This window comes from Bos indicus x Bos taurus, chromosome 7 (genome assembly GCF_003369695.1).
Source record: "Bos indicus x Bos taurus breed Angus x Brahman F1 hybrid chromosome 7, Bos_hybrid_MaternalHap_v2.0, whole genome shotgun sequence".
NCBI classification, from domain to species: Eukaryota; Metazoa; Chordata; class Mammalia; order Artiodactyla; family Bovidae; genus Bos; species Bos indicus x Bos taurus.
Genome location: NC_040082.1, coordinates 42,071,632 through 42,131,177, shown reverse-complemented (window position 1 = coordinate 42,131,177; position 59,546 = coordinate 42,071,632). Strand labels below are relative to the sequence as shown.

At 40.8% G+C, this 59,546-nt stretch overlaps 1 protein-coding gene across 1 annotated transcript; it reads right to left on the bottom strand.

Annotated features, from left to right (window-relative positions):
* Positions 1-22,744: 22,744 nt before the first annotated feature.
* Positions 22,745-43,885, bottom strand: LOC113895108 (hepatitis A virus cellular receptor 2-like). The gene is made up of 7 exons (XM_027545845.1): positions 43,661-43,885; positions 42,330-42,668; positions 41,397-41,480; positions 35,365-35,405; positions 33,836-33,962; positions 25,505-25,541; positions 22,745-23,291 (listed from the first exon to the last, which is right to left on the bottom strand). The coding sequence occupies exons 1-7, from the start codon at positions 43,710-43,712 to the stop codon at positions 23,132-23,134; spliced, it is 840 nt and encodes a 279-aa protein (XP_027401646.1). The 5' UTR covers positions 43,713-43,885; the 3' UTR covers positions 22,745-23,131.
* Positions 43,886-59,546: the final 15,661 nt, after the last annotated feature.

Below are 59,546 nucleotides of genomic sequence, written 5' to 3'. Positions count from 1 at the left end.
CTGGATGAAGCACAAGCTGGAATCAAGATTGTGGGGAAAAATATCAATAACCTCAGAAATGCAGGCGACACTACCCTTATGGCAAAAAGTGAAGAGAAACTAATGAGTCTCTTGATGAAGGTGAAAGAGGAGAGTGAAAAAGCTGGCTTAAAACTCAGTGTTCAAAAAATGAAGATCATGGCATCCAGTCCAATCACTTCATGGCAAATAGTTGGGGAAACAATGGAAACAGTGACAGACTTTATTTCCTTAGGCTCCAAAATCACTGCAGATGGTGACTGCAGCCATGAAATTATAAGACACTTGGTCCTTGGAGGAAAAGCTATAACCCACCTAGACAGCATATTAAAAAACAGAGATATTACTTTGCCAACAAAGGTCCATCTAGTCAAAGCTATGGATGGTTTTCCCAGTAGTCATGTATGGATGTGAGAGTTGGACTGTGAAGAAGGCTGAGCGCCGAAGAATTGATGCTTTTGAACTGTAGTGTTGGACAAGACACTTGAGAGTCCCTTGAACTTCAAGGAGATCCAACCAGTCCATCCTAAAGGAATGAATATTCAGTCCTGAATATTCAATCAAAGGACTCTTGCTGAAGCTGAAGCTCCAATACTTTGACCACCTGATGTAAAGAACTGACTCAATAGAAAAGACTGATGATGGGAAAGATTGAGGACTGGAGGAAAAGGGGACAACAGAGGATGAGATGTTTGGATGGCATCATAGACTAAATGGACATGCATTTGAGCAAGCTTTGGGAATTGGTGATGGGCAGGGAAGCCTGATGTGTGCAGTCTGTGGGGTTACAAAGAGTCAGACACAACTGAGAGACTGAACCAAAGATCGTGGCATCCAGTCCCGTCACTTCATGGCAAATAGAAGGGGGCAAAGTGGAAGCAGTGGTAGATTTTCTTGAGTATCAAAATCATTGTGGACGGTGACTGCAGCCATGAAATTAAAAGACACTTGCTCTTTGGAAGAAAAGCTATGACCTAACTAGACAGTGTATTAAAAAGCAGAGACATCCCTTTGTTGCCAAAGGTCCATATAGTCAAAGCTGTGGTTTTCCCAGTAGTCCTATGAGAGTTGGACCATAAAGAAGGATGAACACTGAAGAACTGATGCTTTCAAATTGCGGTGCTGGAGAAGACTCTGGAGAGGCCCCTGGACTGCAGGAAGATCAAGCCAGTCAAACCTAAAGGAAATCGACCCTGAATATTCATTGAAGGACTGATGCCGAAGCTGAATCTCCAATACTTTGGCCACCTGGTGCAAAGAGCTGACTCATTGCAAAGATCCTGATGCTTGGAAAGATTAAAGACAAAAGAAGAAGAAGGCAGCAGAGGATGAGATGGTTAGATAGCATCACCAAGTCAATGGACATGAATTTTAGCAAACTCCGGGAGATAGTGAAGGACAGGGAAGCATGATGTCCTGAAGTCATGGGGTGGCAAAGAGTTGGACTAGACTTAGTGATTAAACAACATAATTTCTAAAATGCATGTGCTTTCATAGAGAAAATGTCACAATGTGGCACCAAATGTATTTATTAACAGTCCTGAATCTTTAGGTTCTCTGCAAAATGATATCTACATTCAGTAATTAATGTTTCAGCTACCTTGTTTTGTTTGGAAGGGAGCTTGATGTTTAATAAACTTTCATCATTCAACTTAATGTAGGAAAATCCTAAAGTTTCAAGTAACCAATTATTTAGAGAGACTAGTTATAAGTAGACATTGCTAAAACATAATTATATCTAAACAGTTTACCTAAAACCTCTTATCTCTTTTACATTTAACAGCTTCATATTTTATAAAAAAATTTCATCATACCAAGTAATCTTTCTTGCTGACAAGATCTTATTGTAGTAAATCTAGGTATAATAAAAGTATTACATTTAATGTTGATGGCCCTAAAAACATGTCTATATTAATTAAACCAACAAATTTTTACTTTTACTTCAAATATTAATTTAATACTGAATATTCCTTAGTTCACATGAATCTAAAATTCATTTGGGTTAATTTCTTTTATATTTTTGAGAATCTATGTAAGTATTTAATTTTCTGTAAGTCAAGTAAATAGAGTTCATTTACAAGTTAATTTTGGTAATGCTCTCCAGAGGTAGACATATCATATCTATAAGGCTCACACAGACATATAGACAGATACAACCAGAGATTTCATAGCTTCATTTTTAAAACTTAGTCATGAATCTGGTATTACAATACCCTAGTATTTTAAATAACAGTTGGAATAAGTTGTTTACTTGCTTGAATTTAAAACAGGTTTCTCCTTTTTTTTTCTTAGTCTCTAGACCGTCTAGTTCCTGAGAGCACTGGTAAAGTCTTCACGTCTCAAGGCACCAGGAGAGAAATGCAAACTTCTCCTAGGAGGAACGAGTCCAACTTCCCACCTAATCACCCAATCCAGATTTCTCCAGCCTCTTTCAACCAACCTCCCAGTGTCTTCCAACTTCAGGGATGTGGGGGAGAGGGGAGCAGTTATCAATTATATACTGCCAAATAAAACTCAGGATCATCAGTCAATAATCAGGAGACGTGAGAACCAAGAAAGGTCTACTCAAATTCATCTGGACTCATCGAGAATGAAGACAGACACAAGAGACCCTGCTGGTCTTTGAAGTACCAAGGGCTCTTGATCCTCATAAAGTTCAAGCAAGGAAAGTCTGGTCTGTGTCTCTTTATGGTCCCCAAAACAGTCAACTGAAATAATAATGCACAATGTACCTGTGAGTTTCTGTTTTATTTGGAGACTGACTGAGTACAAGGAGATGGCCTCTCAGAGAACTCTGAGGAACTGCTCCAAAGAGGTGGGGTGGAGCGAGGGGATGTCGGCATGTCTGTGATATTGAAACTGTGCAGTCAGGGCACACAGTAGAAGGTTGCTAGTCACAAGGAACAGACATCTCAGTTAACTGACTTTAGTGCTTTTCTAAGGATGGGAAGATGAAAGAAATTTGGATTCATAAAATTTTCTCTCAAAAATATCATCTGAAGGCCTATTCTGCCAGTTTTCCCAGAGCACAGAATGCCTCATTCCTAATCTCTGCCCTGAACTCCTTTCAGGGTGTGTTGAAAGTCAGCTACTGCCATGTCTACAGATTCAATCTTGGTAGAGCCAAGTGGGGAGCAACATTCTTTAGAAGCCACAAGAATTCAGCAAAAATGCAAATAATTATGCCTACCCATTCATTCTACAGGATGTCTCAGGCCACATCTTATTGAGTGATATCAGGAGAATGTTTCAGGAAGCAGAGTCTGGACTAGACAGGTTCAGATCACAGCTCTGTTACTTGATTTCCTCATTTGGAGAATAGCACTGAAAATACTTGCTCTATCTCTATTTTATAAAAGTTCATAAGAACTTTTATTATGAGAAACAAGGCTGTGGGAGCCCTGTCTGGGAGTGCTTCAGTCTGAAGAAGGCCTTGGAATGAGGAGGCCCAAGTCTTAGAGCTTCCTTGACCTACTTGAACCAAGCTCCCTCCTGTTGCTGGGCCTTCACACATGCTGTGCCCTGAACTACTTGCTAAAAATCAACTCTTCCATAAAACCAAGAGGTGATTATATGTCTTTAATAGTCCTCCTAGGGGTTGCAAAAAGTTGGACACAACTGAGCAACTAAGCACAGCACAGCTTTATGATGCTATGCACGTGAATTTAAGTAGACAACAAGAGGTGTTCTACCAAGGAATAGCATATTTCTGGATACCTGCTTTCCTCTTTTCCACTGCCTCTATACTCTTGGAGGGGACACTATTGACCCCATTTCAATCAGCACCAAAGGTTAGGGGGGGAAATCTGAAATGCCTCATACAAAAGTAGGCCATGCCTTATTTATTTGAGAGACACGGCCAAAACCCAGTATATCAGTGATAAAAATGTTCTAATTTAATTCAATTCTAACACTGTTATTAATAATATATTGACAGTAACAGGGCATGATTTAGTGCATCAAGGATGAAAAATATCCAGAATTGTGCAATCAGGTAGAGACAGAGATAAGTAAGCAACCAATAAAATTGGGCAGAATGATAAAAATGATAAACTTATAATTGGACTACGTCACTACTAGACTTACAACCCTTCTATGGTTCTTTTAGGGGAAAAAAAAAATCTAACTCCTTACTCAGATTTACAAAGCCCTAGAAAGTGTTCTAGTTTCATTCTTTTACAAGTGGTTGACCAGTTTTACCAGCACCACTTGTTAAAGAGATTGTCTTTAATCCATTGTATATTCTTGCCTCCTTTGTCAAAGATAAGGTGTCCATAGGTGCATGGATTTATCTCTGGGCTTTCTATTTTGTTACATTGATCTATATTTCTGTCTTTGTGCCAGTACCATACTGTCTTGATGACTGTGGCTTTGTAATAGAGCCTGAAGTCAGGCAGGTTGATTCCTCCAGTTCCATTCTTCTTTCTCAAAATTGCTTTGGCTATTCAAGGTTTTTTGTATTTCCATACAAATTGTGAAATTATTTGTTCTAGCTCTGTGAAAAATTCATGGTTAGCTTGATAGGTATTGCACTGAATCTATAGATTGCTTTGGGTAGTATACTCATTTTGACTATATTGATTTTTCCGATCCATGAACATGGAATATTTCTCCATCTATTAGTGTCCTCTTTGATTTCTTTCACCAGTGTTTTATAGTTTTCTATATATAGATCTTTAGTTTCTTTAGGTAGATATATTCTTAAGTATTTTATTCTTTCCGTTGCGATGGTGAATGGAATTGTTTCCTTAATTTCTCTTCTATTTTCTCATTATTAGTGTATAGGAATACAAGAGATTTCTGTGTGTTGATTTTATATCCTGCAACTTTACTAGATTCATTGATTAGTTCTAGTAATTTTCAGGTGGAGTCTTTAGGGTTTTCTATGTAGAGGATCATGTCATCTGCAAACAGTGAGAGTTTTACTTCTTCTTTTCCAATTTGGATTCCTTTTATTTCTTTTTCTGCTCTGATTGCTGTGGCCAAAACTTCCAAAACTATGTGGAATAGTAATGGTGAAAGTGAGCACCCTTGTCTTGTTCCTGACTTTAGGGGAAATGCTTTCAATTTTTCACCATTGAGGATATGTTTGCTGTGGGTTTGTCATATATAGCTTTTATTATGTTGAGGTATGTTCCTTCTATTCCTGCTTTCTGAAGAGTTTTTATCATAAATGGGTGTTGAATTTTGTCAAAGGCTTTCTCTGCATTTATTGAGATAATCATATGGTTTTATTTTTCAATTTGTTAATGTGGTGTGTTATGTTGATTGATTTGTGGATATTGTAGAATCCTTGCATCCCTGGGGTAAAGCCCACTTGGTCATGATGTATGATCTTTTTAATATGTTGTTGGATTCTGTTTGCTAGAATTTTGTTAAGGATTTTTGCATCTATGTTCAACAGTGATATTGGCCTGTAGTTTTCTTTTTTTGTGGCATCTTTGTCAGGTTTTGGTATTAGGATGATGGTGGCCTCATAGAATGAGTTTGGAAGTTTACCTTCCTCTGCAATTTTCTAGAAGAGTTTGAGTAGGATAGGTGTTAGCTCTTCTCTAAATTTTTGGTAGAATTCAGCTGAATGGCTGCAATCCAAAAGTCTACAAGCAATAAATGCTGGAGAAGGTGTGGAGAAAAGGGAACCCTCTTACACTGTTGGTGGGAATGCAAACTAGTACAGCCACTATGGAGAACAGTGTGGAGATTCCTTAAAAAACTGGAAATAGAACTGCCTTATGACCCAGCAGTCCCACTCCTGGGCATACACACTGAGGAAACCAGAATTGAAAGAGACACGTGTACCCCAATGTTCATCGCAGCACTGTTTATAATAGCCATGACATGGAAGCAACCTAGATGTCCATTGGCAGATGAACAGATAAGAAAGCTGTGGTACATATACACAATGGAGTATTACTCAGCCATTAAAAAGAATACATTTGAATCAGTTCTAATGAGGTGGATGAAACTGGAGCCTATTATACAGAGTGAAGTAAGCCAGAAAGAAAAATACCAATACAGTATACTAACGCATATATATGGAATTTAGAAAGATGGTAACAGTAACCCTGTATACAAGACAGCAAAAGAGACACTGATGTATAGAACAGTCTTTTGGACTCTGTGGGAGAGGGAGAGGGTGGGATGATTTGCGAGAATGGCATTTAAACATGTATAATATCATATATGAAATGAGTCGCTAGTCCAGGTTCAATGCACGATACTGGATGCTTGGGGCTGGTGCACTGGGACGACCCAGAGGGATGGTATGGGGAGGGAGGAAGGAGGAGGGTTCAAGATGGGGAACACGTGTATACCTGTGGTGGATTCATAATGATTATGGCCAAACCAATGCAATATTGTAAAGTTAAAAAATAAAAAAAATTTTAAAAAAGCCCTAGCCCCCACCAATCTCTCAGATTTCTTTTACCACTCTCTCCTTGCCCACAGGGCTCCAACAAATGAAGTTCCTTCAAATGTATCCCTACTTTAGGACCTTTTCCCTACTGGTGCTTCAGCGTAGATCCTTATTCTTTCACCCCATCATTTTCAAATTTCTTCTATTCATTCTGATCCCTGCTCAAATCTCACCTTTTCAGACACTCTCTTGGTCCCTCTATCTAAAGTAGCCAACCAGTCACTGCCTTTTTTTCAGTTCTCTGCATTTATTTACCTTGTTTCCTATGATGTATTTGTGTGTGTGAGACAGAGAGAGAAAGAGAAATCCACCTCTCCTCCCTCTTGTACAGTAATATCCAACAGAACTTTCTGTGATGCTGGAGCTCTATGGGTGTTGTGCAAGCATTTGTAATGTGCCATTACAATCAAAGAATTATTTTTTTTCCATTTAACTTGATTTATATATAAGTTTAAATAGCCAAACATGGATACTGTGTTGGATGGTGCTCGACATAGACTATAAATAAAACCCTTCAAGGTAGGCCTCCCCCTTTCATTCTCTATCCCTGAAAACTTGTTAGGGATTCGATGGGTATTGACTGAATAAAGTATGAAAGCACAAAGGCACAGAGAGAGACTGTTCATTGACTGAGGAACTGGGATTTTGGATGGGGGGAAGTCTCTTCAAAATGTGACATATGAGCTTCACAACTGGAGAATGGGAAATAGGCAAAGGGTGTTTTAAGTGGGAGAAAAGATGAGTAAGAGCCAAGACAGGGACATAGAATTAAGGCTCTGTGATGTGCAGTAAGTGTACGATTCCATAGGACTGAATTTTCGGACAAGCTGTCTCCCACGGGAGCCCTCACTATGTCCTCAAGGCTCCCAGACAGCAAAATAGATTTTTTCAATTTGAGCTATTCGACAGTTGCTACTCTAGAATCAACTTTGTGACCCCTTGAAGATACATCCCAGTTGAGGGATAATGCTCAGGAAGCAAACATGACTTTCCAGCTGCTTACTCCACAGGAAATGAAGCCCCAGTGCAGGCACAGAGAATGAGAGGATCAGACTCACCTTTGAGAAGGAATGCAGGGGCCACTATGGTGAGAAGCGTGAGGACCTGTCAGGAAGTTACTGCAATATTTCTATCTGGGGGTGCTTCAGTCTGAAGAAGGCCTTGGTTGGAAGAGGCCCAAGTCTTAGAGCTTCCTCGACCTACTTGAACACAAGCTCCCACCTGTTGCTGGGCCTTCACATATGCTGTGCCCTAAAATACTTGCTGAAAATCAACCCGTCCATAAAACCAAGAGGTATGATTATATGTCTTTAACAGAAGAGAGGAGGGAGAGCAGCTCAGGCCCTGGTTGTTTCAACACAGGACCAGCAGGACTTCTTGTAGAGTGTGGAGTAACAGCCTAAAGATGACTCCAAGCGATGTGACCTGAGCAACTGGAAAGACTGGAGGTGCCACCAACTGAGACAGGGGTAGCTGTGTGTAACAGTTTGGGAGGAAATATTGTGGACTTCAGACATGTTGAGTTTCAGATTTCTCAGACACCCAAGTGAAAACTCTTCAGGAGAGGGGATCTGGAATGAAAATACTTATTTCAGAGACATCAGCCTAGAAATAGGATTTTAAAGCCATGAACCAGAGTTGATGCTCAGGGGATATCCTTGGTTTATAGACTAGGCCCTGGGGCCTTGTGCAAAAGTAGGAGGTGGAAGAGGCATATCACACACATAGAAACAAGCCAATGAAGCAGGAGGAAAGGTAAAAAGTAAATGGGATCCTACTGCAGCCAAGTAAAGCAAATGCATTAACAAAGAGGCAATGATCATGAATCAAATGCCACAAAGGCAAGGAATGAGATTTGCCTGTAGGACAGAGCAACCTGGAGATCATTAATGACCTTAATAAAACAGTTTCAGTAAAGAATAGTTGAATGACTGTTCATTTTCCCAATCTATGTTACATCTCAAGAAAAAGGATTTACAAGGAATGGGAAAATCAAAAGAGAATTAAAAATTGAGGTCAGGGAACTCTTTCAAGGAATTTTGTGACAAAAAATAAAAGGAAGGGGGAGTTTGGAAGTAGGTTTAAGAGACAGATGATGAAAATATCAGCATGCTTGTACTATCTGGAGATGACTGAGTGAAGAATTGATTTGGGCAAGGAAAAAAGGCATGGAGCAATAGAGGGACAGAATTCACTGTCCAATTAGGGGATTCTACTGAGACATGACTAGGGATAGCACATCTTCGAGAGCAAATGGACGAGGGACTCAAACATGACCATTTGGAAATGCTGAGGTGCCACTGGAAACCAAGGGGTCATGAAAGCAAGACCAACCCAGGAGGTGCCTCTAGAAATCAAGGGGTCATGAAAGCAAAGCCCAGGAGGCCAATGCTCTCCAGCTATCTGCAGTTGCCAACTATGAGGAAGAACACACATCAGAGGATAGCTATTTTTGATATCTTCTCCAGTATTTAAATAATCCCATCAATTATCTTCCCCATCTTAAAGCATTCAGGCATTTCCTAAGACCATAGTTGAAACTCTAAAATCTGCCCAGAAGAGACTTCCCAAGCTAGCCACACCCTTCCTTCTGTCCCAAGCCTAACAAAACTCCAAGCCAAAACTTGTACTTGCTAATCTTTGCAGATCAATTTCTAACACATACACGAATACTATCAAACCTGTAAAAGTCAGAAGCAAATATCAGGCTCCTCCTTTACATTTTACCAATATTTTAACTTTACAAACCACAGACATTGATGAACAAAATTGTTCACAGAGATACACATACTCCTATTCCCATTTTCTTGATACTTTATAACACCCGTCTGACAGATAAGGAGAGACTCGCCAAAGGCATGTATTGACTCTAAGTCACACAGCTTTTGTTTGTTTGTTCCCCTTGCATGCCTTGTGGGATTTTCATTTCCCAATCACAGATAGGATCCACACCCCCTGCAGTGGAAGCTCTGAGTCCTACCACTGACCTATCATGGAATTTCGCACACAGCTTTGAAGTGAGCCTCAATGAGTATTCCTTCCTCAAAAGGTACCACACAATTGTGCTCAGGTTTCTTTTCCCCTCTCTTTCCCTCACTGATGTTGCCCAGGAAAAGCTTAAACAATTCCAATGTGTAAGTCCATGATTCTATTTAGATGAGGATTCCTCTCTCAAGACATACAAATCCATTTTATATGAGTGACACAATTTCTATTGGTCCATTCATCATTGTATTAAGATTCCATATTTTACTGAGAAAGTTCAAGCAGCAATGTTCCAGTTTTCTCTTCAGCATAAGAAAGGATTGTATTTACAGGTGGATGTAAGTACATCCATTGATGTACTTGGATTCAATCAGTGATTGGGAAATCCCACAAGCCATGCAGGGGGGACCAAAAAAACAAACAAAAGCTGTGTAACTTAGAGACAATACATCTCTTTGCTGAGCTGAAGAGAAGTACAGTGCTTTCCAGAGGATTGTACTTACAGCTGAGTCAGGAGGTGGTTTTCCAGCTTCTCTGGTGGTCTGTCACTGATTCTGTCTAGCCCTTATCTCTGCCACACGTTTCCAGAGAATGTTGGGAGGTATCTTTAGAAGTTAAACTTCTCTAGTCTGCCAGTCTTTTTGCTGGATTTGATCCAGTCACTAAATAGATTACCAGGAGATTTTAGTGAGCTGGAATAGAATTTGTTCTCTCCTAGACTGTTTTTACTTTTTAATTGAAGTAGAGTGGACATACAATAATATAGAAGTTACAGGTCGGACACAACTGAAGCGACTTAGCAGCAGCACAGGTGTATAATGTAGTGATTCACAATTTTCAAAGGTTATGCTCCATTTTCATCTATTATAAAGTATTGTCTGTTGTACAATATGTGTTGTACAGTATATCCTTGTAGCTTATTTTATACCTAGTGGTTAATACCACTTGACCCCCTACTGTCGTTTCCTCTCCCTATTCCCTCTCCCACTGGTAATCACTAGCTTGTTCTCTATATTTGTGAGTCTGCTTCCTCTTCAGTTAAATTGACTAGTCTGTTTTATTTTTTAGATTCCACATATAAGTGATTTCAGTAATACAGTATGGGTCTTTCTCTGACTTATTTCACTAAGCATGCTGCTGTTGCTGCTGCTAAGTCGCTTCAGTCGTGTCCGACTCTGTGCGACCCCATAGATGGCAGCCCACCAGGCTCTCCCATCCCTTGGATTCTCCAGGCAAGAACACTGGAGTGGGTTGCCATTTCCTTCTCCAATGCATGAAAGTGAAAAGTGAAAGTGAAGTCTCTCAGTCATGTCCGACTCTTGGCGACCCCATGGACTGCAGCCTACCAGGCTCCTCCGTCCATGGGATTTTCTAGGCAAAAGTACTGGAGTGGGGTGCCATTGCCTTCATAATACCCTCCAAATACACCCAAGCTGTTACAAATGGCAACACTGCACGTGTATATATATACACTGTAACTTGTTTATCCATTCATGTTTATGGACAATTAGGTTACTTTCCTATCTTGGCAACTGTAAATAAGGCTGCTATGAATATTGGAGTGCATATATCTTTTTGAATTATTGCTTTTTTGGTGGGGATATATAACCAGGAGTGGAATTGCTGAGTCATACCATAGTCCCATTCTTAGTTTTCTTATAAACCTCTGCCTGCACTAAATCAAATTCCCACCAACAGTGTACAAGGGTTCTCTTTTCCCCATATCCTTGCCAACATTTGGTTTTGTGTTCTTTTTTATGAAAGCCATTCTGACAGCTGTGAGGTGATACCTCATTGTGGTTTTGACGTTTTCGTTTGCATTTCCCTGAAGAGAAGCAATGTCAAACATGTGCCTGTTGGCCATCTGCATGACCCCTTTAGAAAAATGTCTACTCATGTCTTCTGTCCATCTTGTAACACGGTTGTTTTTTTGACGTTGAGTTATATGAACTGTTTATGTATTTTGGATATCAGCCCTTTATTAGTCATATCATTTACAAATAATTTCTACCTCTCATTATGTTGTCTTTTTGTTTTGTGATGGTTTCCTTTGTTGTGCAAAAGCTTTTAAGTTTAATTAGTTCCCATTTATTTTTGTTTTTATTTCTCTTGCTTTAAAAGGAGCAGATGTGAGAAAACATAGCTACTTTTTTTTTTAATGCACAGGTTTTCTAATTCAACATGTATTCTCTTGCTTGCTGACTACAGCATGGGAAGACCCAACCTCCAGACCCTCTGGTCACTGCATCCTGCTGCCAACGAGGCCATTGGGTGTGACCAGAGACCTCAACAATCCCAGCTGCCTGAGCAAAGTCAGCAGGAGTCCATTGTTCCCCTAGAAAATGAGCAATGGCCCCCAGATATCCCGTTGCTGCAAGAGGCCAGCATGCTGTTGGGGAGCCAGACTGAAGCCTCTGAAAGGTTGGTGGCGGGTCAGGGAGTGGGGAGGAAGGTGATCATGACTGCCCCTGGGACCTCTACAGCTGAGAGCTCAGCCTGAGGCAGGGTGTGGGGGATGGTGGGCATGGTGAGGGAGAATATGACCAGGAGCTCCAGACCCCAATATCTCTCAGAGGCACAGCCCAGAGGATAGAACAGGAAGTCACTTGGGCCCTGGGTGGAGCCATCCTGCAACCCCTCCATAGGATGGACCCAGGGCCTCTCTCTGGATGAGGTCGATGTGTCACTCCAACCTCAGCCATGGACAGCATGTGGTGAATCAAGAGGATGGTGGTTGTGGGTGTATAGTGGTGAGCATAGGGGTGCTGAAACATACCAGGTGGGGGGTGATGGCCCAGACAGACTTTAGCTCATCATGACTGAGCCCTGGACATTCACTCTTCCCACCTGGGCCACCAGCCAGGCCCCGTCCTCAGACTCTGCCCAGGAAGCCAGGCACAGCTGAACACTCCCAGCCCCTGGGACTAGTCCTGGCCTTGGAAACCTGGTCTCTATCTTCCAGAGGGTCTGGCCTCACTTCCACGGCCTTAGCAGTCACCTTATTGTCCCAAGAAGAACCCTGGTCACACCTGGGTTCCCCAACCCCATAGCAAGCAATTCTGGGCATGGAGGGCTCAGGCATCATCTCATTCACACCAATTAAGAACTGGGACCCTGGCAGGCTCCAAGGGGGTTAGGGCCAAGGGGACCAGAACTGGACACATGGCCCCCAGCACAGGGCACCTGGCACAGTTGGGACCAGGCCTCTTCTACAGATCTCCCAGCTCTGGCTGCTAAATAAGGGCCAGCCCCAAATTCACTCAAGTCCCCATGGTCAGAAGGTCATAGGCCCATGACTCAGTTACTCAGGGGTACGGTGTGTACTACTCGCTCCAGCTTGCTCCAAAGCAGCTGCCACCAGGTCTGCTTATCCTTCTCCAGGGCTGTGTTGGCGTCTCTCCCTTGGTGATGTAAGAGTAGATCTCATGCAGGACACTCATGCTATTGAATTGACTCGGGTCCAACGTGAGATATGCACTTGTGTCCTGATAGCTGATGGCAGGCCATCTTGGTGATGTAGGCATAGTAAATCTCCACCTAGCTCTTATAGCTGAGGATGTCCTTGGTGTAGAGCAGCTTCTGGGAGGAAAAGTCCTTGCCCAGCTTGTGCTCAGATGTGGAGCAGGAGTCCATGAAGGCCTAGGCCACCACTGACAGGCAGGCGTGAGCACTGCTGCCCTTGTAGATGTTGAATAGGACCTGTCGGTTCTTGATCATACTCAACCAGGAGCACAGGAGCAGGCAGTTTTTCTTCCAGGTGTGATGCATATCTGCATCATGTACCTGGTACCGATCAGCCTGCTCATCCAGGAAATCAAACATGTACTCTATGGCCAGGAGCAGGGCTGAGCCCCAGTGATGCTGAAGATGGTTTGGAAAAGGGCGTCCATGAACTTCTGTAGCATGCCCTTGATGGCCAGAAGCTGCATCAGGAACTTCTCGTAGACTGTCTTGCTGCCTCAGTCACCACTCAGCTGTTCTAGATGATCATGGTTCTTGAACAGGAACTCTGCTACTTTTTATATCAAAGAGTGCTCTGCCCATGTTTTCCTCTGGCAGTTCTATGGTTTCTGGTCTATTTATATCTTTAACTTTATTTTTGTATGTGATATTGAGTGCCTGAATGAAAGTCGCTCAGTCGTGTCTGACTCTTTGTGATCCCGTAGACTATACAGCCCATGGAATTCTCCAAGCCAGAATACTGGAGTGGGTAGAATCTCCCTTCTCTAGGGGATCTTCCCAACCCAGGGATCGAACCCAGGTCTCCCACATTGCAGGTGGATTCTTTACCTGCTGAGCTATCATTCTTCTACTTGTAGCTTTCCAGTTTTCCCAGCACCACTTTTTGAAGACTGTCTTTTCTCCATTGTCTATTCTTGCCTCTTTTGTCATTGATTAATTGACCAAAAGTATATGATTCTGAATTCTCCATCCTCTTCCATTGATCTGTGTGTCTGTTGAGCCAGTACCATAATGTTTTGATTACCATAGCATTGTAATATAGTCTAGAGTTGGGGAGTGTGAATTCCTCACCTTTATTATCTTTCTCAATATTGTTTTGGCCTTTTGGGTCTTTTGTATTTCCACATAAATTTTAAAGTTGTTCCTAGTTCTTTGAAAGATACTATTGGTATTTTGGTAGGGATTGTATTGAATCAGTAAATTGCCTTGGGTAATTTTAACAATATAATTTTAACAATATTAATTATTGTTAAATATTAATAAAGTGTTTTCAGTAATAATAATTTATTAATATAAAATTTGATATATAATACATACATTATATGTAATTATATAATATATAAAATATATGAATATTTATATATTTATATACATTTTAAAATGTAAATTTATAGAAATATTAGTAAATATTAAATTTAATATTTCAAAATATTAATTATTTTAACAATCATTTTAACAATATTAATTCTTCCAATCCAAGAACATGGTATAATTTTTCATCCGTATTATCTTCAGTAGTTTTCCAAGTACAGGTCTCTCACCTCCTTAGGCAGTTTTATTCTGGTGCCAGGGTCCAGCCCCGGTGGATCCAGGGAATTCGAAGAGGGGATGGCGTCGGCAAGGATCAGGAAACAGTTGTTTAATTAAACGTTAATTAAGGATATAAAAAGTGGTTAAATAAGGATAGCTCAGTGAGAAAATTTAGTGGAGAAAAGAGGCTGAATAATTCAGCCAGAAGGTGCGAGAAAAAATGACATGGGGAGACCAAGCTTTGGTGAACAAGGCCCGCACTTTATTTTCCAAAGTAGTTTTTATACCTTAAGTTATGCATAGAGGATAATGGGGGAAGGGGTAGAGTTATGCAGTAAGCCAGGCTTTCTTCCTGCAAACTTATCATATGCAAAAGTTTAGGTGATTTGCATCATCTTCTGGCCCAGAGGCCTGTTAACATTTTAAGACCCTTTCTTCAGAAAACTTATTTTTCTGTAAAGGTGATTACTCAGGTCCCACCCTCCAAAAGCATTAAAGTTGCATTCCTATAGGGCAAAGGTGTGGTGGGCTATAACAAGAAAAAGAACTAACTCAAGGGTCCAAGGTTACAAACATTACAGCTACTACTTACACCAATTATATTAATCAATACACTGCCAGGGACACAGCAGGTAAGGGATATGGAGACTTAGCAGCAAACATTGGCCCAACAAGTGAAAAACCCTTCACCAATACAATTTCTAATCAATCTTTTAACTGCTCAAAGGAATCTGTATTTAGACAGTTTAGAACATCTCATGCCTCTCACAGTTGGGAGGCTCTGAGCAATCACATGTGGCTGGAAAAACCCATTCAGGCAGGCTAGAGGACTTCCAAAGGAGTTTGTAGGTTGAAACACTATCACACCCAGGAACTTTATTAACTGGAGCTGTAAGTTAACTCTTTTTTTCAGAGAGAGGTAGTGGGGGACAGCCCCCCATAAAGTCAGAGGTGTAGGTGAGAGCAAAAAGCAGAAAGTAGGGAGACTCTGGCTTTGGGGGTAGATGCTCAAGAATTTCCAGGGGGACTCCTGAGGCTCGATCCAGCCTTTGCTTATGCCAAGCCTCCTTCCTTATGACCTTTGCCACAGGTGGAGCTCCTCAGGCCAGCTCTCGGCATTCTGGGAAATTTATTCTTTTTGAGGTAGGCTGTTTTTAAAAGATTCAGTACAGGTCTTGATTTAGGGTCAGACTTTAGGCCTGAAAAGTCATATGAATTTTGATACTGATTATACAAGAAGGGACTTTAACTACCTGGGGCCAAACCTCCTGATTTCTATGTGAATAAACTGAGGACCAGAGAGAAATAGATGAGAGGACCCACAGAAGTCACTTGGGACCAATGCAGAAGTGAAAGCCAGGTTCACCTACCCCTATTCCACTGTTCCACTTCCTCAAGAAAGAGTATTTCACCAACGTTTTTTGTTATTGTTCTTAGCAACACTCAGCTTGTGGGATCTTAGTTCCCCAACCAGGGATATAAACACACAGCCTCTGCAATCAAAGCTCAGAGTCCTAACCAGTGGACTGCCAGGGAATTCCCATTTATTTCACCAAATATTCATCAAGCATCCCATACTAAGCAATGGAACATTTTAGTAGATAAAGCAAACCCACAATCTCCACCCTTGAAAGTTTAGGAAAACAAGCCACCACTTTCAGTATGAAGGAAGTCATCATAGGAAACAAGCTTATGGTTATCAAAGGGGAAGGTGGGAGAAAAAGAAGGAGTATACAGAAAACTAAGATCATGGCATCTGGTCCCATCACTTCATGGCAAATAGATGGGGAAACAGTGGAAACAGTGTCAGACTTTATTTTGGGGGGCTCCAAAATCACTGCAGATGGGTGATTGCAGCCATGAAATTAAAAGACGCTTATTCCTTGGAAGGAAAGTTATGACCAACCTAGATAACATATTCAAAAGCAGAGACATTACTTTGCCAACAAGTTCTGTCTAGTCAAAGCTATGGTTTTTCCTGTGGTCATGTATGGATGTGAGAGTTGGACTGTGAAGAAAGCTGAGTGCTGAAGAATTGATGCTTTTGAACTGTGGTGTTGGAGAAGACTCTTGAGAGTCCCTTGGACTGCAAGGAGATCCAACCAGTCCATTCTAAAGGAGATCGGTCCTGGGTGTTCTTTGGAAGGAATGATCCTAAAGCTGAAACTCCAGTACTTTGGCCACCTCATGTGAAGAGTTGACTCATTGGAAAAGACTCTGATGCTGGGAGGAATTGGGGTCAGGAGGAGAAGGGGATGACAGAGGATGAGATGGCTGGATGGCATGACCGACTCGATGGACATGAGTCTGAGTGAACTTTGGGAGTTGGTGATGGACAGGGAGGCCTGGCGTGCTGCAATTTATGGGGTCGAAAAGAGTCAGACACGAATGAGCGACTGAACTGATACAGTTCAACTGATACATGAACTAGATCAGCAACAAAGATTTACTGTATAGCATAGGAAACTGGTGACTCAGATGGTAAAGAATTTGCCTGCAAGGAAGAGAGCCAGGGCAGATCCCTGTGTTGGGAAGATTCCTTGGAAAAGGGAATGGCTACCCACTCTCAGTATTCTTCCCATGAACAGAAGAACCTGTCAGCCTACAGTCCATGGAGCTTCAAAGAGGCAGACAAGACTCAGTGACTTACATTTCACACTATAGGGAACTATATTCATTATCTTGCAATAAACTATAATGGAAAAATAATCAGAAATACATCCACATACACACATATGTGAATCACTTTGTTATAAACCTAAAACTAACATAATACTGTAAATCAACTGTACTTCAGTTTAAAATAAAGGAGTCTAGTTACACTGTGCCCCTATATAATTTATATACCTCTCTCACATATAATACCACATCCATTAATGTTCCAGGTTTTGAAGCTGTGAGTGAGAGGATGTCAGAAAATGGAATGTGAGCTAAGTGAGCTCCTGTTCACACAGCTAGAGGGCACTGCCTAGTGTAAAACAGAACATCTCCCCAAATTATGAGATGATGGGTCCTTTTTCTTCCTCCCCAAAACCAAAACAATGTTTTCTACTTAAAAACACTGACATCAGAGATTTATTTGGGGATGAAAACTTTCACTTTTAGCTATGTGCCTTGCTGCATTGTCACATGATTATAAGTCATTTCCTCTGAATCCATTTTAGGGAAGATGATTGGATCGGAAAAAAAAAAACCATGATAGCACTTGGCTTTCATCAGATAAGGTTAAGGGAATCTTCTGAAGGACTCAGTACTTTTCCAAACCAAGCCCACTGCAAGACTTGGGCACCAGTTGAACTCCTGTGCTAGTAGAAGTTATTCAAAATGTATGCTGAGCTTTGTCAAAAGTTTTGTCAAGGCACTGCATTTGTAGTGAGCATTGGGACTTAGCACACTGACAACAGAACCCTCTGTTAACTAGCTATGTTGCTAAAGAATGTTGACATTTTAAAATGTTAAAACTTCAAACATCAAAAATCAAAAATGAATTATATCGAGTGAAAGGAATACTATTGAAATAAATTGCTTTCTAAAATGACTGCCTTGAGAAAAAATATACATTTAGTAATACACTGAATGGTATATTTCTTTAAAAATATACTACTGTTCTATTGTCATGAGAGTTCAAATACAATCACATCCTTTGACACAACAATTCCATGTCCACAATCATAGATGTTGGAAGTATACAAATGCACATAGGTTTTTGTATATTTGAAATGGGAAAAAAAAAACTAAACATCTATGTGTGGGGAAATGATTTAATAGATTAAGCACATTTGTTATATGTAATACTATATAGCTGTCTAAGTAAATGTTGTTGCCCCATTCTCACAGGGAATGATGAGCTTCTGTAAGTAGTGGAAAAAATTAGGTTACTGTGTGTGTGTGTGTGTGTGTGAAAAAGAGAGAGAGAAAACAAGAGAATAGCCCAGAACTTTGCTAAATCTAGAGCCACTAGCCACATGTGGCTATTGAGCACTTAAAAAGTGACTAGTCAGAATGGAGATGTCCTCTAAATGGAAAATACTCACTGAACTGTAAAGACATATAATGAAGGAAAAAAACAAAATAACAACAATAAGAAGAAAAAAAAAAAAAAAAAAACACTGCATTTCTACTGGACAGTACTGACCTAGAACTGTTCCTGGGGAGTGGGACTGGGGAAAATTTTTGATGAAGAGGACAGGGAATAGGGATTTCCACTTTTACTTACTTTTCAGAAAGCACTTAATTTAAAATTTTAAAAATCAGAGTAAGAATCCAGGCAAAATTTATCGTTTAGTTAATATTATGTGTCAGTCTTAATTTCTTAGTTTTCACAAATGGTACCATGGTTATGTAAGCTGTTAACCAAAACAAAACCAAAAAAAATCTGCTGAATACAGGAACTCTGTACTATCACTGCAATTTTTCTGAAAATCTCAAATTATTTCAAAATAAAAACCTGAAAAAAACAACAATGAGGGAAACAAGCACTCTAAGAAGATGTATCTTCTGCTTAGAGATTCTTACTTGGAGTCTCAAAGTACTTACTGTAAAGTAACTCACCTACCCACAGTTCCTTGTAAACACGTTTGCTTGAAACAAGGCAGCTAGGATTACTAAATATCATATTCCTTAGCTCCCACCTGAAATTCCATCAATTCAGAAAACTCCCTTCTCCCTTGGTGATTAGAAGCTGCCTGGCTGCTGCTTAGGTACCAGGGATTTTTGCTGGAATAGGAGGCTTGCTCAGAGAAGAGGAAAGCTTCCACCTCTCCAAGGACTTCACTGAGGCCTGGGCAGCTAGAAGTTTTCAAAGCCCCTTCACTTGCTCCTTGCTCCCTCATTGGCTCCTTGCTTCAGCCCTCAGACTAAACCAACACTAAGGTCAAGAGGTTTTTGCTAAGATCTCATCGTGAACTTTGAGATTAAAAAAATGAATCAAAAATCAATATTATAACAACCTTCACCTATATTTGTGCAGGTATTACTACTTACTTAAAGGTTTCCAGAACAAGAACTAAACTCAGCATGCAAATGAGTAGGAATGGCAGGTAAAACTGGATAACAAAATTTAAAACAGATTTGATATAGATATATAGATACATGGCTATTTCAGAACTGGCCAAATGAAGATAATTTTAAACACTGCATTGGAGTGTAAAATACTTTCATTTTACATGAAGTAGGTTTAAAAGGCATGAAATATAGAAATTACAAAGGACAACGTGTCAGATTGTCATAAGGCATGTTGTTAAGTATAGACTATAAAGCTGCAACAAAATATTTTCCAAAGGTGACCCACCGACAAAACAAGTATATTAAAAATAATGTGGGTATTTAAACAGACATTCTACCACCACAACCACACCTGCAGAGTTTAAATAATTTTTTAAACATCACTACTTTCTCTGGAAAAAGAGTCACACCATAAGCAGAAGGAGCTTGACTAAGAATTACGAAAGAAAATTGCTACTATGTAAATGAGTGACCTTTATAATTACAGGCAATACAACTGAAAAAAAGATGTAGAGGATCTAGAATCTTGAAAGTCACATTTCTGATGCATTCTCTACTGCACAGCTTTTCCACTGAAAACTGGTTAAAATCTGAGCTCCCCTTAAGCTTGAGAACTCTACAAACAAGTGTCCCAGCTGTCCCTCTCCTTTTCCCCTTGCCTGCTGAGTTCCAGAAAAGAATAATGAAAATCTTTAAAATTACAGATCTAGGGCATCTCTACTTACCTCTGGAAAGACTTTCTCAGTAGAAATCTGGAGATAAAATTAATTTGTATTCAATTCAAAAAAACTTATGTGAAAATTAAATTTAAATGGAAATAAGCGTAAGGGGATGTTCCCAAATAAATGAATGACTAGTCAAACTGCTTGGAATTTCTGCCTTGGGAATTCTAACACTAAAAGTGATAGGCAGATAAAACATGGCAAGATTTTAAATTTTCAGTCTGAAATGATCAGGGAGCCTCTACGGGCCCTGTGGGTGTCTATGGCAGAGATCTAGAAGAAAAATTTCTAAAGCACTTGTAAGAGAAAAATCACACATTCACTCTTCCTATGTTGTTTTTAATTAAGTAACCACTTGTCATCACCCAGACCCTTTGGGGGTTCCTTGATAGTTTGTTATCTTTCTGCCATCTTCCTCATTACAAATCACTGATACAGAGTTGATCCTACCCTGAAAACCAGGGTCCGAATTCCTGCTGGAACCACTCTTGACACGTCCAGAGTGATGCTGCACACTATGCTGGCTGTGACCTGAGCTTATCCAAAGTCTTCATTTCTTTCTGTGAGGAGGAGGGTGGACAGGAAAGCGTTGTGATCATACTTAAATCAATTTCTTTATTACAAAAAAATGGAGAAAATTATTCAAACAGTTATGCTGCTAAGTCGCTTCAGTCGTGTCCGACTCTGTGCCACCCCATAGAGAGCAGCCCACTAGGCTCCTCTGTCCCTGGGATTCTCCAGGCAAGAATACTGGAGTGGGTTGCCATTTCCTTCTCCAATGCATGAAAGTGAAAAGTGAAAGTGAAGTTGCTCAGTCATCTCCGACTCTTAGCGACCCCATGGACTAGAGCCTACCAGGCTCCTCCATCCATGGGATTTTCCAGGCAAGAGTACTGGAATGGGGTGCTATTGCCTTCTCCTCAAACAGTTATAGAAGCACATAAAAGGAAAAAGTGAAACTGACTATTTGCCCCTGTGAAATAACCATATTAACTTTGGAATATGCTTCTGGAATATTTTACAGTAAAAGAAAAAAATAGAATTCACTCTACTATTTTAGAACCTTTTTCTTTTTATTAGCAATATAGATTTCTCCTTTGACAAGTAACACAGCTCTGTGAAACTAGGGATTTTGTCTGTTTCCTTCACTGCTATATTTCTAGGAACTAAATCACTGTCTGGCACAAACTAGGTGCTAAAAAATGTTCACTGGATGAATGAATGAGATCCTCCTTCCTGTCAGATCAGTCAGAAGTTCCATGGGGTCAGGGATGTGTCTATTTGGTCTCTGTGATCCCAGCACCAGAGTCCCTGGCACAAGGTAAGCACTTAGTATCTGTTGAACTAGCGAAACAACTCAATGATGAAACCAACTGTTTCAGTGTGTTGGCAATACCACCTAATTAGCTATTCCCCAATTCATGGAAAAAGTCTCTCACAAACACTGTTGCAAGAGTTGTTCTTATATATACATCCGTGTTTAAAGATTTTTTTAGAATAAGAATCCTTTTTGTGGGGCAATCATTGACCTGGTTTAAATGTGTTCTGAAACTTCTTCCCTCTAGAATTTCATAAACTAAAAACACTTAAGATTAATTATTCAGCTTGTTTAAAAGCCCCTGCCTGGAACTCTGCAAAATGATCTCCAGTAGAAAAGGAATGCTTTCCAATCCTATCTGGATGCAGCCTGAACACTGTAACAAACAGGCTGCCTGCATCCTTGGTGACCAACATCTCCTGCACGCAACACAGTAGCACTTTAGTCATCACCCGGAGAAGGCCGTTTTCAGGCAGGTCTCTACTGTTGATTCATCCAGCAGAAAAGAGAAAGAAGACAGGAGAGTAATAGACTTCCAGGGCCTGAGCTGGAAGAAGATGCTTAGAAACTAAGAGCTGGACAAGACCAGAAACAGAGGATTAAGAGTATTTTTTAGTTCCCCACAAGTGAAGGTACAGAGTTCTATCTGAATTCTCCATTGGAAAAGTTTTTCCAGAAATTTGCCTTTCTGCTTTTTAATTTTTTCACTCCAAAGATATTAAGCAAATCTGTATTATGTGTCAGAGTTGCGCCATAACTGGGGAGGAAAAAACAGGCAAGATGGACCTACTGTCCACCATCTTGGCACTGCAGCTTAAGGACCATTGTCGAAGCACGAAGGGATCTGACTCTGACAAATAAAGACGGCTAGAGACCCTCACTTTCCACCAGGGAACAGAATTTGTGTCCCAGTCCTGCTTCTTCTTTTATGAAAAACATTGCTCCATTTCTCTCCATGAATGACAAGTCAGTTAGAGATCTTTCCCTTTGAGTACACCCCAAGCAAAACTAGTCAACGCACACTGAGCGTACTTCCTTTTTCTCCAGGAGCATCTGCCACACCACAGGCCTTGCTGGCCCATCCTCTTAACTGAGGCCAAGGAAAGCTGTGCATTGGCACTTACTGTTGCAGAGTCAACATTCAAAGAAGTATAAACCTTGAGGCTTTGAGGGAATCAAGACCATCTAGTCCTACTCCAGTAGTTTCCTAACCCCTTCTATGGATCACAGAGCTCTTTGAGAATCAGTGACCCTTTAGACTTCCTGTATTGAAAAAGACACACATATATCTCAGCACATAATTTCCCCTGTATTTTCAAGAGTTTCATGGACACACCATGTAATCGAATATCTAGAATTCCAGAGATCCCATATTAAGAATACTTACTCTCTATAAAACCCAATGGAGCTCTAATGTCCCAATTAGCAGTCTCTGAGTTGGGTGGATGGAACTCAGAGGCAATATAGTGCCTGTGTATTACCACACAGGTTCCAGCTCAATCCTCGAGTGAGCTAGTTATCTTTAAAATATGGAAAAACTCAGCTCGGTGGCCAAGGGCAGAATTTCTCAAATCAGTCAGCTGAGCCATCTCATGTCTTCAAAGAAGACAACACCAAGCCCCTAGATGAAGTGGTTGAATCTGGTGGCGTTGAAAGGTGACAGCAGCCCAGAGGTTGTTAGGATTGCTGCCCACTGTTGACGGAGCAGTAACACTCATATGGATCCTCCTCTTCATATACATTTTCCTCAATGATATAGATGTTTTCCACTGGGTGCATCCCCTCTGCTGCTATATTTGCCAACCCTGAAGGAGAAAGGTTGGCCAAAGTGATGAGGCTGTGGAAATAAAGTATTGTAGTTGAGTTAAGCACTTTCTGGACAACATGTAATAGAATTGAGAGAACGGGCTTTGCTGAAGAGTTAGCAACCAAGGCAGTATACGATCCTTGATCAGGTCCTGACTAGGAAGGGAAAACATAAAATAGCAATGAAATAATTTGGGGAATACTCTGTACAAATTCAAATTAATCTGAAATTTCTTAGGTATAAAAGTGGAATTGTGTTATCTAAGAGAATATACTTATTCTGAGGAAGTGCAGACTGAAGTGTTTATGTGAAGTGTCAAGATGTCTGAAACACCTGTACAAATGGTTCAGACAAAAACAAAATTGTATACGTAAAGAGAGAAACAAAGTAAATGTGACAAAATATCAAATAACATGCTCAAATTGCACTGTTATTTCAATTATTATGTGGGTTTAAACAATTCCAAAAAGTAAAAGGAATGTGTTATGGATCCAGTGAGACTTGAGTTTGAATTCTACGTCTGTTTCTTACCATCCATATAATCTAGGCTGCGTCAGATTTGCCTTTTCCATTTATTCATTAAAGAACTATTTAGTGTGTTACACACTGAGCCCATGCATCAAGAGATACAACAGTGAACAAAACACAAAAAGCTCCTGGAGGCTGTATATTAGTAAACTCAGGGTGTTAGGGTCTTCACCCATACAATGGGAATAAGTACTCTTCTCTCACAGGGCTGCTGTAAGGAACATTTGTCCATGCAATCCTCAAATATTTATGAAGTGTGTACTAAGAATCAGGTGTGCACTAGGGGATACAGTTGTTAATGTGGCTGATAAGTTCCTAATTTTCTATGGAGTTTACATTTATAGGTAGAGATAAAACATTAACCCAATAATTTCATAAAGAATGCCAGGGATGGCGGAGCATGGTGGGCTGCCGTCTATGGGGTCACACAGAGTCGGACACGACTGAAGTGACTTAGCAGCAGCAGCAGCAGCAGTAGTACTCATAAATGTAAATATTACCTATTGATATCACAACATTTCAGGTTTCAGCTCTAATAAATGCTGGTTATAGATCATATAGAACCATGATGATTAAGTGTTCTATTTGGTCTTATTTGACTTTTTACTGCAGACTATTTTGTCTTCATAACTATATCATCTAGTGTGTGTGAATGCTAAGTCACTTCAGTCGTGTCCAACTCTTTATGATCCTAGGGACTGTAGTCTTCCAGGCTCCTCTGTCCATGGGATTCTCCAGGCAAGAGCGGGTTGCAAAGCCCTCTTCCAGGGGATCTTCCCGACCCACGGAGTGAATCTGCATCTCTTATGTCTCCTGCACTGGCAGGCAGGTTCTTCACCACTAGCACCACCTACTGCTGCTAAGTCGCTTCAGTCGTGTCCGACTCTGTGCGACCCCGTAGACAGCAGCCCACCAGGCTCCCCCGTCCCTGGGATTCTCCAGGCAAGAACACTGGAGTGGGTTGCCATTCCCTTCTCCAATAGCACCACCTAGACTTAGTCTAAAATTATTAGTGGTTCAGATAGTATTCAGTGGACAGAATCATTTTTTTCTTAAAATACATTTCATTCTGCCCATGTCCCAAATGTCACAGAAACCCAGTAAAATTATATAATCTTTGTGCGTGTGTAGTGTAGTGTAATTAGGAATGGAGACTAATTCTTCAATATGACAGACAAGCAGTTTTCAACTCTGTTTGAACATTACAATTACCTAGAAAGTTTTTAGAACAATAGGGGCTTCCCTGGTGGCTCAGATAGTGAAGAATCCACCTTCAATGCAAGAGACCCGAGTTTGATCCCTGAGTTGGGAAGATCCTCTGGAGAAGGGAATGGCCACCCACTCCAGTATTCCTTCCTGGAGAATTCCATGCACAGAGGAGCCTGGCAGGCTACAGTTCATGGGGTCACAAAGAGTCAGACACAACTGAGCAACTAACTCTTTCACTTTTTCACTATGCTGAGACCTCATCCCCAAAGATTCTAACGTATTTGCTCTGGGATAGACAAATATGTTTAAGTGCCCTAGGTGATTCTAACAGGTAATCAGAGTTCAGAAGAACCAGGCTGAGTTATGAAAAGCTCTGAGAGTAGACCTGAGCTTCTCATTCACTTCTGTAACCAGCGGCCACCTAGAGCCTGGGTGGAGTAGGTGTTCAATCAGCTGAAGGCTCACCCAAGATCCCCACCTTCTCCTACCCTACTCATGATTCTTACCTTGAATTTTGTATCTTCTCTTTTCTATCAGAATACCCTAAGTAGAAAGGAAAATGAAAGTCCATTTAAAATGCTTTAATAAAATAAATGAGATAAAAAACAAAAAGGGCTAATGGGAAGAAAAGATTGTTTAGGGAAATCTGGTCTACTGGTTAAGATTTAATTACATCAAACCACTGATGTGTGTCTTGGTATATTACATAAACTGTGGTAGAAAGTAATAAAGATGTATTTTCATATTTAACAAATATAGGGAGTGCCTACTACATATCTGCTAGTATGCTAAAGCACCAGGGACACAAAAAAAATGAATTATGAGCCCTGACATCATTAAGCTTGTCTTCCAGTGGGGAGGCATTTAAGAAAAAAAAAAAATAAGAAATAGAAAAAATAAAATAATTTCAAACTTGATGTGATAGAAAGAAAAGTACTGCAGCAAAATAGATTAACCTAGAGATTATCATACCGAGTGAAATAAGACAGAGAAAGACAAACATCATATCATTTACATATGAAAGCTAAAAACATTACAAATAGCTTTATTTACAAAACAGAAACAGACTCACAGACATAGAAAACAAACTTATGGTTGCCAAAGGGGAGAGGGGAGCAGAGATGAATTAGGAGTATGGAATGAACAGATACATACCACTAAGATGATCTTTGGAAGGAAAGTTATGACCAACCTAGATAGCATATTCAAAAGCAGAGACATTACTTTGCCACAAAGATTCCTCTAGTCAAGGCTATGGTTTCCCTGTGGTTGTGTATGGATGTGAGAGTTGGACTGTGAAGAAGACTGAGCACCAAAGAATTGATGCTTTTGAACTGTGGTGTTGGAGAAGACTCTTGAGAGTCCCTTGGACTGCAAGGAGATCCAACCAGTCCATTCTGAAGGAGATCAGTCCTGGGATTTCTTTGGAAGGAATGATGCTAAAGCTGAAACTCCAGTACTTTGGTCACCTCATGCGAAGAGTTGACTCACTGGAAAAGAGTCTGATGCTGGGAGGCATTGAGGGCAGGAGGAGAAGGGGACGCCAGAGGATGAGATGGCTGGATGGCATCACTGACTCGATGGACGTGAGTCTGGTTGAACTCCGGGAGTTGGTGATGGACAGGGAGGCCTGGTGTGCTGCGATTCATGGGGTCACAAAGAGTCAGGCATGACTGAGCAACTGAACTCAACTGAGATAGCATATTCAAAAGCAGAGACATTCCTTTGCCAACAAAGTTCTGTCTAGTCAAGGCAATAGTTATCCAGTGTTCATGTATGGATGTGAGGGTTGGACTGTGAAGAAAGCTGAGTGCGGAGGAATTGATGCTTTTGAACTGTGGTCTTGGAGAAGACTCTTGAGAGTCCCTTGGACTGCAAGGAGATCCAACCAGTCCATTCTAAAGGAGATTGGTCCTATGTGTTCTTTGGAAGGACTGATACTAAAGCTGAAACTCCAATACTTTGGCCACCTCATGCAAGGTGTTGACTCACTGGAAAAGACTCTGATGCTGGGAGGGATTGAGGGCAGGAGGAGAAGAGGACGACGGAGGATGAGATGGCTGGATGGCATAGCGACTCAATGGCTATGAGTTGGTGATGGACAGGGAGGCCTGACATGCTGCAATTCATGGGGTCACAAAGAGTCGGACAAGACTGAGTGACTGAACTGAACTGAAGATGATCTTTAAGCTCAGTTCTGAAAGAAGAGAATGAGTCAGCCAAATGAAGAACCAGGGTGAGCATCTGGATCAAGTAAAGCCCTGGTAAAGATGGTGATAAGTGGCTGAAACTGAAAGCATGACTGGAATAAAAGAGTGGCACAAGGTAAGATCTGAAATGGAGGCTGGGCTAGATACCATAGGACCCTTGAAGTCATAATCAGGAGCTTGGGTTTTATCCTAAGACATAAGAAATAATTGAAGGCCAGAAATATGATATAACTGGGTTTCAAGAAAATCACTTTGGTTGCTATGTGGAGAATGAACTAAAAGGAGGTATGAAAAAAGAGAAGGTAAGGCATGAACTGCCTCAGAGTAAGGTGATGACAGAGAGGCACAGAATCATGAATGGATTTTAGATATGTTTTGGGGAAAGTGCAGGAAGTGAAGCTGGATTGTGTGTAGTTGGGATTGTGTGTTAGGAGTGAAGAAGGAGAGAATTCAAGGAGGGCTTCTAGCTCAGGCAACCAGTTGGATGGTAGGGAAACACTATGATGAAGACCTGGGGCGGCAGCAGGGGCCGGGGGGGGAGCGGGTAGGATTTTAAAAAGGTGGGATATAGACTCCAGAGCTCCTTTTTGGATGCAGTAAGGTGGGAGACAAATAAGTGGAGATAACACCTGAACAGCTGGACAGTCAGTACCAACACCCTTGAGTGCTAAAGACAGAAACTAAGGATGACATTTAAGTCTACGGAAATACAGGTTATCATCATCCAGAGGGTATGGAGAGAAGAAAAACACCAGCTCTGGGGAATCTCAACACCTAAAGATCATACTGAAAAAGAGAAAATTATAAAAATGACTGAAAAGGAGTGGCCAAAGTGAGAGTGGTGTTTCAGAAGTCCAGAGAAGGAAGACTTTTGGAATGAGTGAGGGTCAACTTCAGTTCAGTTCAGTTCAGTCGCTCAGTTGTGTCTGACTCTTTGCGACCCCATTAATCTCAGCACACCAGGCCTCCCTGTCCATCACCAACTCCTGGAGTTCACTCAGACTCACATCCATCCAGTCAGTGATGCCATCCAGCCATCTCATCCTCTGGCGTCCCCTTCTCCTCTTGCCCCCAATCCCTCCCAGCATCAGAATCTTTTCCAATGAGTCAATTCATCGTATGAGGTGGCCAAAGTACTGGAGTTTCAGCTTTAGCATCATTCCTTCCAAAGAAATCCCAGGACTGATCTCCTTCAGAATGGACTGGTTGGATCTCCTTGCAGTCCAAGGGACTCTCAAGAGTCTTCTCCAACACCACAGTTCAAAAGCATCAATTCTTTGGTGCTCAGCCTTCTTCACAGTCCAACTCTCACATCCATACAGGACCACAGGAAAAAACATAGCCTTGACTAGACGGACCTTTGTTGGAAAAGTAATGTCTCTGTTTTTCAATATGCTATCTAGGTTGGTTATAATTTTCCTTCCAAGGAGTAAGCGTCTTTTAATTTCATGGCTGCAGTCACCATCTGCAGTGATTTTGGAGCCCAGAAAGATAAAGTCTGACACTGTTTCCACTGTTTCCCCATCTATTTCCCATGAAGTGGTGGGACCAGATGCCATGACCTTCGTTTTCTGAATGTTGAGCTTTAAGCCAACTTTTTCACTCTCTACTTTCATTTTCATCAAGAGACTTTTGAGTTCCTCTTCACTTTCTGCCATAAGGGTGGTGTCATCTGCAAATCTGAGGTTATTGATATTTCTCCTGGCAATCTTGATTCCAGCTTGTGCTTCTTCCAGTCCAGCGTTTCTCATAATGTACTCTGCATATAAGGTAAATAAGCAGGGTGACAATATACAGCCTAGACATACTTCATTTCCTATTTGGAAACTCTCTTGTTCCATGTCCAGTTCTAACTGTTGCTTCTTGATCTGCATACAGATTTCTCAAGAGGCAGGTCAGGTGGTCTGGTATTCCCATCTCTTTCAGAATTTTCCAGTTTATTGTGATCCACACAAAGGCTTTGGCATAGTCAATAAAGCAGAAATCGATGTTTTTCTGGAACTCTCTTGCTTTTTCCATGATCCAGCAGATATTGGCAATTTGATCTCTGGTTCCTCTGCCTTTTCTAAAACCAGCTTGAACATCAGGAAGTTCACGGTTCACATATTGCTGAAGCCTGGCTTGGAGAATTTTGCTGCTGCTGCTGCTAAGTCGCGTCAGTCGTGTCTGACTCTGTGCGACCCCATAGACGGCAGCCCACCAGGCTTCCCTGTCCCTGGGATTCTCCAAGCAAGAACACTGGAGTGGGTTGCCATTTCCTTCTCCAATGCAAGAAAGTGAAAAATGAAAGTGAAGTTGCTCAGTAGTGTCGGACTATAGCGACCCCATGGAGTACAGCCTACCAGGCTCCTCTGTCCATGGGATTTTCCAGGCAAAAGTACTGGAGTGGGGTGCCATTGCCTTCTCCGGAGAATTTTGAGCATTACTTTACTAGCATGTGAGATGAGTGCAATTGTGCGGTAGTTTGAGCATTCTTTGGCATTGCCTTTGTTTGGGATTGGAATGAAAACTGACCTTTTCCAGTCCTGTGGCCACTGCTGAGTTTTCCAAATTTGCTGGCATACTGAGTGCAGCACTTTCACAGCATCATCTTTCAGGGTTTGAAACAGCTCAACTGGAATTCCATCACCTCCACTAGCTTTGTTCGTAGTGATGCTTTCTAAGGCCCACTTGACTTCACATTCCAGGATGTCTGCCTCCAGGTCAGTGATCACACCATCGTGATTATGTGGGTCATGAAGATCTTTTTTGTACAGTTTTTCTGTGTATTCTTGCCATCTCTTCTTAATATCTTCTGCTGCTGTTAGGTCCATATCATTTCTGTCCTATATCGAGCCCATCTTTGCTTGAAATGTTCCCTTGGTATCTCTCATTATCTTGAAGAGATCTATAGTCTTTCCCATTCTGTTGTTTTCCTCTATTTCTTTGCATTGATCACTGAAGAAGGCTTTCTTCTCTCTCCTTGCTATTTGTTGGAACTCTGCATTCAGTTGCTTATATCTTTCCTTTTCTCCTTTGCTTTTTGCTTCTCTTCTTTTCACAGCTATTTGTAAGGCCTCCTCAGACAGCCATTTTGCTTTTCTGCATTTCTTTTCCCTGGGGATGGTCTTGATCCCTGTCTCCTGTACAATGCCACGAACCTCAGTCCATAGTTCATCAGGCACTCTATCTATCAGATCTAGGCCCTTAAATCTATTTCTCACTTCCACTGTATAATCATAAGGGATTTGATTTAGGTCATACCTGAATGGTCTAGTGGTTTTCCCTACTTTCTTCAATTTAAGTCTGAACTGGGCAATAAGGAGTTCATGATCTGAGCCACAGTCAGCTCCTGGTCTTGTTTTTGTTGACTGTATAGAGCTTCTCCATCTTTGGCTGCAAAGAATATAATCAGTCAGATTTCAGGGTTGACCATCTGGTGATGCCCATGTGTAGAGTCTTCTCTTGTGTTGTTGGAAGAGGGTGTTTGCTATGACCAGTGCATTTTCTTGGGAAAACTCTATTAGTCTTTTCCCTCCTTCATTCCGTATTCCAAGGCCAAATTTGCCTGTTACTCCAGGTGTTTCTTGACTTCCTACTTTTGCATTCCAGTCCCCTATAATGAAAAGGACATCTTTTTTGGGTGTTAGTTCTAAAAGGTCTTGTAGGTCTTCATAGAACCGTTCAGCTTCAGCTTCTTCAGTGTTACTGCTTGGGATATAGACTTGGATTACCATGATATTGAATGGTTTGCCTTGGAAATGAACAGAGATCATTCTGTCATTTTTGAGATTGCATCCAAGTACTGCATTTCGGACTCTTTTGTTGACCATGATGGCTACTCCATTTCTTCTGAGGGATTCCTGACCACAGTAGTAGATATAATGGTCATCTGAGTTAAATTCACCCATTCCAGGGTCAACTTAGTTGAATATTACTGAAAGATGGATGTACTGCAATGAAAACAGAGGTATCTACAGGGTTTATCAAAATGGAGATCACTGAGCTTGAACTAAAACTACTTCCATGGCAATTCAGGTGTAGAAGCTAAATGGGGCTGGGGGTGTTTGAAGAGTACAGAGGAATGAAATGTAGGAATAACTCATCTGAAATATGCCTGTGAAGGAGAGGAGAGAAATGGGAGTGGCTGGAGAGAAATGTGTGAACTAGATCTTATTTTTACACTAATAAAAAAAGCATAAATAGGAATGGCGAAAGAGATGATTTTGGAGAAAGCAATCAAAGGAAGTCATGGCTATGCCAAAGTAGTTGAAACAGGCTTTTAATACTTCATTAGTGCAGTGAGAAGGGAGGGAGGTTTGAGAAGCAGTGAAATATGTGATGCTCATCTCAGACACTGCACTAGGAAGAAACAAGATTGCTGCACATTTCTGAGTGCCAATTTATGGCTTTGATGTCATGATTAAAAACCTGTTACCCTCGTTGTGTGATTTTCTCTAGCAGCTTCTAAGGAAAAGACTGCAAATTGTACACAACTTTCCCATCTATCCTTCTACTTAGTCATGTTTTTTTTATATATATATAAATTTATTTATTTTAATTGGAGGCTAATTACTCTACAATATTGTATTGGTTTTGCCATACATCAACATGAATCCGCCACGGGTGTACACGTGTTCCCCATCCTGAACCCCCCCCCCCTCCCTACTCCCTCCCCATACCATTTTGGCAGTAATCATATGTGTGTACAAAACATGACTTCTCCTACTCCTCATCAACCTCTTTCCACACTCTTTTACCCAAACCATAATAGTCCCCAATATCCAGGCCTTGGCAGAACACAAAAAGTGGGTGTTATCATTACTCCTTATCAGCCTGTAGATTCCATATTCATGTGGTCAATTCCCAAACTCCACTGCTACCTCTCCATAAACTCGGGTAAGTGGGAGTGAGTAGCTTCTTCCTCTGAACAATTCATTTACCATTAATGGCAGAATAACAAAAAGGTAAGCAGGATAGCCCTGGTTTCAAATCCTCTATCAATCAACAGTGTCACGTTGGAGTAAAAGTTACTTAACTTTTCAACACAATGGCTCTCCAACTGGTAAATGAGAACAATATAGTACCTTTTTCTACAGGGTAATTATGAGCATTTAATGCACATAAAGCACTTGGAAGCTTTAAGCCACACAGGATGAGCAGCTCATCCCAGTTTTCCCTGGACTGTCCCAGTTTTAGCACTGAAAACCCACATATTCGGACCCCCCACCCCGCTTCAGTCCTGGGAAATTTCGGAATGGTTTGTAATGCTACACACAGTCTATGTTTACAGATGAGTAAGAAAGGCTACTAAAACAATAGAGGTATAAGGCCTTGGCCTCTGCCCCAAAGAGAAGAGAATATATCACAATTATTAAAGTATGTGAGGCTTTCAGAGTGATGGAAGTGTTTGGTCATTGATTGTGGTGATGGTTTCCTGAGTGAAATCATCTACAAAAATTCATTAAGTTGGACACATTTTACATAGACAGTGTATCACATATAAATTATACTTATTTTTTTTAAATAAACATAAGCAACTTAGAAGTAAAAAGTTTGCTGAGTGCCACAATGGAGGAAAATTACAAATGCTGCAACCTTGACCATGACTCAGTGTTAAAGGAACCTGCTGCCCCTCTTTAAAGAACCACCCGTAAGAGATACATAACATAGAAAATGCATAGAAGGAAGTGATTGCAAATTCATGAATTTAAAATATTTATGCTCTTTAAAAATAAGAAAATAGATACTAGAATCAACCTGCTTGAATCTGAATTCCAGCTTTGCCACTTACCGATTCTGAAACCTTGAGAAAACCTTGAAAGTTTACCGTCTCTAAGTGTTACTCTCCTCTGCTGTAAAAAAATGGGGATAATAGTCTACCTACCTTATAAGATGGTGACGATAATAAATATAAAAACATGCTTGTTACACGGTAAGCACTGAATAAAAAAAAGCTATTATTAATCCTGTGATTTGAAAGGACTAAGGAGTATTCCTTGGAAGGAAAGTTATGTCCAATCTAGATAGCATATTGAAAAGCAGAGACATTACTTTGCCAACAAAGGTCCGTCTAGTCAAGGCTATGGTTTTTCCAGTGGTCATGTATAGATGTGAGAATTGAACTGTGAAGAAAGCTGAGTGCCGAAGAATTGATGCTTTTGAACTGTGGTGTTGGAGAAGACTCTTGACAGTCCCTTGGACTGCAAGGAGATCCAACCAGTCCATTCTGAAGGAGATCAGCCCTGGGATTTCTTTGGAAGGAATGATGCTAAAGCTGAAACTCCAGTACTTTGGCCACCTCATGCGAAGAGTTGACTCATTGGAAAAGACTCTGATGCTGGGAAGGATTGGGGAAGGAGAAGGGGACGACAGAGGATGAGATGGCTGGATGGCATCACTGACTTGATGGACGTGAATCTAAGTGAACACCGGGAGTTGGTGATGGACAGGGAGGCCCGGTGTGCTGCGATTCATGGGGTCGCAAAGAGTTGGACACGACTGAGCGACTGAACTGAACTGAACTGAACTGAAAGAGTATTGATTCTAATAAATATAACCTAATAATTATAATGTCTAGGTTTGGGTTGGTTCCTATATTAACAGTTCCTTATCAGAGGGAGAGAGAAGCACCATCAGATGACTTACATTTGAGAATTAGACCACCAGAGATGAGAATCAGAGCCAGCCCAGCAAAGACTCCTGCTCCTATGTAGAGGCCTGTTCTGGTGGTGGCACCCATGTCTTGTAACTCAATAGCCAGTGTGGATATTTCCTATGGAAACGCAAACAGAATTACAGCAAATGGCCAGAAACCCATTGTCTGCCCAGGTAATCTCACGACTTATGCATGAGAACAACCCTTTCACAGTGTCCCAGGAATGCAGGGACCTTGAAATGACTCACAATCTGTTCCCTTCTAGACAAACTTCAAACCACCCAAAGAAAAAGATTGGCTCAAGTTTTGGACTTAGCAAGAGAATAAGATATGCTTGTCTGTGCTATGGGTGGAGAAGTAGCCTTAGTAAATGGACTCCCAATTTCCCCAACAAAAATGAACATTAAAGTGGAACCCTATTTATATAAGATTCCCTCATGTTTCCAGGGAGTTTCAGAGAGGTCTAAATTTGGTGTTGTACCATGAAACCCCAATTTCCACAGAAAGATAGTGATTTAAAAGCTAGGAATTTGCAGCCTGACAGTCTTGGGTTCAAATCCCAGTTCTGTCACCAAAGAGCAGAGTCATTTGTAAAGTTATCAGGAAAATTAAGTGACAAAAACCAGAAAATGCTTGGCACAGAGCCTGGTACAGGTAAATGTTCAATCAGTGGTAGCTTTTATTGCTATTGCTCTGCATCCTGTTTCTAAACTTTCAGTTCATGTTCCCCCTTTAAAAAGAGCAACAGTGAACACTTTCAAAACAACATTAAGCAATTAAGTCCTCCATTTATTCAACCCACATTTACTGCAAGTGCACTGTGCAAATGCGCCCTGAGCAGTGTGGCACAAAGAGGTATTTAAAAGGCAGTCCTGGATTGCAAAGACCGCAGGACAAACACAAAATACTTGAGAGTGAGTCAGACTGTGTCAAATGAATGCAGACTCCCGGGTATGTCCTCAAACAATTTCCCAGTCACTGCTATCAGATTGTTTTCTAGTGGTTTTCCCTTGCATTCTGAGAAGGTGGGAGACATTAAAATGGTGGTTGATTGAAATACGGCTTTGTTTTTGGTTAGAAATGTAAGTTCTTACCTTAGAATATTCCTGACTGGTGTCTTGTCATAAATAAATAAATTTAAACAAACAAACAATCTTTCTCACTAGGGTAGAAATGTTAACAAGGAAAAACACTACTCTCAGGAGATGCAGGGTGTCTGAACCCTCCACAGTGGTATGCAGTTGTGAAATTTCAGGATAAGAACAAAATGCTAGTGAGTCTTCCTTTTGGCACACCTACTATGTGCCAGGCACTTTTATATGCATCATCTCACTCCATCCTTACAACAGGCCTCTGCAATTACAATTGTCATCAGCAACATGTTATAGTCAAGGAACCCAAAGACAAGGGAGATTAGGTATTTTTCCCCAAGGAAAGAGTGGACAGGAAGGAAGTCTAAAGCCATACTTTTTTTTCTTTGAGTTGAGCACGAGCTGAGTTCACACACACAGTTACTTACTGTCTGATTTTTATCATGGAGGGTCTTCAGTGTCCGTGTCTCTACCACAAAGAAGAAAAATAGCCAAAACAGTTAGGAATGCTCTTTTATATGAGGTTTGTTGTGTTTTTTTTTTAAGCTGCCTATAATTCTACTTGAAATTAATTCTACTTCATACTCTTTACAATAATTAACTGAGAAACCAACAGAATTTATTGAACACTTACAAATCAACTCTAGGATGACGTTTTTTCACCCAGATAACAAACCGAACTACCTATGTTCTATGAAATGGAGACTTCTTCTGGGAAGACATATTTGAATATGTAGTTTGTTGTGTCCATAGGACCTAAAACGGTCTGCAAAATTCTAACAGCATTGACGATACACAAGCAGGCATTATAATTAGACTTTTTTAGATCACATGACTGCTCTTCAATATTTATTTTGTTCATTTTTTAATTGACGTATAGTTGATTTACAATGTTGTGTTAGTTTCAGGTATACAGTAAAGTGATTCAGAATATATATAGTCTTTTTCAGATTCTTTTCCCTTACAGGTTATTACAACTTACTGAGTATAGTTCCCTGTGCTATACAGTAGATCTTTGTTGGTTATCTATTGTATATATCTGTGTGCTCAGTCGCTCAGTCACGTTCAACTCTTTGAGACCCCATGGACTGTAGCCTGCCAGGCTTCTCTGTTCATGGAACTTTTCCAGGCAAGAATACCAGAGTGGGTTGTCATTTCTTACTCCAGGGTATCTTCCTGATCCAGGGGTTGGACCCCATCTCTTGCATCTCATGCATTAGCAGGTAGATTCTTTACCACCAGGGCCAACTGGGATGCCTCTTCTATGTTAATCCTGAACTGCTAATTTATCCCTCCTTCACCCTTTTCCCTTTTGGTAGCCATCAGTTTGTTTCCTATGTCTATGAGTCTATTTCTGTTTTGTAAGTAAATTCATATGTATATATGCAATATGATACGACATTTGCCTTTCTCTGTCTGGCTCACTTCACTTAGTATGATAATCTCAAAGTCCACCCATGTTGCTGCAAATGGCATTATTTGATTTTTATAACTAAGTAATATTCCATTGTATAGATGTCCATCAACAAATGAATGGATAAAGATGTGGCATGATTAGACTCTGAAAGGTAACGAAAGTTGATTTTCTCAAAACCATTTAACATTAAGAGAGGGTATTTTGTTCCCTAAAAAATGAAAATAATAATAACTGTAACTATAATTTACTATGAATAGGCATTGTGTTAAATTCTTCAAGGAAGTATATCTCATTTAACACTCAAAACAACTATCTTACAGTAGGGAGTATCTGTCCCATTGCACAGACGAAGAAGCTGAGAATTAGGAAGCTAAATGACTTACCCAAGGTCATACAGCTTAGCGAATAACAGAAATGGCCTTCCAATTTAGGTCTGCGTGGCCTTAAGTACACACTTAACTATGCTGCCTCCAACAATGCTCACCTCAGCACTGTGATTACTAAGCTCATCATGCTGCCCAGATCCCAGATCACTTTCTTTCCTTTTTAGGCATTTATTTATTTATCTGCCTATCCATTCAATGAACATATATTACATCCCCACTCTATGCCAGGCACAGAGGACAGAACAGTGAACAAGATGGGCCAGGCCCTTATCTCATAAACAATGCATTTTACAAACCAATAAATCGTCAGCCTTGGGAAGAGTAAGGATGCAAACTCATTTTTCTGGTTGAGTCAGAGGCTCTGAAACTTCCTAAATGCCATGATCACTTTCTGGAAGCTTCAAAGTCTAAGCCTTTTAATGCTAAACTCCTGGCATACAGACTCTGATTTTAACATTATAAAAGCATATTCTCAGCCTGAAGTTGGAGAAGGCAATGGCACCCCACTCCAGTACTCTTGCCTGGAAAATCCCATGGATGGAGGAGCCTGGAAGGCTGCAGTCCATGGGGTTGCTGAGGGTCAGACACGACTGAGCGACTTCACTTTCACTTTTCACTTTCATGCATTGGAGAAGGAAATGGCAACCCACTCCAGTGTTCTTGCCTGGAGAATCCTAGGTACAGGGGAGTCTGGTGGGCTGCCGTCTATGGGGTCGCACAGAGTCAGACACGACTGAAGTGACTTAGCAGCAGCCTAAAGTCTTGTTTGTTTATATTTTAAGAAAAGGAAAGACGTTATCTCCCATTTACCTTTGCTCCTTTACGAAAAGGAATTTTAAAACCACACTGGTGGAACTACTAAGTAAACTACACATACAGTATTTTCTAGTGTAAATCTAGTTTCTGCTTCCATACAATTACTTTTCTTGGCTTAAATGATAAGACTGTCTGACTTCTAACTTTTTTTTTTAACTTCATCTTACAGTGAAAATGATCAATCAACTAAAGCCCTATTGGGTTATCACAGCTTATTTTCACATAGATTGACATCAACCAAGATGGGTGGGACAGATGGAGGATGTTACAGTGTGTTTCCTAGAGGACCCAAGACTGGCGGAGCAGGTTGATGGTCTTAAAAGTATACAAACTTAATATTTACCATCTAGCATGTTTTATGTGCCTGACAGAGTGCTTAGCACTCTACATGCACAATATCTTTTCATCTTCACCACCATTGTTCTTGTTCAGTCACTAAGTCATGTCTGACTCTGCAACCCCATGAACTACAGCATGTCAGGCTCCCCGTCCTTTACTATCTCTGTGAGATTGCTCAAACTCATGTCCATTGAGTAAGTGATGCTATCCAACCATCTCATCCTCTGTAACCCCTTCTCTTGTCCTCGATATTTTCTAACATCAGGGTCTTTCCAGTGAGTCAGCTCTTCACTTCAGGTGGCAAAAATATTAGAACTTCAGCTTCAGCACCAGTCTTTCCAATGAATATGCAGGGTTGATTTCCTTTAGGATTGACTGGTTTGATTTCCTTGCTGTCCAAAGGATTCTCGAGTCTTCTCCAACACTACAGTTTGAAAGCATCAGTTCTTCAGTGTTCAGCCTTCTGCCTGGTCCAACTCTCACATCCATACATGACTACTGGAAAAACCATTTTGACTACACGGACCTTTGTCAGCAAAGTGATGTCTCTGCTTTATAATACACTGTCTAGAGCTGTCATTGCTTTTCTTTGAAGAACCAAGCATCTTTTAATTCCATGGCTGCAGTCACTGTGTGCAAAGTACTATTATTTTCCCATTTTTCAAATGAAGAAGTCTCAGAGAGGTATTTTGTCCAAGATCACATAGCTATTAACTGGAGACCCCGAGATTCAAATCAAGTCTACTTCCAGAGCTAAGGATTCATCCGTGATCCAGTCCTGCTTTCTTCAGGTGGAGGAGAGATTTCATTTGTCCGATGGTCAAAGTTGGTTTAGGAACCTCAAAGACCCTTGGAACTCTTACTTGTAAAGGCTCCTCTCCACTTCATAGCAAGCATATTATATGTACCCACATTCCACATTAAAGAAACGGTGTGTACAACTACACACAAGCTGAATTGCAGGTAATTAACTGGTATAATGTTACATATTATAGTCATACCATTAAATACTAATTAATTAACTAACTAAATACTAATTAATTTCAACTTTTCATTTTATTTCCATAGTTTGGAGCCATTGCCTTTTATCATTTAAGTATTTTCTCAGGCCTTTGAAAAGCTCAGAGATTGTAGGCACTTTCCCTATATTCCCAGGTACAAAAGATGGCCCCATTCTGTTGCCCTAAAGGGAAGGAACAAACAAGTAAAACCTGAAGTGAAGGCCACTTCTGGTTATGGCACAGACACCTCAAAAAACGTGCACTGCCTTGTGAGGAAGCTATTTCTCTATCTGGGAAGGTGTGTGGTCACATAGCAAATGTCCACTGGGGCGTGACATTGTAAAGAGCACTGAAACCCATGATGGGTAAGTGGGACTCCCACCATCCCCTTCAAGGTCTACAGTCGTGGAATTCTTTAAAATATAACAATGACATATGATAAACACTTGGTATGATTCGATTAGCTCACTATGTGGGTGATCATCTGTTTCCACCATATTTAACTTCCTTACAAATTGCATGAGAGATCTTGGTACCCAGTGACTAAAGAACCAATAAAAAGATTCAACCTCTAGAGAACTGACATTAGTATTTAAAATAACTAATATTTGAGTGCTTTGTCTGGGCAGGGCATTACGCATTATGCTTAGTGCTTTACATATGTCATCACATCAATCTTCACAATAGTCTTATGACACAGGCACTGGAAATTAGCCTCATTATAGAGGTAAGGAAATTGAGCCTCACAGAGTTTGAGCAACAAAACTGAGTTTATAAAACTAACACAAAAAGCTGACATTAGAACCCATTCTGCCTATCACTGAAGCGCTGTGCTGTGCTCACTTGTTTCAGTCACGTCCAACTCTTTGGAACTGTACGGACCATAGCCTGGCAGGCTCCTATGTCCATGGGATTCTCCAGGCAAGAATACTGAAGCTGGTTGCCATGTCCTTTTCCAGGGGATCTTCCTGACTCAGGGATTGAACCTTCATCTCTTGTGTCTCCTGCATTTCAGTCAGGTTCTTTACCCACAGAGTCACCTTGGGAAGCCCATCACTGAACTAATACTTAACTGCAACCTCATTCTGCCTTTAGATCTTACTGAAAATGACAATAGCTAACATGTACTGAGTATGTACCATGATCAGACTCTGGGCTAAGCACTTTAGACACACTTCCTTATTTAAATCTGAGAGATTTAATAGATTAGGATTGGAATTTACCTATTATTAAATTTTAGGGCTTTCCTGGTTGCTCAGTGGTAAAGAATCCACCTACCAATTCAGAATATACGAGTTCAATTTCTGGGTCTGGAAGATCCCCTGGAGAAGGAAACAGCAGCCCACTCTAGTATTCTTGCTTGGGAAATCTCATGGATAGGAGCTTGATGGGCTACAGTCCATGTGGTCACAAAAGAGGCAAACATGACTTAGCAACTAAACAACAATAACCACCTCATTTTACTGAATCAAAGACTATGCTTTGGAGAGTTTAGAGAGACCAGAACTCCTCCTTGATCAATGTGACTTGAGGTCTGCTCTGTCAACCTTATCTTCTTTCTAGAGCACTGTGGAAAATACTTGTTGAACTACTTGAAGGTTTTAGCTGCTCCTTCTGAGGTCAGAATCTGAGGAAGATGATGGACTTTATTCCAGTTAGAAGGAACTCTTGAAATAGCCTAATCCAAATTATCCCAAACATGGACTGGGGCCAATACATGACAAAACATCATCAGTACAGGAGTAAATCAGAAAATAATAAGGAAACATAATGAGTTTTTCATTAAACTTATGTAAGAGTATCCTCTTTTTTTTTTTTTTAACATGGGGATGTCAATAGTAGAAATCTTTTTTTCCCTTCTTTGGCAAAATATGAAGCTCATCAAAAATCTTTTTCAGGAGTTGGGAATTATTGGGTGGTGAAATCCAAGTCTCTGAACTCATTCCTCAGACAGAAGAGGAAGCTGCTATCAGGAGAAGTGAAAGGCTTTTGCTCAGGTAGAGGGTATGCTATGCTATGCTAAGTGGCTTCAGTCGTGTCTGACTCTGTGTGAACCCATAGACAGCAGCCCACCAGGCTCCCCCGTCCCTGGGATTCTCCAGGCAAGAACACCGGAGTTGGTTGCCATTTCCTTCTCCAATGCATGAAAGTGAAAAGAGAAAGTGAAGTCGCTCAGTCATGTCCGACCCTCAGCAACCCCATGGACTGCATTCCAGGCTCCTCTGTCCATGGGATTTTCCAGGCAAGAGTACTGGAGTGGGGTGCCATTGCCTTCTCCTCAGGTAGAGGGATACTCATGACTAATTCAGAATCCTAGCCTGGGGCTCTTTTTTTCCAGCATAAATTTACCTTCACCCCTTCCTTACACCTGTCACTGTCTTGGGTGCACAGAAATATTCGTGCCTCCACTCAAACTATTTTCTCATATTTTCCCCATATTCTAAATCTTCTGAACTCTGAAACCAACTAAAGGTTTCCTCCTATACACCATGTGTAATTACCTGAGACCGGTCCCTTTGTGGTGAGCATCCTTGGAAAGGCTGTAGTGATGTCCCTCCATGGAGTCCAAGCTGGGGTGACCTTGGCTAAAGTCAGAAACCAATGTAAGGATGAGGCTTCTCTGACAGCAGAAAAGTGGCAACAGAAAAAAAATTGTAAACACAACAATAGAAGAGAAACACATGCTAAACTTCCAAACCTACCTGAACACCTTCGTTGAGAGTATATGACACTCAGAATGTCTGACAGAGGTGTGTTACATCATTATTATCACAGTCTAATTGTTAACAATAAAACTTACAGCCATAGTAAATGCATTCCACAAAACATCTCATAAAATCCTCCCAGTGGCCTCTAGGGTAGGTAATATTATATTTTATAGAGGAAGAGGTCACAGAGTTTAAATAACTTGTCAAGATTACATAGCTGGTAAGAAGCAGTGTCAAATTTGAACTTAGCTCCATCAACCACTAAGTACACACTCTATAAGCATTAAAACATGAAAGCATACGTGCCCCCTCTTCCCCACACATGCAGATCCAGTGGTTCTCAGTCTTGGCTGCACATGGGGGAGAATCATTGGGTGTAGACTTTGTAAAACTCCCATGCTCAGGCTCCATCCACCTCCAGAAATGCTGATTTCCCTGGTTCAGGGCTGGAGCCCAAGCATCTGTGGGAGTCAAAAGGCTCCCCAGGTGATTCCAGTGACCAGTCAGGTACTCAGACCACTGATCTAGCACTTTCCTTCATTCTATGGCCATGAGGTTCAAAATAGATGGAGGGAATTAAACACGGTTGGACCTGTTAAACTTTAGGTCTTAGGGTCCCAACTGGAGGGCTGTAATTGGGAAGACCAAAGGTGAGATCAGTCAGTGTATTTAATATGATCCACAGGCAAATCTCATTCAGAAAGGAGGTATCAAAAGTCTACTCACCTGGTTTGATGATCAACTCCAGGTTTGATTTTCGATCATTCATTAGACCTGGGAATTGGATCCGGCAGCAATAGGTCCCACTGTCAGCTAAAGTCACATTCTTGATGGTTAAGGTCACGTCTCCTTTGTGCAAATCCCTCTTTAGTAGGTATCTGCTGGATGTCTGATAGGTCACGTTCCTTCCATCAGTCCTGAGCACCAAACTATAACATTCAGACACAGGGCAGGGTCCCTTGCCCCAGCACACAGGCACGAGATTCTCAGTGGTAGCTGGAGAGTAGGTGCAGGGCAGATCGGCATTCTGACCCACCTGAGACACATATGCCCCTTTCAAAGAACCTGCATAAAGAGGGAAAGAGAGCAGTTGAGAGAGGTTGTTCCACTTCAAGAAAACTGCAAGCAGTGCTTTGCAGAATAAAGAGGAAACCACTGCTGCTGTCCTGCTTGGAGAACAGTTCACTATAGCAATGATTCTCAGACTCAAGGGGCACCAGAATCACCAGAAAGCCTTGTTCAAACAGAGAGAGCTGAGCTCAACTGCTAGAGTTCCCCATTCAATAGTTCTTGGGCGGGGCCCAAGAATTATATTTCTAACAAGTTCCCAGGACACGCTCAGAATATGGCTCATCTTAGAACCTCACTTTGAGAACCATTGCCCAAGGAGAGAATCATGGCCTGGTCCTGTAAACATTGAAGGGCACTGCTGATGGAAACAGATAATCAGCAGTGAGTCACTGTCAGCCAGGAAAAGAGCTCACCCATTTAGGCTAGTTGTCTATTCACAAACTCAGGGCAGTTATCCTGACACAAAACTCTCTCTCCTTTTTTTTTAATGAAGGACCAGTCACATAATGAATAAAAACCCTTGGCTGAATAAGAAGTTAATGTATGGCTGTTCTGAGGTTTAAAATTTATATAAACTACACACTAATATACACGCATATTAAAAAGCAGTATAAAAATATACACACATATTATAAAAGCAGTATAAAAAGCATATGACAACTCTCCCATACCCTGCTCTTTTCCATTTCCCAGCTCCCTTTCCCAGAGAAGCATTCATGTATTCCCACTGCCCTGTGATACACACAAAAACAAGTCCAATATATCCATTTTTCTGCTCCTTGCTTTCTTCAATTAACATTATGATTTAAAGACATCTCATATCATTACGTTTCATCAGCTTTGCTATTTGTATCATGGATATATCACAATTTCTTTACCCACCTTCTGCTGGTGGATATTTAGGTTTCTTCCAAGCTTTTGCTTATTACAATGACCATCCTTGCATCTTTATCTTGTACTGTCCAACTGCAAAAATCCAGACTTACTTGTAAGCAGTAGCAGCATGAGCAGGACACCATCAAAAAGATGTGAAAACATGGATTCTGAAGAAGAAAGTCAAACAATGGCTCTGTTTAGGTGCCGTTTCAATTCTCCAATCGAACTGAGTATTTCCTGGAACTGTCTCTCCTCCCAAGTCACAGGAGCAGTGGCCACTCTCCAGACTGCTGGCCCAGCACAGCAGGCGTTTGACTACCAATCACTGCTCTCTTAACACTGTCATCTATGATGACAGCAAAGGAAATGCCAGTTCTCTCTCATGCTAGACCACACACATCCTGTGAAGACTGACATTTACCCTGTCCTCATCAACGAAGAGGAAGCAATACTCAGAGGAAGAAAACTGTTACTCTGTCAAGTGTCTCTTGGCAAGTAGAGTAAACCCTCTACTATCTCCAGTGAAATAGTAGTCCTCAGTCTGAAATGGACAGTGTTCCCTGGGAACACAGGTAGAAATATATCACTCATACATTCATTCAGTCAAGTCAGTCAGCTGGTGAGTTCTGTGACCAATGTTTATGAAGCATCTGCTACTTGTCAGGAACTGGACTAGGAGCTGGGAGATATCACCATGAATGAATGGCCTGATTCTTTTTTTTTTTTCTTTTGGCCATGCCATGTGACTTGTAGGATCTTAGTTCCCTGACCAGGGATTAAACCCATGCCCCCTGCTTTGAAGTGTGCATTCTTAACCACTGAACTGCCAGGGAAATCCCAGGCCTGTTCCTTATCCTCACATTTAGCTGCCCTTTCTACTCCAATCATGAAACTAGTTCTTAGCCTTGCTCTAATACAAACTGAGCTATGTCATATAAGCTTACTAGGTTGGCCTCCCCATTTATAAAACTTATAACATGAGGAAATTGTGTTAGGTGATATATGAAGAGCTGCTCTAATATTCTGACTTTGACCTGAACTTCCAAACTCTTCCACCAAGGAAAAATGCATTCCTTCCTGTAATGATTCTTTCCCCCTCCTGTTGGGGGAACTGAAGGCACCTCGATATTCTATTTCCTCCCATATACACTAGATGTCCCCTCTCTTCCAGCCCAGGGGCTTTGGGCATCAATTGCCAGAAAGTGTTGAACCACACTCTCCATTATTGAGATTAACATCTCAGACTCAAACAGTCTCAACTCTGGGAGAGTGACTTTTGTCTGGAAATCTTTAAAGCAAACATCTATTTATAAAAGGGAAGTGAGCTCTCAGATGGAATAGTTTCTGAAAACCCTGTGGTCTTCCTCTGTCTTCTCTGCCTGAATTTCCTTGTCACTCACTTTAAACGTTACTAAATGCATTTATTATAAATATCCAGCTTGTTCTGTGTGTGTACCTTTATAGTGCCACAAAGTTAGTGGTGACTCAGGAGATCATGTTCAATTTCTTTATGGTATATACCCACTCCAGTGTTCTTGCCTGGAGCATCCCAGGGACAGGGGAGCCTGGTGGGCTGCCGTTTCTGGGGTTGCACAGAGTCGGACACGACTGAAGTGACTTAACAGCAGCAGCATAGACAAGGAAACTGAGACCTGAAAAGACCAATTTGCCCAAAGGTATATGACTCTTCATTTCAGGCAAGAACACGAGTTTCCCTAAGAACCAGATTGTTTTCCCACTGCAAACTATGTTTCATAAATTTCATATTTGTCCTTACTATGTCTGCCCACATACCTAATAACAACAAGCAAATGTACATATTCAAGTGTAAGGTAGATTTGATTAAACATGGGGTCAGAGGTTAGATTTACTAAAAGCATGGGTGAGTCCAAGCAAAACTGTTAAAAGTTTCAGGCTTCACATTTTGTGTTCTGATTTTGGTTTATTGTGTTTCTTATTATTACTCTGTCCTTTATACATCTCTGGAATTATTACTGGATCCAGCTTAATAAAAGTTTAACAATGGGAACTTCCCTGGGAAGCCACCTGCCAATGAAGGGAACACAGGTTCAATCCCCATAGCCCAGGAAGATCCCACATGCCATGGAACAACTAAGCCCACATGTAGCAGCAAAGACCCAGGACAGCCTAAATAAATAAATAAAATTATTTTTAAAATGAAATTACTTACTAGTCAGGCTTTAAAAAAATTAACAATGTATTAATTCATTGTAGTCTAGACATGAAGGTGCCTAGAAATCTACTCTAACCCCTTTCTTTTTCTGTGTATACAGGACTTTTTCTGAATATTATCATTTTCACTTAACTTTTATTTCTTGGTGTTTTTTTTTAACTGTTTAGGCAACACATCCAAATGGCTAAAGTTTAAAGCAATATAAAAAACTTATACTGAGAAGCTTCATTCTCACCCCTTCAAGTCCACCAGTTTCCCCCACCCAACCTATAGGTTTCTATTTTCATGAATCTTTTGTGTACCCTTCCCAATGCAAACACAAGAAAATAAAGTATATATTCTTATTTCTCCCTTTTTCTGACAAAAAAGCATATCATAACACATTTTACAATTTGCATTTTCCATTTACTATTTTATATGAATTTCCTGACATATCAAAAGCAGAGAGAATAGTACACATTTGTACACATTCTCAAAACACAAATTCAAATTTATCAAATTTTTCTTTTAAAACAAATCCCAGATGTCATGTTATTTCACCCTTACAGACATCAATGTGCATCTTGTTTTTTAAAAATTGACACTCTGCTAATTACAATGATCACATAAGACAAAATTAATAATGATGTCTTAGCAGCACCTGATTCTTCAGTCCATAATCAAATTCCCCTGATTATCTCAAAAGTGTCCTTTAATAATAGGTTTAAACCCAGATCTAAACTGCATTTGTTTGTAATAACCCTTGTGCTTTTGGTTGTTGTAACCCTACACTGCATTTGGTTGTTATAACCCTTGTGCTCTGTGTGCTCAGTCACTTAGTTGTGTCCGACTCTTTGCAACCCTTTCGACTACAGTAGGCCAGGCTTCTCAATCCATGGGATTTTTCAGGAAAGAATATTGGAGTGCCCTGGGACAACCCAGAGGGATGGGATGGGGAGGGACGTGGGAGGGGGGTTTGGGATAGGGGACACATGTACACCAGTGGCTGATTCATGTCAATGTAAGGCAAAAACCACCACAATATTGTAAAGTAATTAGCCTCCAATTAAAATAAATACATTAATTTTTTTTTAATCACTTCAGCTGCTGCATTATAAAACCAGTTAAGAAGTGTTCACAGATTTCCCTGTGAGAGATAATAGTAACTTGAATAAGAGTGGCAGTTCAGTTCAGTTCAGTCACTCAGTCCTGTCTCACTCTTTGCTACCCCATAGATTGCAGCACGCCAGGTCTCCCTGTCCATCACCAACTCCTGGAGTTTACTCAGATTCATGTCCATTGAATCCATGATGCCACCCAACCATCTTGTCCTGTCAGCCCCTTCTCCTCCTGCCTTCAATCTTTCCCAGCATCTGGGTCTTTTCAAATGAGTCAGTTTTTTGCATCAGGTGGCCAATGTATTGGAATTGCAGCTTCAGCGTCAGTCCTTCCAATGAATATTCAGGACTGATTTCCTTTGGGATGGACTGGTTGGATCTCCTTGCTGTCCAAAGGACTCTCAAGACTCTTCTCCAACACCACAGTTCAAAAGCATCAATTATTCGGCACTCAGCTTTCTTCATAGTCCAACTCTCACATCCATACATGACTACTGGAAAAACCACAGCTTTGACTAGACAGATCTTTGTTGGAAAAGTAATGTCTCTGAATTTTAATATGCTTTCTAGGTTGGTCATATCTTTTCCTCCAAGGAGAAAGCATCTTTTAATTTCATGGCTGCAGTCACCATCTGCAGTGATTTTGGAGCCCCCAGAAATAAAGTCTGTCACTGTTTCCACTGTTTCCCATCTATTTGCCATGAAATAATGGGACCAGATCACCATGATCTTAGTTTTCTGAATGTTGAGTTTTAAGCCAACATTTTTACTCTCTTCTTTCACTTTTATCAAGAGGCTCTTTAGTTCTTCTTCACTTTCTGCCTTAAGGGTGGTGTCATCTGGATATCTGAGGTTATTGATATTTCTCCCAGCAATCTTGATTCCAGTTTGAGGTTCATAAAGCCTGGCATTTCTCATGATGTAATCTGCATAGAAGTTAAATAAGCAGGGTGACAATACACAGCCTTGACGTACTCCTTTCTCTATTTGGAACCAGTCTGTTGTTCTGTGTCGAGTTCTAACTGTTGCTTCCTGACCTGCATACAGATTTCTCAAGAGGCAGGTCAGGTGGTCTGGTATTTCCACCTCTTTAGGAATTTTCCAGAGTTTGTTGTGGTCCACTCAGTCGTGAAGATGAATAAAATTGCTTCCAAGCTCTATTTGAGATGTAGAACAAGCAAGACCAGATGGGACCAGAGGGGTGAGTGAAAGGGAGGAGTGGATAATAACATTCAAGTTTCAGGCTTCAGTGACAAGATGAATGAGGGTGTCATTCACCAAGATAAAAATAAGTCAGCAATGGTACGTACTGGCCCCAAAATATGCTTAAATAAATCCTGAAAACCTTCAAAAAAAAAGAATACTGGAGTGGGTTGCCATTTCCTCCTCCACAGGTTATAACCCTTTAGTTTCTTTTCATCAAGGCCAGTCTTCCCGCCTTTCCCCCTGCCACTGACAAGTTGTACAAAACAATGTGCTGTTCCACATTCTGGGTTTGTTTCCCTGTGTCTTCTTTTAAAATATTCCTCTTTCCTTTGTATTTCCTATAAATGTAACTTAGCTCTAGAGATTTGATTAGATTCAGGCTTAATTCTTCGGCAAGAACACACAGCTGGTGCTACTCCATCACAATTGAATGGTTGTGCCACATCTAGAGATGCTAAGATCAATCAGCTTGCATCTTTCTTTTTCAACTTCATATTCTATTCTGAGCATTTCTCCATTTCAGCTCATACAGAATGTTCTTGTTCTTTGTTATGGCAACATAGATCTTATTGGGTGAAAACACTGGGTGGAAATAATAATTATTATTCTTTTGAAAGGAATACAGCGTGTCTCAATTTATTTATAAAGATGACCATAAAAGACCCATGAAGGTCTATGATTCTTTAATTATGTACAAGAGAAGTTTGCTTTTTGAAAGGAGACATTGAATGTATTTTTGGTAAAGAAGTCTTCCATAATGTAATATTTTCTATATTCTGTTTATTAATAGAAACTCATATCATGAATTTTCTCAAGGCCTTGTTGAGGGTTGGCTATAATTATGTGGAGGGATAACTACACAATAAAACGACTACATATGATACTACTGTAGAAGTTAAGTGTTCTGTTTTCTCCCTCTGTCAGCAGGAAATGTGGCAGAAAATCTCAGACTCCTTAAAGATATCCTCCAAACACTAAATGGAAACACTGGAATTATGTGTAATTACAATTACACATTTATAGATAACTAAGGGGCCACCTGATGGGCTTCCCAGATGGCTCAGTGGTAAAGAATCCACCTGTCAAAGCAGAAGACATGGATTTGATCCCTGAGTCAGGAAGATCCCTTAGAGAAGGAAATGGCAACCCACTCCAGTATTCTTGCCTGGGAAATCCCATGAACAGAGGAGCCTGGTGGGCTACAATTCATGGAGTTACAAGAGTCAGACATATGACAAGAGACAAGGGACCACTTGACAAAATGTATAAAATGGAAGTGAGAGAATTTTACTCAGGTCAGAAGATAGGAAAACGTGGGTGAGACAGATAAGATCACCTGGAAAACTCAGTTCACTTAGAATCTACCCTATACAACGGGAGAACTGCAGTTGACTAGGTAATGGAGAGATAGTAATGCCCACTAGAGCTGGAATTCTAGACATACTTAGTTTGAACCAAAATCCTCTCATTTAAATCACAGCATCTCAGTTAGGTTCCATGTACCATTAGTGCCAAAATTTTGCAAAGGCAGACACTGAGGTTGGATATAAAGGGTAAGAAGTTAAGCAACTCTGAACTTGATCTTGACCTATAGATTACAGCTAGCCATGTGACTTCCCTTTAAAGGGACTATAACCTTATGTGTCTGTACAATACTTGAAAAACTTTTATTATATACATCATAGTCACTGTAGAAAACTGTGAAAAACAGGAATAAATAAATAAAATAAAGGCCAGACCCCGGTACCTTGAAATATCCACTGTCACCAAAACAGTAATGTTTTTCTCCTTTCAGATATTTTTAATAAATTTCTCTCTATATATACAATGTGTTAACACCATACTTTTGGTAGGTCTATCACCACTCAGAAGGTCTTACTCATGGACAATTGTGAATATCCTGAATTCACTGGGACCCAGGAAAAGGTACAAAACTCCCCATTAAATCACCTATCAGTGTGTAGACTGCATCTCAGATGATCTCAGATGATGCAGTCTACAAACTGCATCGATGAAAGTCTTTTTATTTTACTTTTGTTTGTGTGGTCTTAGTGCTTTCATTCGCATCAAAGTGCTTTCAATATTGCCTTCTGCACCTGGTCCCAGCACGGACAGAGCTACTTCGTCCCTCTCATCCAGTATCTTAGGGTTAGCTGCAAGACAGATTTCTTCCTTGCTACTGCCCACCTCTCAAAACATGATCTTGGTGTTCTTTTGCCAACAAAGACTTCTCTCACCAAAGACCCTATACTTTACTTATGTTGCAGATGACTGAAAATGCAACTCAAATTAGCTTAAACTATGGATTTATTGGCTGATGTTACTGAAAAGTCTAGCTTCAGGCAAAGCTTGGCTCAATGGCCCCAGTGAAAACATCAGGGACCTGATTTCTAGCTGTCCTGGCATTGGTGCCTTCTGCAGATCCTACATTGTCCCTCTCCCTCCTTCAGAGCACATATCCGCACACCAAGAACATCTCTTGGCCACTCTCCCACAAGCCCACAGATGCTCATTCCCTCAAACACCCAAATTGGGTTACAGACTCATTCTTGAACAATCTGTGTCCATAGGGTCAAAAAGGACTAATTGGGTAAGGCCTGGGTCACCAAATCTCATGCTCTGAAAGTGAGAGAAGGGTGGTTACCCTAAAGAAAAAAGTGTGGTGCATTTTAACAGGAGAAATGGATGCTGGGCAGCAGAAGCAAATATCCACTACAGCAGAAGCAAATGCCTCCCAGAAAGGGATGGGGTGGTGGGGAGATGGGGAAAGAAACCTTGATGCTCCAAATGTGGATGGCTCTTTTTCTTACAAAAAGGGTATTTTACTAACATAGTGCTTTTTAAGGACTTCCCTGGTGGCTCAGGTGGCAAAGCATCTGCCTACAATGCAGGAGACCTGGGTTTGATCCCTGGGTCGGGAAGATCCCCTGGAGAAGGAAATGGCAACCCACTCCAGTATTCTTGCCTGGAGAATCTCATGGACAGAGGAGCTGATGGGATACAGTTCATGGGGTCGCAAAGAGTGAAACATGACTGAGTGATTAAGCATAGCACAGGTATATAATCAACATTTTCATGACAGCTAAGAAACTGCCAGTGACTGCTCAGAGGCCGTTACACATCCAAAGTGCAGAACCACTGTTTTCAAAATGGATGTTACACTGGTTTTACATTCAAAACATGAATGAAATGTACCAAGATACCTCAAACAGGAGCCATCTAAGTCCTACATTATATGCCAGCTTGCCCATTGATCCAAACTTGCTTTAGAAAATATGTTACATCAGCCCCAAGGCCGGTGTATCTTAAATGACATAATACCCCAGTATAAAAGGACATTATAGCATGAAGTTTTAATGTGCAAATTTTAATAATGTTTTGAAACATCTATTTTTGTCATACAGAACATATACTGTTGGACATCATAAGCAACTATAGGTCAAATACAGGATTTTCTTTGCTGATTATCTAGCATATACAAAGTGCTTTGTACATGCTTATACCAATTGCTTTAATCGCATTTTAGAGATGAGGACACTGAACCGAAATGGTTAAACAAGGTGTTCAGGAAAGAAACAGAAGTTACCTGTTGAGCAAGAGTCATGCATTATGGTAGGCTGGTTTTCTGCTGTCTGCATTGGAGAAGATAAAGAAAGCACTGGAATGATAAGAATGGAAGAATCGTGTACAATTATGGAGGAAAATTTCTACCTCCAGGACACTGAACCGAAATGGTTAAACAAGGTGTTCAGGAAAGAAACAGAAGTTACCTGTTGAGCAAGAGTCATGCATTATGGTAGGCTGGTTTTCTGCTGTCTGCATTGGAGAAGATAAAGAAAGCACTGGAATGATAAGAATGGAAGAATCGTGTACAATTATGGAGGAAAATTTCTACCTCCAACAAAAATAAAACACAAAGCTAAAATCAGGAATTACCCTTCAAACCTTTCTTAGAGAAGTATCAAAGGATAACCTTGAGGCATTACATTGACATATAGGTATTTCATCATCATGAATAAATTTGATCTAGACAATGGTCTGGAGAGCCTACCAATAGACAGAATTATTTTGCTTTTTATACTCCTAGGATCCCCCTAAGGTCTACAGCAGTGCATTGTAAGCAGGACACCCAATTAAACTTTTATTCATACCAATGACATTTCACTTTTCTGGAGAATGGCCTGGCACTAATCCATACTCCTCCATTCATAAGAAACCCAATCTGGATTTCCTGACCTTATTCAAGTTCCTAACTATCCATCCACATGTTTTTCCAGGGAGATGCACACATTGACCAGCACAGAAAACATACTAAAAATATTCAATTCCTTGAGGTCCCTTCCAGGTAATAGTACTGTCCAATGTCTGAGTCTTGGTAATGAGCCATGAAGCAATGTCCCTGGTACCCTGGCTCTTTCTGCAATTGTGTTCTGGTCACTCCTTTCATAAGAATGATTTCCTGTATTATCTGACTAATCTTCCATTTCTCAACAAAAAGCTTCAGTAAGAATTCTCAGAGCTATATTTCCTTTTCCCTTCTTGAAATCTCTTCTTTATTTTCCATAAGACCTCTCACCTTACCTTAAGAGTTGACCCCTTGCCTCTTAATAAGATCTTTATATCTCTTCCTCTGAGAGTGCCACAGAATTTTAGAGCAAATTAGTGGTATTGCTTAGACATGAGTTTACAAACCTGGGCTTTTCTTATTGCTTCTCATTGGTCTTCCTCTTTCCACTTCCTCACCATGGACTTCACATTTCAGCATCACCTCTTCTTTTATTCTGAGCTATTGTGTGTGTGTGTGTGTTTCTTGGTCATTTTTTGGTTTGTTTTTAATTTTTACAATGTTGAGTTGGCTTCCTCCAGACAGCAACACAAATCAGCCACAACTTCACACATATCCCCTCCCTCTTGAGCCTCATCCCTCACCCATCCCACCCCTCTAGGTCATCACACAGTGGAAGCCTGGGCTCCCTGTGTTATACAGCAACTTCTCACCAGGTCTCCATTCTCCACATGGTAGTGTACATATGTTAACACTACTTTATCCATTTGTCCCACTCTCTTCCTCCCCAACTTGTGCCACAAGTCCATTCTCTACTTCTGCATCTCCTTTCCTTCCCTGCAAATAGGTTCATCAGTACTATATTTCTAGATACCATGTCTATGTGTAAATATTCAATATTTGTTTTTCTTTTTCTGACTTACTTCACTCTGTATAACAGGTTCCAGGTTCATCCACCTCACTAGAACTGACTCAAATTCATTCTTTTTATGACTGAGTAATATTCCATTGTATATATGTATAACATCTTCTTTATCTATTCATCTGTCGATGGACATCTAGGTTGCTCCCATGTCCTGGCTATCATAAATAGTGCTGCAATGAACAATGGGGTACATGTTTCTTTTAGAACTGTGGTTTTCTCAAAGTATATTCTCAGTACTGGGGTTGCTGGGTCATATGGTAGATTTATTCCTAGTTTTTAAAGGAATCTCCAAGGTAATGGCTTTTTAACTTCCCCCTAATCTCAAATTTATAACAGGATATGACTCTCTTTAGGAACTAAGAACAGGACAATAAAAGAAAATCAGATGATCAGAGTCTTCATTCCTCTTAAATCTGTGCAAAAGAACTCTTGAGCTTAACTTCTTTCCCTCGTCTGGGTCTTTGTGGGCATTTTTTCCCTTCCCTGTTCCTATGACTTTACTTCCAACTATTATAGAAATATTTTAGGTAATTAGTATGGACAGATGCACAGAGAGGAAATGCATGTAAACATAAATGACTCTGCACTGGATCTGCTAAAATTCAAATCTAATTTCAAACTCTTTAGGAAACCATCATTTCGGTTCAATTCAGTCACTCAGTCATGTCCAACTCTTTGCGACCCCATGAAGCGCAGCACCCCAGGCCTCCCTGTCCATCACCAACTCCCAGAGTTTAGCTAAACTCATGTCCATTGAGTCAGTGATGCCATCCAGCCATCTCCATCAGGATACATATAATATTCAATGGATTATATCCCCCAGGAGGTCACATGGACAAATACACTAACACTTTCCTTCTGAAACTCTCCTTTAAACAAAGGCCATAGCTTACACATGCTCCCCAAACCAGGAGCACTAATCCATCCACTTCTGTCAGCACAAACTATTAAGAAGCTAAATCAATATTGAGAAAGTCAACAGATGCTGTAGTATGTTTGTTGCCTGGAACTAAGCTTTTGCTTTTTTTTTTTTTTACAAACTTTTATGACTCTAAAATCCCAGTTTTAACCTAAAGATCTTTCTTCCAAACTCTGTTCAAAATCTAATCCTTCAGATTTCTCAAGTTGAACACACACATGTTGAATGGGAGGGAGAGGAAATCAATATGTTCCATCAGACTTTTTTAGCTAAGAGGTTGTGACATTTCTGTTATTCCTCAGGATCTAGAGCCATGTCAAAGAGAGAGAATGTTCACTAAAACATTATCTTTTTAATACTAAAAATATAATGATTGAATGTAAACATGTCCTCAGAATGAGACACTATTTTCCAACCCATAAAGGAAATTAATCTCCATTTCTATTAAATCAAAACTTTTATCTAACTAAAATTTGAAGTATGAATCATGTAGCCTGAATTGAAAAAACAAACACATGGATTCTAAATTTCTAAAGTCCTTAAAACTGATGTTTACATTCTCATCAGTATAAATAACATTTCTATGCCACATAAATAAATTAAAGGATGCTAGCAGCAAAACTATGTAAGTCAATGACACCCTGGAAAGACAGGGCTTTTCAGTGATGATGTAAAACTATGTAAGTTACTGACAACCTGAAAAGACAGGGCTTTTCAATATGAAGGCTTTTCCAGTGATGATGTCAGATCAATAGTTCACTCAAATACAAGCTCTATGTTCATAATAGAAGGCAGAAAAGGCCCAACATTCAAACTAATGGGGACATCTAGACTCAACCATTTTCTAGTCATATGACTGTCAACAATGCGCTTACATTTCATTCCTCAGGACTCAGGAATACACAATAGGATTGAATCACACCTACAATTCATAGAGTTGTCCTAAGAATTAAGTGGCTTAATACTTGTAAAGCAGTTAGCATGGTTCCTGATACAGGAAACAAAGTAAAATTAACTTCATTGAAATTTTATCCTCAAGTGTTGGCTTCGGTTTCAAAATAAATTACCTGATCTCTATTCAGAACTCCTTGTAAGGACAGAGTCTCATTTACCTGAGCCTGTTCTGGGATTCCATATATTTTCCTCTGAAATCTATATTCAACTGGGCTAAATTCACTATCATAATAGATATCCAAATCAGTGGTCTGGCTTTCTTTAACTATTGACTAATTCCTTTGAGAATCAGATAATAGCCATGAGTCCCCTTCATTCTGAAAGTGCTTAGACATAAAAAACTGTGAATGTAAGAAGGGGCAGGGAGTTTTGGATTTTTGTGAAACCAGGTTTGGAAATGTGTTGAGCATCCTACCCAAGATTGTATTTCTGCCTTAACACAGTGCCCTTGCATGGTCTATATCCTCGCCTGTAAATCCTTCTGGGCTGAGAAGCATAGCTGCTTACCTGGTTGGAAGTCCTTTGTGGGTGATGGCATTAAAAAAGCAGAGGTAGAGGGCCTCATTTTCTCTGGAGCAGTGGTGACCATCGTGGTTGTTACAGCAGTGGTGTTCCTTGTTGGAGTTGTGATGGTTGTCATTTTTGGAGTAGTTGTGGTAGTTGTTGAAGTACTCCAGGTTGCAGTTGGAGTAATAGTGGTGGTCGTTGTTGGAATGATTGTGGTTGTTATTGGAGTAGTAGCGGTCATTGTTGTTGAAATAGTGGTGGTTCTTCTTGGAGTAGAGGTAGACATTGTTATCAGGATACTGCTGGTCATTGTTGGAGTAGTCATGGTTGCTTGAGTAGTAGGGGTCATTGCTGTTGAGATCTTCATGGTAGCTACTGTCGCTGGAGTAGTAGTAGTAGTACTTGTTGCTGGAGTAGTGGTGCTGGTCATTGTTGGAGTAGTGGTGGTGGTTGTTGTTGGAGTAGTGGTTGTTGTATTAGTGGTGGTATCTGTTGTTGGAGTAGTGATAGTGCTTATTTTTGGAGTAGTGGTGGTGATTGTTGGAGTGGTGGTAATGATGGTGGTTGAAGTAGGCATGGTTGTTGTCAGAGTTGTGGTAGTGGTTGTGCAACTAGTGGTGGTTGTTTTAGGGTTGTTTTAGTGGTGTTTGCTACTGGAGTAGTGGTGGTTGTTGTTGGAGTGATGGTGGTTGCTGTTGGAGTTGTAGTAGTAGTTGTTGGAATAGTGGTGGTGGTTGTTGAAGTAGTGGTGGTTGTTGTTGGAGTGGTGGTGGTGGTTGGAGTGGTGGTGGTTACTGTTGGAGTAGTAGTAGAGGTTGCTTTTGGAGAAGTGGTGGTGTTCATTGTTGGAGTAGTGGTAGTGGTGGTTGGAAGAGTGGTGGTTGTTGTTGGAGTAGTATTGGTGGTTATTGGAATAGTGGTGGTTGTTGTGAGAGTAGTGGTTGTTGTGAGAGTAGTGGTTGTGGTTGTTGGAGTAGTAGTAGTTGTTGTTGTGGGAGTAGTGGTGGTGGTTGTCAGAGTAGTGGTGGTAGTAGTGGTGGTTGTTGAAGTCATGGTGGTTGTCGGAGTAGTAGTCATTGTTCTTGGAATAGTAGTAGTTGTTGTGGGAGTAGTGGTGGTGGTTGTTGGAGTAGTAGTAGTTGTTGTTGTGGGAGTAGTGGTGGTGGCTGTTGGAGTAGTGGTGGTAGTAGTGGTGGCTGTTGAAGCAGTGGTGGTTGTTGTTGGAGTAGTAGTAGTAGTTGTGGGAGTAGTAGTAGTCATTGCTGTTGGAGTAGTAGTTGTTGTTGTGGGAGTAGTGGTGGTGGTTGTTGGAGCAGTGGTGGTAGTAGTGGTGGCTGTTGAAGCAGTGGTGGTTGTTGTTGGAGTAGTAGTAGTAGTTGTGGGAGTAGTAGTAGTCATTGCTGTTGGAGTAGTAGTTGTTGTTGTGGGAGTAGTGGTGGTGGTTGTTGGAGCAGTGGTGGTAGTAGTGGTGGCTGTTGAAGCAGTGGTGGTTGTTGTTGGAGTAGTAGTAGTTGTTGTGGGAGTAGTGGTGGTGGTTGTTGGAGTAGTAGTAGTTGTTGTTGTGGGAGTAGTGGTGGTGGCTGTTGGAGTAGTGGTGGTAGTAGTGGTGGCTGTTGAAGCAGTGGTGGTTGTTGTTGGAGTAGTAGTAGTTGTGGGAGTAGTGGTGGTGGTTGTTGGAGTAGTAGTAGTCGTTGCTGTTGGAGTAGTAGTAGTTGTTGTGGGAGTAGTGGTGGTGGTTGTTGGAGTAGTAGTAGTAGTTGTGGGAGTAGTAGTAGTCGTTGCTGTTGGAGTAGTAGTTGTTGTTGTGGGAGTAGTGGTGGTGGTTGTTGGAGCAGTGGTGGTAGTAGTGGTGGCTGTTGAAGCAGTGGTGGTTGTTGTTGGAGTAGTAGTAGTTGTTGTGGGAGTAGTGGTGGTGGTTGTTGGAGTAGTAGTAGTCGTTGCTGTTGGAGTAGTAGTAGTTGTTGTGGGAGTAGTGGTGGTGGTTGTTGGAGTAGTAGTAGTAGTTGTGGGAGTAGTAGTAGTCGTTGCTGTTGGAGTAGTAGTTGTTGTTGTGGGAGTAGTGGTGGTGGTTGTTGGAGCAGTGGTGGTAGTAGTGGTGGCTGTTGAAGCAGTGGTGGTTGTTGTTGGAGTAGTAGTAGTTGTGGGAGTAGTGGTGGTGGTTGTTGGAGTAGTAGTAGTCATTGCTGTTGGAGTAGTAGTAGTTGTTGTGGGAGTAGTGGTGGTGGTTGTTGGAGTAGTAGTAGTTGTTGTGGGAGTAGTATTAGTCGTTGCTGTTGGAGTAGTAGTTGTTGTTGTGGGAGTAGTGGTGGTGGTTGTTGGAGTAGTAGTAGTTGTTGTGGGAGTAGTATTAGTCGTTGCTGTTGGAGTAGTAGTTGTTGTTGTGGGAGTAGTGGTGGTGGTTGTTGGAGCAGTGGTGGTAGTAGTGGTGGCTGTTGAAGCAGTGGTGGTTGTTATTGTTGTAGTAGTAGTGTTGGTCGTTGTTGTTGTAGGTGGAGCTAGAAATCAACATGAAAGCTGGGATTGATTAAGCTGCAGGAAACAAGAGACTTGTGCTGGGCCAGTAAACCAACACAACCAAGGAGACTGTCCCCAGGCAGAACTCAGACTCATCTCCCATGAACTCTGAGTTCTTGTCATTGGTGAGCTAGAATCTGTGACCAAGGAGGGAATGAAGACATGGTCATAACAAGGAAACACCTGCATTGAAAGGATTATATTTGGGGGAGGTGTCAATATAAAAAATGACATTTGGGATTTGTATTGAAGCACTTCATAAAGACTAGTCATGCATATCAGATTTATGTATCTTCATAAACATCTGTGAGATAGGAAAAAATGTCTAGAGCCTGAAACTGTCTTTGTCCTTTTAGTGGTGTATGACTAGGATTTTTTTTTTTTTTTTTCATTCAACCGTTTATTGAGTGCCTTATGACTAGGATTTAAATAGTAGTCCCCAAGAACTGGAATATTTACCAAATAAATAGCATTTACTTCAGTCAGTCCTAGGAGTGCCCTTTCAACAGACCTGCATCCTAAATGCAGATTAATTCACACCATTGCCATTTGTAGAAAGGTGGATGGATCTAGAGGCTGTCAGATGGAGTAAAGTAAGTCAGAAAAACAAATATTAATATAATATATTAAAACATATACGGAATCTAGAAAAATGGTCCAGATGAACTTATTTGCAGGACAGGATTAGAGATGCAGACATAGAGAGTGGACAAGTGGACAGAGGGAGGGATGGAGGTTGGTGGAATGGATTGGGAGATTAAGGTCGACATATACACACTACCTTGTGGATAATAGATAGCTAGTGGGAACCTGCTATGTAGCACAGGGAGCTCAGCTTGGTGCTCTGTGGTGACATAGAGGGTAAGATGGAAGGGTGGATGGGAGGGAGGACCAGGAAGGATGGGTTATATGTATGCATAGAGCTGACTCACTTCTTTGTACAGTAGAAAGTAATACAACATTGTAAATCAACTATACTACAATTTAAAAGAAAAACAACACACACACACCATATGCTAGATAATAGATGCCTTAGGCTTTTGGATAGAAAGTGAGCCAGACATTTTAAGGTTCTTTTCTACTGGAGAGATAAAAACAATAGGCAATAATTTAGACTCTTTTCAGAGTTAGAAATGGTATAGGATTCCAAACCACTTACTGCAGTCCTCAGAGCTGCTCAGGGAAAATTGAATCTGGGATTAAGCCGAAACACTGTGCCCGCTGCCATAAAGGCAAAATTGCAGGACTGAATCAAGAACATGTAGCTTTTACTCACCAGACATCTTTTGTTGCCTACAAGAAGTATTCTTGAATTTCAACCCTATAAACTATAAATTAGAGTCCCAAGTTTATTGAATAGGGGATGATGGGTATGAACAGCTTTTGAGGGATCAA

Excerpts from the sequence above, each read along its gene's own strand:
- LOC113895108 (XM_027545845.1), bottom strand. The coding sequence starts at position 43,712 with ATGTTTTCACATCTTTTTGATGGTGTCCTGCTCATGCTGCTACTGCTT. Across the intron at positions 41,481-42,329 it reads GGAGTTGATCATCAAACCAG|CCAAGGTCACCCCAGCTTGG; the intron begins GTGAGTAGACTT and ends TTCTGACTTTAG. Across the intron at positions 35,406-41,396 it reads CACAAAGGGACCGGTCTCAG|AGACACGGACACTGAAGACC; the intron begins GTAATTACACAT and ends TCTTTGTGGTAG.